This window comes from Primulina eburnea, chromosome 8 (genome assembly GCF_022965805.1).
Source record: "Primulina eburnea isolate SZY01 chromosome 8, ASM2296580v1, whole genome shotgun sequence".
In the NCBI taxonomy this organism is placed as follows: domain Eukaryota; kingdom Viridiplantae; phylum Streptophyta; class Magnoliopsida; order Lamiales; family Gesneriaceae; genus Primulina; species Primulina eburnea.
In genome coordinates this window covers 16,819,950-16,886,617 of record NC_133108.1, presented here as the reverse complement: position 1 = coordinate 16,886,617, position 66,668 = coordinate 16,819,950, and the positions used below count along the sequence as shown (strand labels likewise).

The 66,668-nt window shown below is 41.8% G+C and overlaps 4 protein-coding genes across 4 annotated transcripts; 3 read left to right on the top strand and 1 right to left on the bottom strand.

Moving 5' to 3' along the window:
• Positions 1–8,163: 8,163 nt before the first annotated feature.
• LOC140839054 (uncharacterized) lies at positions 8,164–21,004 on the top strand. The gene is made up of 5 exons (XM_073205686.1): positions 8,164–8,937; positions 9,073–9,279; positions 9,381–9,570; positions 9,724–10,170; positions 20,191–21,004. Exons 1-5 carry the CDS (start codon positions 8,164–8,166, stop codon positions 20,574–20,576), a joined length of 2,004 nt encoding a protein of 667 aa, XP_073061787.1. The 3' UTR covers positions 20,577–21,004.
• On the top strand, positions 20,700–21,038 carry LOC140839053 (uncharacterized). The gene has a single exon (XM_073205685.1). It carries the CDS (start codon positions 20,700–20,702, stop codon positions 21,036–21,038), a length of 339 nt encoding a protein of 112 aa, XP_073061786.1.
• A 195-nt stretch (positions 21,039–21,233) lies between these two features.
• Positions 21,234–21,731, top strand: LOC140839052 (uncharacterized). Its single transcript, XM_073205684.1, has one exon. It carries the CDS (start codon positions 21,234–21,236, stop codon positions 21,729–21,731), a length of 498 nt encoding a protein of 165 aa, XP_073061785.1.
• Positions 21,732–43,966: 22,235 nt separating this feature from the next.
• Positions 43,967–45,172, bottom strand: LOC140839051 (uncharacterized). Its single transcript, XM_073205683.1, has 3 exons — positions 44,719–45,172; positions 44,231–44,632; positions 43,967–44,053 (listed from the first exon to the last, which is right to left on the bottom strand). Exons 1-3 carry the CDS (start codon positions 44,809–44,811, stop codon positions 43,967–43,969), a joined length of 582 nt encoding a protein of 193 aa, XP_073061784.1. The 5' UTR covers positions 44,812–45,172.
• Positions 45,173–66,668: the final 21,496 nt, after the last annotated feature.

Below are 66,668 nucleotides of genomic sequence, written 5' to 3'. Positions count from 1 at the left end.
GTTGGAGAATATGACAGACATACGGACCCCGAAGAGCACTTGGGGAGATTTGAGAATGCGGCTCTGTTGCACCAATATTCGGATGGAGTTAGGTGCAGGGTGTTTCTGGGCACATTGGTAAGATCAGCCCAACAATGGTTTAATACCCCGCAGCCCAACTCTATACAGTCTTTCGAAGATTTTTCTGCAGCTTTCTTGCACCGATTCGCCAGCAGCAAGAGGCACCAGAAAAACTACTTGAGTTTGTTTGTAATGAAACAGCAAGATGCTGAAACTTTACGGGAGTGAAGCGGCGCAGCATTGGAAATACCAGCTGCTACCCCCGACATCATGATAAGTGTCTTTACCCAAGGGCTGAGGGGGGAGAATTCTTCAAATCGCTGGTCAAGAAACCTCCGTCGAGCTGTGATGACTTGTTAGCTCGGGGGGAAAAATATGTAAACTTGGAAGATGCCCAACGGTATAGAAGGATGGAAAACCAACCCGGAGGGAGCAGGGTGGAGGGAGCCGAGAGGGGCGGTAAGAAGAGAGGTGCAGGTGAAAGGGAGGAGGACAGAACCAGAAGTAGAGGACAATTCTCATCACATCTTCCTCTGAATAGGAGCCGGGATCAGGAGATGGAGGTAAGGGAGAGAGATGAGAAGTCGCACAGAGTTGAAAGCAGTGCCTGTAGTATCCCGATGCCTAATTTGAGTTAATTATTGGATTAATTATATTTCGGTGGGATCGGAAGGACCGAACAGGGTTCGGATCGTCCGATCAGGGTTCGGATCGTCCGAGCAGGATTCGGATCGTCCGAGACAGGTGGATGGAACCGTGGAAGACATGCAGGATTCGGATCGTCCGATCAGGGTTCGGATCGTCCGAGCCAGGTGGCTGGACACGTAGAAGACATGCAGGGTTCGGATCGTCCGAAGTGTACCGGATCGGATCTTCCGAAGTGGATCGGATCGTCCGAACGTTGACTATAAATAGAGGCGCGAGGCTTCACTTCTTCTCACCAAGTCCGAGCGTTCCAGAGCATTTTAGTCGTTTCCGATTGGTTTCTAGTCTTTTCCCGAGGTTCAGGCACTAGCGGGGAGCTACTGGTTTTGTAGCGGAGCTGTGCTCTAGTTGGGAGCTAGCGGCATCAGTGGGCTACGGACGCAGGCTTGATTCTAGGGCGGATTGTTAGGATCTGCTGGTTTGAGGAACGAAAGTACTATCCGAGATATCCTGGTCGAGTATACATTCTTATATGTGTTGCATGATTATTTGCTGCATTGATATATGTCATATGATGCATGCTATTATGTCACGTTTATTGCTGCATGTTACATTTCATCTTGAGCCGTATCTCTTTCGAGATAGCCTTTATTGTTGAGCTGTATCTCTTTCGAGATAAGCTATATCTTGTGGGGCCGCTCAGCCCTGTCTTGTGGACGCATGGACACCGAGAGTACACAGTGGCCGACGGGTCCGGAGGGCTTCGGTGATCCGGGACATTTTAGGTCCACGTCTGATCTTGTAGTGGATGCAGTGACCCAGAGGAGTACCGCGCGGCACTATCCACTTGGCGCCTCTAGACTGAGCATATTGAGATCTTTTGTGACTCCTATTTCTTGACTACCCTGGTATCATATCATAGCATGTGCATTTCATATAGGCCTGTATACTCATGCTTTTGTACTGGGCGTTCTTATCGCTCACGTCCTCGGTTTTGTTTATCTTGGACACCCCATTCCCACGGGGCAGGCCTCAGGTTGGATGGCTCAGGAGGAGGATGAGGAGGACGTGGAGTAGCCGGTTGAGTTATTTCTTCAGTACCATTTGATTCGATATGGTTGTACCGTATATTTTATTTCTAAGTTGTTCTGGATATCATTTGGGTTGTATAACTATCGTTGGTTGACCATTTTCCGCAATTATCTCTGATTGTTTTTAATTAAGTTAATTGCATGCTTAGTTCTTGATTAGTAGGTGATTCTGGAACGGGTCACTACATTTCTGGTATCAGAGCATGCATATGATTTTGGGATATAGATTCTGTTTTGGGATTTTCGTTGACCATTTTACCATTTTTCCCCATTCTATCTTGTAGCAATGGCTGACCACTTTGGTGATGAGAGTAGTCAGGGGAGTGTAGGTCGTTGGGGTGACCAGGAAGATCGTAGGCGTCATCGTGAACATCGTCATCGTCGTGATGGCCCTAGGCGTTTTGAGATGCACCGTTTCATTCAGATGGGGCCTAAGCCTTTAGTTGGTGGTGAGACTCCCGATGATGCTGAGGATTGGTTAGAGCGCATGGAGAGTTGTTTCCGTGCATTCCAGTGCACCGAAGAGCAGCAGATGGAGACCCTTAGTTTTCTTCTCGAGGGCCGTGCGCGTAAGTGGTGGCGATCGACTTCTGCGCCGATAGTCCAGTCTCAGGGTAGGGTGAATTGGGCCGATTTCTGTGCAGCTTTCATGCAGCTATATTTTCCTCCAGCCCTTCGCCAGGCAAAGACGATTGAACTTCTGAATCTTAAGCAGGGTAGTATGTCTGTTGATGAATATCAGCAGAAGTTCTTCGAGTTGTTACCCTTTGCTCCTCATATCAGTGGCAGTTCTGAGGCCAAGTATGACCATTTCCTTCAGGGTCTTAACCAGGAGATTTTCGATCGAGTCACTGTCTGCGATAATCCTACTTCTTATGATGGGTTAGTGAACCGGTGTCGTCAGGCAGAGATCAGTCTCCAGCGTGGTAGGTCTATTCTTTCTTCCAGACCTCCGAGTACTTTGAGCCCTCGATCTCAGTCTTTCAAGAAATCTGGTTCTTCTTCTTCTGGATCTGGATCACGGTCTAGCGGTGTTTTTCGCTTTGGTAAGAAGAAGGTTTCTTGTGTGCATCGTGGGAAGAACCATCCATCGGAGCAGTGCCGATCAGCCGCGGAAGCTTGTTTTCAGTGCGGAGAGATGGGTCATCTTAAGAAGAATTGCCCTCAGTTGCGAGGTGGAGCAGGATCTGGTTCCGGATCTCAGACGACTGTTCAGCAGAGGATGCAGGGTCAGGCGATGGGTAGTTCAAATCTTCGACCTCGTACCCAAGGTCAGGTATTTGCGCTGAACCAGGATCAGGCTGCAGATGAGACAGGGAGAGTCATAGCAGGTACTTTTTGTTTATGCGGTATTCCTGCTTTTGTTCTTATTGATACCGGAGCATCACATTCATTCATTTCTGCACGATTTGTTAAGCGTCATAAGTTACCGTATGTTTCTCTAGACGTCATTCTTTCCGTTTCTACTCCGATGGGTCATTCGGTGTTAGCAAAGCGTCTAGTGATGGGTTGTCCCTTAGATTTTGAGGGTAACGAATTGATTGCGAATCTTATGATCCTAGAGATGGAAGATTTTGATTGTATTGTGGGTATAGACCTATTGACTACCTACCGAGCTACTGTGGATTGTTACCAGAAGCTTGTTCAGTTTCGTACGACTGAGAGCTCTAGTTGGTTTTTCTATGGTGAGGGAGCGCGACCTCCGATGCCAGTGGTATCTGCTCTGAAAGCCTGTCGTGCTTTAGAGTCGGGCGGGGAGGGCTACCTCATCTATGCGATTGATTCATCCACAGATAGTGTTGGTATAGATGATATTCCAGTGGTTTGTGAGTTTCCTGATGTTTTTCCAGATGAGATTCCTGGTTTTCCTCCGATTAGAGAGGTGGAATTTGGCATCGAGTTAATGCCAGGGACTACACCGATTTCTCGTGCCCCCTATCGTCTTGCTCCGTCAGAGATGAGAGAATTGAAGCAGCAATTGCAGGATCTTCTTGATAAAGGTTATATTCGCCCGAGTGTTTCACCTTGGGGAGCTCCAGTCTTGTTTGTCAAGAAAAAGGATGGATCGATGCGATTGTGTATTGATTATCGCCAGCTGAATCGTGTGACGATCAAAAACAAGTATCCATTACCTCGTATTGATGACTTGTTCGATCAGCTTCAGGGTACCTCTGTTTACTCCAAGATTGACTTGTGATCGGGTTATCATCAGATGAGAGTTAGAGATGATGATATTTCCAAGACTGCATTTCGTACTCGATATGGGCATTACGAGTTTCTAGTTATGCCATTCGGATTGACAAATGCGCCAGCAGTGTTCATGGATCTGATGAACCGAGTCTTTCGGGATTTTCTAGATCAGTTTGTTGTGGTTTTCATCGACGATATCTTGATTTATTCTCACAGTGTGGAAGAGCATATCCATCACTTGAGGATGGTGTTGCAGATTCTTCGCGAGAAGCAATTGTATGCTAAGCTGAGTAAGTGCGAGTTCTGGATTGATCGTGTAGTATTCCTTGGTCATGTGATTTCCAAGGAAGGAGTTTCTGTGGATCCTAGCAAGATTGAGGCGGTGCTGAATTGGTCACGTCCGACGACAGTGACCGAGATCCGTAGTTTTCTAGGTCTGGCGGGGTATTATCGTCGCTTCATCGTGAATTTCTCTCAGGTAGCTAGACCATTGACGCAACATACTCGGAAGAATGTTCCATTTGAGTGGTCATCTGAGTGCGAAGATAGTTTCAGAGAGCTTCGTCGACTTCTGACTTCTGCACCTGTTTTGGCGTTACCGTCAGGATCTGATGGTTTCAGTGTTTACACCGATGCCTCTTTTCAAGGCTTAGGGTGTGTGTTGACGCAGAATGGTCATGTGATCGCTTACGCTTCCAGGCAGTTAAAATCTCACGAGGAGAAGTACCCTATTCATGATCTAGAGTTGGCACCTATTGTGTTCGCGCTGAAGATCTGGCGTCATTACTTGTACGGTGTTCAGTTTGAAATCTTTACTGATCATAAGAGTCTGAAGTATCTGTTCACTCAGGCTGAGTTGAACATGAGGCAACGTCGTTGGATGGATCTACTTAAAGATTATGACTGTGTGATCAAGTACCATCCAGGTTCTGCGAATCTCACAGCCGATGCTCTTAGTCGCAAGGTGAGAGCCTCTGCACTTCAGACCAGTGCTATGTCTAGTACTGTCCAGGATTGTTGTTCGTTGGGGTTTAAGTTCAAACATCGGAAAGGTATGGAGAGCATTCGTGTTGCTACCATTTTATCTGAGCCAACTTTGTTCACTCGGATTCGAGATGCTCAGATGTCTGATCTCAAGACTCAGAGATTAGCTCGGTTGGTTGGTGGAGATAGTAATTTCCATTATCAGTCTAATGGTCTTCTGTGTTTGTCTAATCGGGTTGTGGTACCAGAGGATGATACTTTGAGGGAAGAGATCTTGTCTCAGGCTCATCGAAGCAAGTTGAGTGTTCATCCGGGAAGCAACAAGATGTATAAAGATTTGAGGACACGATTTTGGTGGAAAGGGATGAAGCGCAGCATTTATCAGTTTGTCTTCAAGTGTCTAGTTTGTCAGCAGGTTAAGGCAGAGCACCGTCGACCGAGAGGATTATTGTTGAACTTACCTATTCCTGAATGGAAGTGGGAGCATATCGCGATGGACTTCATTACTCACTTGCCATTGTCTTCGAGGAACAGTGATGCTATTTGGGTAGTGGTGGATCGACTCACCAAGTCTGCTCATTTTCTGCCATATAACCGTGATTTCACTTTCGATCGTATGGCTCGATTGTATATTCAAGAGATTTTACGTTTGCATGGAGTGCCAGTCAGTATTGTTAGTGACAGAGATCCTCGTTTTACCTCACGATTTTGGGGTAGTTTCCAGTCAGCATTGGGTACTTCACTAAGTTTGAGTACGGCTTATCATCCAGAGACCGACGGTCAGACAGAAAGGACTATCCGTACACTTGAGGATATGTTGCGAGCTTGTGTTATGGATTTCGGAATCGCTTGGCATGATCATTTGCCTTTGATTGAGTTCGCGTACAACAACAGCTATCATCGTAGTATTGGTATGGCACCATTTGAGGCGTTGTATGGGCGACGTTGTCGTACTCCATTATTCTGGGACGAAGTTGGGGAACGACATGTTGAGGGACCGGAGCTAGTCCAGCAGGCTATTGATAAGGTTGCAGTAATCAAGAAACGGATTAAGATTGCTCAGGATCGACAGGCTAGTTATGCGAACACCAAGCGTCGACCTCTTCATTTTCAGCAGGTGAGAAAGTGTTTCTCCGAGTTTCGCCTTTTCGCAGGATTTTGAGATTTGGTCTCAAGGGTAAGCTGTCTCCGAGATTTATTGGTCCATTTGAAATATTGGAAAGCGTGGGAGATTTGGCTTACAGACTTGCATTGCCGCCATACCTATCAAGTATTCATGATGTGTTCCACGTATCTTTGTTGAGACGATACGTAGCAGATGAGTCTCACATCTTGCATCCCTCTGAAGTTCAACTTGATTCGGATTTGTCTTACGTGGAACGACCAGTGCGGATTCTGGATCGCAAAGACAAGGTGTTGAGGAATAAGATCATTCCTCTTGTCTTAGTGCAGTGGCAGCGCCGAGGTACTGAAGAAGCCACTTGGGAACTAGAGAGTCGTATGCGGTCAGAGCATCCAGAGTTGTTCTAGTTGTAGTATTTTCAGTTATGATTGTAATTGCAGTTGTACTTTCGGTTGTAAGTCATTCTTAAGTTGAATGTATTGTTATTCAGAATTATCATTCTTCAGACACGATTTCGCGGACGAAATCCTTTTTAGGGGGGAAGAATGTAGTATCCCGATGCCTAATTTGAGTTAATTATAGGATTAATTATATTTCGGTGGGATCGGAAGGACCGAACAGGGTTCGGATCGTCCGATCAGGGTTCGGATCGTCCGAGCAGGATTCGGATCGTCCGAGACAGGTGGATGGAACCGTGGAAGACATGCAGGATTCGGATCGTCCGATCAGGGTTCGGATCGTCCGAGCCAGGTGGCTGGACACGTAGAAGACATGCAGGGTTCGGATCGTCCGAAGTGTACCGGATCGGATCTTCCGAAGTGGATCGGATCGTCCGAACGTTGGCTATAAATAGAGGCGCGAGGCTTCACTTCTTCTCGCCAAGTCCGAGCGTTCCAGAGCATTTTAGTCGTTTCCGATTGGTTTCTAGTCTTTTCCCGAGGTTCAGGCACTAGCGGGGAGCTACTGGTTTTGTAGCGGAGCTGTGCTCTAGTTGGGAGCTAGCGGCATCAGTGGGCTACGGACGCAGGCTTGATTCTAGGGCGGATTGTTAGGATCTGCTGGTTTGAGGTACGAAAGTACTATCCGAGATATCCTGGTCGAGTATACATTCTTATATGTGTTGCATGATTATTTGCTGCATTGATATATGTCATATGATGCATGCTATTATGTCACGTTTATTGCTGCATGTTACATTTCATCTTGAGCCGTATCTCTTTCGAGATAGCCTTTATTGTTGAGCTGTATCTCTTTCGAGATAAGCTATATCTTGTGGGGCCGCTCAGCCCTGTCTTGTGGACGCATGGACACCGAGAGTACACAGTGGCCGACGGGTCCGGAGGGCTTCGGTGATCCGGGACATTTTAGGTCCACGTCTGATCTTGTAGTGGATGCAGTGACCCAGAGGAGTACCGCGCGGCACTATCCACTTGGCGCCTCTAGACTGAGCATATTGAGATCTTTTGTGACTCCTATTTCTTGACTACCCTGGTATCATATCATAGCATGTGCATTTCATATAGGCCTGTATACTCATGCTTTTGTACTGGGCGTTCTTATCGCTCACGTCCTCGGTTTTGTTTATCTTGGACACCCCATTCCCACGGGGCAGGCCTCAGGTTGGATGGCTCAGGAGGAGGATGAGGAGGACGTGGAGTAGCCGGTTGAGTTATTTCTTCAGTACCATTTGATTCGATATGGTTGTACCGTATATTTTATTTCTAAGTTGTTCTGGATATCATTTGGGTTGTATAACTATCGTTGGTTGACCATTTTCCGCAATTATCTCTGATTGTTTTTAATTAAGTTAATTGCATGCTTAGTTCTTGATTAGTAGGTGATTCTGGAACGGGTCACTACAGTGCCCGACCTCCGCCGCGGGTTAGACACAAAGGATCCTCGTCCAGGAGTGAACTGATATCTCGCCCATCTTCTAGGCGGGGTCGAGGCCCTCCGTGGATACATCAGAGGATCGAGGAATCGAGGAGAGAAGGTCGAGGTTAGGATGTCCCTCGGGAGCCCGCTGAACAGAGGAGGGGAACAAATGAGGATAACCACCCTACGAGAGGAATGATTCATATGATCTCGGGGGGTGATAATGATGGGGATTCCGAGCGAGCACGAAAGGCGCATGGCAGGAGGTTGGAGAATTTTGAAATATCTAGGGGTACGGACTTACCCCAGGATCCTCTCATCAGTTTTGGACCAGATGACCTCCGAGGCATTGTGGCTCCTCATAACAATGCCTTGGTGGTAACGGCCACTGTTGCCAATTATGATGTGGCACGAATCTTTATTGATAATAGAAGCTCTGTTAATATCCTATTCAAAAGCACTCTGGATCAGATGAAGGTGGAGGGATTTGAGTTCAAGCCAATCTCTACTCCTCTATATGGATTTGCAGGACATGCCATCCCGCCGCTCGGTCAGATTGTCCTTCCTCTATCTTTGGGAAATGAGCCTCGGCGGGTAACAAAGATGACAACATTTATTGTGGTGGACACCTCGTCCGCTTACAATGGAATTCTGGGGCGACCAGCCCTAAAGGATTTCAGAGCTGTAGCGTCCACGTATCATCAGAAGTTGAAGTTTCCTGTAGGGAAGGAGGTTGGAGTCTTGTGCGGGGACCAGAGGGTCGCGCGTCGGTGTTATGAGGTGATAGTGAAAGAAGAGGGGAAGAGGGCGCGTGTGGAGGTCAATATGATTAGAAAGGGGCGAAGCGGGTTGCCCGTAGTAGTGAGGGAGGTTCATGAAGTGGTGGATGAGAAGCCGGAGATCGTGACATTGGGTACAGTTATAAAGAAAGAGGTGGGAGAGTTGCTCAATGCTGGGCACATTCGAGAGGTACAGTTTCCTACGTGGCTCTCCAATGTCGTTCTTGTTCCAAAGAGTTCAGAGAAATGGAGGATGTGTGTGGATTTCAGAGATCTCAACAATGCCTGTCCTAAAGATTGTTATCCTTTTCCACGGATATATTAGTTGGTGGACTTCACAGCCGGACATCAGTATTTGTGCATGTTGGACGCTTATCAGGGGTACCATCAAATCCCCTTGACTGTGGAGGACCAAGATAAAGTGAGTTTCATCACTTCTGAAGAAACTCTCTGTTACGTGGTCATGCCCTTCGGACTCAAAAATGCCGGAGCCATGTATCAGCGATTGATGGATAGAGTCTTTTCTAAGCAGGTGGGGAGGAATGTCGAAGTGTATGTGAATGACATCATGGTGAAGTCTAAAGATTCAGCCCAGCTCATACCTGACTTAGTGGAGACCTTTTCAACCCTCAGGTCCTATGGCTGAAGTTGAACCCTCAGAAGTGTGTATTTGGGGTGAAGAGTGGGAAGTTTCTGGGTTATGTGGTGACAGAGAGGGGGATTGAAGCTAACCCCGAGAAAGTTCAAGCTATCCAAGATATGGTCTCTCCCCGGGGACCCAAATATGTTCAGCATTTGATAGGGAGGAATGCTGCCTTGGCACGTTTTATCTCGAGATCCGCCCACAGAAGCTTACCGTTCTTCCGGACTTTGAGAAAGGCGAAAAAATTTGAATGGGATCCAGCCTGCTAGAAAGAGTTTGAAGAGTTGAAAAAGTACCTTGCTGAGCTGTCTGTCCTGTCCAAACCGGCTGCAGGTGAGCCTTTGTGGGTATATTTATCTGCCACAGAGGAAGCTGTGAGTTCGGTACTTGTCAAGTTGGAGGGGTCGACTCAACAGCCGGTCTATTATGTTTCGCATGCACTCAAGGGGGCAGAGATCAGATACTCAGGCTTGGAAAAATTGGCTTTGGCTTTAGTGATGACGGCGAGACGCTTGAGACCCTATTTCCTATCTCATCCAATTGTGGTGCTTACTAACAGTCCGTTGGGCAGAATCCTCACTCATTCTGATATGTCCGGCCGCCTGGTTAAGTGGACTACGGAGTTGGGAGAATATGACATCCAGTATGAGCCGAAAACAGCTATTAAAGCACAAGCCTTAGCCGATTTTCTGGCTGAGACAGTGCATCAGGAGAATGAAAACCCTTGGAAGGTGTATGTGGATGGTTCCTCGTCGAAGGATGGAAGTGGGGTGGGAGTATGTAATGCCCTAAGAATTATAGAATTGATAAGACAAGATTATAAAGTGTTGCAAGGATGGAAAAATGAGAAAATTCTGGAAAATGCAAGACCGCACCTGCGGTGCCAGACATCACCGCACCCGCGGTGCATGGACAGTAAGTTGGCAAGAAATTGCGTAGCATCACCGCACCCGCGGTGCCAGCAGGAGCGCACCTGCGGTGCTCGAATCCAGAAAAATAAAGATAATTTTGAATCATGAGCGCACCCGCGGTGCATGACACGACCGCACCCGCGGTCCTGCGTGGTTACTGAAAAATGATGACACGTTTCCAGATTTGCATGCAATATATATATGGTCATCCTCCTTCAGAATCAGAACAAGACAGCCGAGAATTCCTCCAGAAATCCCTTCAACTTTTGGTTGCTTTGATTTGTGATTCCGTGTGAACCGTCTATCAGAATTTAAATCTGATTTCGGTTTTGAGCTCCTCTCACCAAGAGCTACACAAGGACGTAAGTTTTATTACATTTTGAGATGTTTTGGAAATATGATGTTGCTAGAATCGAATATGATTCAGATATGGTGTTTCTGCTACCGTAAACATTATATAATTGAAGTCAGATTAAAGAACAGACTTTTTGTGTAATTGTTATGATTTTTGAAAGATATTGATCGAGATTTTGATATCAGAATTGTGTATTACTGATTTTGAATATACCGATATTGAGATTATGAGTTCCAGTATTATATTTGTGATGTTCAGATTGACGGGGTTATTCAGATTGTATTGTTATGCCGTCGAAACATCAGTAGATTGATATTGATCAGATTCAGTAGTGAGTTAGATTGATCAGATTCAGATATGATTTCGATTATATTATGATGTCGATAATATGATTTGAATTGTGTCTTGTTCAGATATTGATCAGATTAGGTACTGAGTTGAGTATTGATCAGGACAGATTGTGAATTGAGTTATTCACTGACACAGCGTATTCGATATTGTCATTTCAGATTGATATGGACAGATTTGAATACAGATCATCGTCTTCGTCAGACCGGGACGACAAAGGTATAATTCATGTGATATTCGGGAAGACACAACTCAAATAAGATCCTATTTGAGTTTCCCAATAAAATCACATACTAGATTATTGTTATATTCTGATATGAATATGCTTTGTTTATATGCTGATATGCTACTGCTCTGTTTATAGATTTATATGCATTGCATTTCATATAGGAGAGTCTTGACAGACAGTCATACCTCTAGATGTTCGGTGTATCTCAGCTTAGGAGCAGCTCTGACTCCTATTGCAGCCGTTGATACAGCTCAGACCGAAGTCTAGGAATAAGACGTACAGTCACCCCGAGTGGGAGGGTAGGTGACAGCCAGTGACGTCTTATTCACACCGGGATCCCTAGAGTCAGCATGGAGTCGAGTCATGACATGATTTGATTAGAACTGCATGCGTAGATGAATGGGATTCATAGATTATGGAGCCCATTGCTATTGCCTTCAGTCATGATAGCATGTTTTTATGGGTTGATTTGAGTAGCATGTTTAACTAATTTGTGTTGCATGCTTATTTGATTTGATTTCATAGATTATGAAACCTATTGTTTTTAGTTTTATTCATGATAGAATAATTCATGATTTACTTTGTGTATATGCATGTTTACCATGTTTTATACTGGGATTTATTCTCACCGGAGTATCCGGCTGTTGTCTTGTTTTGTATGTGTACATGACAACAGGTGGGACATGATCGGGGTCAGAAGATGATGAGAGAAGACGAGTTAGCGTGGTGATTCCGGACTTGGATATAGATAGGTTTTATTACTAGAACTTTAGTAGTTGAACCTTAGAGTAATTGAAAAACTGTGTACATTATTGTACTTTTATACAGATATGTGTATTATTTAGATGCCATTACCTTCCGCACTTATATTTTAAAAGAAAAATTTTTAGACCCTGTTTATCAGAACTGATAATTAAATCCCAACGATGATTAAGAAAATGATTAGCGTCCGGGTCCCCACAACAGGTGGTATCAGAGCGATAGATCCTTTAGATTGAGATAGTCAAAGTTGATAGATCTTTTAGACTGAGATAGAAGAGAATGAGCGGGGTAGATTGAATTTTCTTTCCTTGCATGTGATTGCTAGCATGAGATTTCTGTCAATGTTGACTTGCATGATGTGTGATAGCATGATTTATTGATTTCCCTATTACATGTTGTTTGTTATCTGAGTTGATTGCAGCATGTAATTGTTAAGCCTGAATCAGAACCGAGTCTGAATCAGAGGTATATGATCAGAGGAGGGCTGAGACAGATTGTATAGATTATGTACTAATCTGTTTGATTATCAGATATACCGCCTCGAATAATTTCAGAAAAGGGCAGTACTTCGTCTGAACAGCTAGATGCATCAGAAACTCAGATAGAAGTAAAGATGAAAGAATTTCAGTTATTGCAACCGCCGACTCTGAATGGTATCGAGACATCCGAAGATTGTCAGAACCGGTTTGATGACATAGAAATATTGTTCGATTTACTTGATTGTACAGATGAACAGAGAGTTAAGAATGTACCTTATCAATTACGAGAAGCCGCCAGGAGTTGGAGGATTACCCGTAGAAGAATGTGGGAACAGAGAGGTACAGTAATTTCGTGGGAAATATTCAACACTGAATTTTATCGAAGATTTTTCTCAGTTTCGTACCGAGAGGACAAGAAAGCAGAGTTTGAGAATTTGAGCCAAGGTCAGTTGAATATTGATGAATATACCGCTAAATTCTCTACTCTACTGCATTTTGCTCCTCAGATAGCTGGAAATGATGAAGCTATAGTAAATCAGTTCATCAGAGGGTTGAATTCGGAGGTAGTTGCATTTTTGAATCTGCAGCGACCTTATCATTTTGCTGACATCCTGAGTAGAGCAAAGAGAGCTGAGGCGAGTCTGATTAGACAGCTAGGGAGGTTGTGTGTGAAGCAACCCCAGACACAGCAATCCCCTCTTAGGATTGATCACGGCAGTATGAGTGGGAAGCAAGATTTGCTGAAAGCTCGAAAGAAGCCATTCAAGAAGTTAGGAAGTGGTTCCTCGAGTTCCAGTAGTTCTAGTCCGAGCCATACTGGAGTGTATTGCAGGAGTTGCGGAGGGAGACATCCCACCGAGAAATGCCAGGGAGTGACTGGTAGATGCAATATTTGTGGACAGCCGGGACACTTTGCTAAAGTTTGTCCCCAGAAGCGTTCCCGAAGATTGTAGGGAACAGAGTTCAATTGAAAACACAGATCCAGAATTCACAACAGGTAATATTCTTTATGATTCTATTGCATATGTATTGATATATACTAATGCATTGGGTAAGAATACCTTTGACTGAGTTGCATGGAGATATGCTGTATCTGTTGGGTTTGTATGTACTGTAGTATTGATGTCCTTGCTTGTTGAGGAAATGTTGATATCAGAGATTCCTGTATATATTGTATACTACAGTAAGATGAGAATGAAATAGAGATAGATTATGATGTACTTGTGTTTTCTGATTTGAACGCATTATTGATATGTATATGCTGAACAAGTACAGACATATTGTAGAATTCTTCCAGAAATGGTAAGAGTCAGATCAGAGATGACTGATCAGTGGAGATACCACGATAAGGATTCTAGGTTTAGAATTCCTTTGATATCTGTATTGTATGTGACTCGATTAATACCGAAAGGAGCAGATTGCATCCCTATGTATTCAGTAGATTTACTGAAATCGAGCAGAGCATTGGCAGATTTGTCAATGATAGACGAATTAACTGATATTGCCCAGATAATATTTTAGAATTGCTTTATATCAGAAAGATAGATTTCAGAATTGAATTCAGATCAGATAGTGATCGTTATTTTAGAATTCAGCATAGAATGACATTGAATGTAATGATACAGAATGAAGAAAGATCAGTAGCAAAATACTGACCAGGAGTTACATCTGATTTAGTGTTTCTCTTTGGCATGTGTCAGTATCTTCAGAAATGTTCTGATGATTGTATGCTCATTGTATCTATGATATTTTGATATATTTGCAGCATTTGATTTATTTAATCGAATATCTGAAGATTATATTGAATATTCTGAGAACTGTGATGATTGTATACAGAAATTATTCAGATAAGAATCCTACTTGAACAGATTTTATTCAGAATATGCGATATCTGAAATTAGTATACAGATTGACCTTGACACAGATGAAATTGTGATCAGTGACCGAGATTAATACCGATATCAGAAAGTTCAGAAATGTCAGAAATGTATTTTGTCTGATTTGGCAGATTATCTTATTTGACTGTTGCTTTATATCTGCTGAATATTGTTATTGTTCTAAATCAGTATTCGTGATATCCTATATTGTTTGGAAGCACATTTATTTGCAGATAAGATATAGCAGTTGATCAGAATGACATGAAGATATTCACCAGAAATCATTGTTTTATGAGTTCACTGAACTCACTAGATCTGTATAGGTTACTGATATTTTGTATCTGATTTGATATTACTGTTGTTTTGAATCCGTATATGATACAGATTGTTGTGAACCGTTGAGAATATATACAGTTCAATTGTATCAGAATTGTTTTCAAGAGATACAGCTGTTCAGAAATGCGATCAAAATGTTCAGAGCTTGATTGAAAATCAGAATGGAGCATCGATCAAAGTAACAGATATATGATGTTGTGTTTTGTATGAAGTTGACTAGCTTGTGATATCAGAATGTTTCGGTATTGTATAACAGAATTGATATCGATAGTCAGAGCCGAATACCATGTAGGTATTTCTTCTTTAATTTTTATTATTAACTGATTGTTATGCCGAATAGTTCGAAGTTGAAATCACAGATATGTCAGAAAGGCATTGTAGTGACTTCAGTTGTCATGTTTGTGACTGAGAATATATGATATTCGAACAGCCAGTTTTGATATAGACAGATTAAGTCAGTTGTGACAGAATTGTACTGAAATTTTGGCAGAAATTGTACTGAATGTACGAATTGTCAACAAATGAAGACAGAAATCAGAAGATTATTATAGATGTGTATGTTTCTGAATAGAAATGGGAGTGCATTTCTATGGCTTTCATAATGAAATTACCACCATTTTCCCCAGATTGAAATATGATATGATTGTGATTGACAGATTGTTCCATCTATATCTATCAGTTTGTTCAAGATGATATACAAACATGAGCAAATGACACAGATTGATGTCAAAGAAATGATCAGATTGCACAGAATGTGGCAATAAAATGTATCAGATTGTGATTGTGATTCATTTTGCACATATGGCAGAGTATACCATACGTTATTCCGCAGATTTTCACCGATTGACGGATAGCCAGAGTGTATTATCCAGATATGGAAGATATCCAGAGAGCGATAGTGCTGGATGCTAGCACTAGTTGACATGAGGTATTGTTACTTTATGAGTGATGGTGGGGTGATAACTATCAAAAGAGTACTGAGATAGTTACAAACGACACATTGTACAGTGAGTACTACAGAATCCTTATAAAGAAGATTCAGAAAGGAATAAAGATAGCTCAGAAATAACAGATTTGATAAACCAACATCGGACAATGATGCTTGGTATTGAGAGTGGAAGATTGAATATGTCCTTGAATGGGATAAACAAACTTGATAGCAGCTGATGATAATGATTGGTTATGAGCTGTGGTTTGGTATATACGGATGTTGTATAGCCAGTGTTGCGAAATTGATTTTCTCAAAGCTATTTTGAGAGATCGGATCGAGTATATAAGATTGAGATTTCAAAATAGATTCATTGAGATGAGTTTTGATTTAAACGCTATTATACATTTCTTCTGATATATCTGAATTGATTGTTTGTGAGTTCGGTGACGAACTCAGCTCTAAGAGGGGGAGAAATGTAATGCCCTAAGAATTATAGAATTGATAAGACAAGATTATAAAGTGTTGCAAGGATGGAAAAATGAGAAAATTCTGGAAAATGCAAGACCGCACCCGCGGTGCATGGACAGTAAGTTGGCAAGAAATTGCGTAGCATCACCGCACCCACGGTGCCAGCAGGAACGCACCCGCGGTGCTCGAATCCAGAAAAATAAAGATAATTCCGAAGCATGAGCGCACCCACGGTGCATGACACGACCGCACCCGCGGTCATGCGTGGTTACTGAAAAATGATGACACGTTTCCAGATTTGCATGCAATATATATATGGTCATCCTCCTTCAGAATCAGAACAAGACAGCCGAGAATTCCTCTAGAAATCCCTTCAACTTTTGGTTGCTTTGATTTGTGATTCTGTGTGAACCGTCTATCAGAATTTAAATCTGATTTCGGTTTTGAGCTCCTCTCACCAAGAGCTACACAAGGACGTAAGTTTTATTACGTTTTGAGATGTTTTGAAAATATCATGTTGCTAGAATCGAATATGATTCAGATATGGTGTTTCTGCTACCGTAAACATTATATAATTGAAGCTAGATTAAAGAACAGACTTTTTGTGTAATTGTTATGATTTTTGAAAGATATTGATCGAGATTTTGATATCAGAATTGTGTATTACTGATTTTGAATATACCGATATTGAGATTATGAGTTCCAGTATTATATTTGTGATGTTCAGATTGACGGGGTTATTCGGATTGTATTGTTATGCCGTCGAAACATCAGTAGATTGATATTGATCAGATTCAGTAGTGAGTTAGATTGATCAGATTCAGATATGATTTCGATTATATTTGAAAGCGGACCGGTTACGGGGGCCGGAAACGCAACGGAAGCAAAAAATTAAAATTTTTAGAGCATATATTTCGGCCCCCATGAAAAGTTTTGTGTAAAATTTGGAAAATCATAAAACATGCATAGGATGTATAAAGAGGTTTACCTATCAACCCCTTAGAGTTGATGAATGGCACCAACCAAAGTGTAAACACTTTGGCTCTTGTATGGATGAGAGATCTACAAGCTTCCACCTCCAATCCTCCAAGAATTAGGCCCACCACAAGCTATGTTCCCCCTTAAGTTTTGCACTAGAAAAACTTAAGGATTTATCAAAGAGAAGAATTTTTCTCCAAGAAAATGAAGAACAAAAGAAAGAAAAATTTGAGAGAGAAATCCTTCAAATTTTCGGCCAAGGAGTGATACAAGTGAGGGAGTGAAGTCTAGACTTGGGTGTGGGAAAAGTGGAAAAAGATGTTCCCCATGCCATGCATTATTTTATTAAAAAGTATTGAAGTCTCTTCACCTCCCAAGCATGCAAACCCTACATGTCTCACTTATATATTATATGGTTTTTTAACACATTAAAAAACATAGACTAAATTTTAATTATCTCAAACACATTTGAGATTAATTAAATACTACTTGAATTTATTCAAGTCCCACTAGTTAAATAACTATTTTAATTGAGCTCTACTAGACTCAATAATATTAATTCAACACTTGAATTATATTTAATTATTTGGACTCTACTAGGTCCACTAGTGTTTAATTAATTCAACACTTGAATTAATTTAATTTAGTCCCCAATAATGTTTATGAAAATCACAATTTTCAACTACATTATTTACTTGGCCAAATTTTAATCTTATGGATAATCTTAGGAACACTTCCATAAATTAAAATTTATATTTCTCTCTTAGAAGTCATACTTCTATTTTTCTTAACGCTTATAAACACATTTATAAGCCGTTCAACACATTGAACTATTTTACTTCTCTTCGGGATTTACAAAGCCAGTACTTGTGTGGCCCTCAATGGTTCATTGATACAACTAGCCGTGGGTTCACATCTCAATGTGATTCGGACTAAACATGTCCTTATACGAGCATACCCCAATTGCTCCATTCTTATTTATCAACTCTTTGATAGTAAGAACGTCAGAACTCAAGTCTGATAGTACCCAACCAATCACGTTAAACGCCTAGCAGCATCGCTTACGTGATTCCCTAGGTATCACATGATAGTGCCTGCAAGAACCATTCAATTATGGTTAGCGTACAGTACGGTCCCTTCAACTCATATATCCCGACCGATTCGACAACTATTGGTATATCGAGAGTTGTCAATGAATCGATACTATGTGTCATGTCGTGGTTGCATCGATGGTGTAATCTATGAAACCCTTTTCATAATTACCACCATACTCTGATCAGAGATTTCAACCCACACATACATGAAAAACACATAGGATATCCATACCCGTAGGTAAGCGGTGAATCCCCGACTACAATGCTTCGACTCCTATATGTTTCGCCATAACACCCAACCTTGCCACCTGATGACCCCAAAAGAGTCGGTAAACAAGTCAAAGTGAAACGCTAGCACATAGAGTCTCAATGTTGTCCCGGGTCATAAGGACTAATGGTGTACAACCATAAACTAGGACGTTTCCACTCGATAAGTGAGAACCACTTGGAAAGTCCTTTATAGAGGGTTGTTCAGTGCACTTTACCAGGAGCACCTATCTGCATGCTCGGACATCACAATGTCCCCTACCAATGAAACATGGTACTCACATCGCAGATACTAGTCTCTAACTCGAGCGGCATTTATCCTTCTTAGTGGCGGCTGAATCGACTAGGAACGGTTTAGAATATACAGTATTCCAAATATGAGTTTCATGATACTCATCATATGAGCATCTCATATTCTTTCTACTATTTGTATATTCAAGGACTTTATCTATGCAACAAGCATGGGTATAAAGATAAAGATGCGCCAAATTAATAAATTGAAATATTATTAAAATAAAGATCGTTTATACAAAGAGTTTCATTGTGAACAGTCGGCCAACACTTGGCTCGACGTGCACCTACTCTAACAATATTATGATGTCGATAATATGATTTGAATTGTGTCTTGTTCAGATATTGATCAGATTATGTACTGAGTTGAGTATTGATCAGGACAGATTGTGAATTGAGTTATTCACTGACACAGCGTATTCGATATTGTCATTTCAGATTGATATGGACAGATTTGAATACAGATCATCGTCTTCGTCAGACCGGGACGACAAAGGTATAATTCATGTGATATTCGGGAAGACACAACTCAAATAAGATCCTATTTGAGTTTCCCAATAAAATCACATACTAGATTATTGTTATATTCTGATATGAATATGCTTTGTTTATATGCTGATATGCTACTGCTCTGTTTATAGATTTATATGCATTGCATTTCATATAGGAGAGTCTTGACAGACAGTCATACCTCTAGATGTTCGGTGTATCTCAGCTTAGGAGCAGCTCTGACTCCTATTGCAGCCGTTGATACAGCTCAGACCAAAGTCTAGGAATAAGACGTACAGTCACCCCGAGTGGGAGGGTAGGTGACAGCCAGTGACGTCTTATTCACACCGGGATCCCTAGAGTCAGCATGGAGTCGAGTCATGTCATGATTTGATTAGAACTGCATGCGTAGATGAATGGGATTCATAGATTATGGAGCCCATTGCTATTGCCTTCAGTCATGATAGCATGTTTTTATGGGTTGATTTGAGTAGCATGTTTAACTGATTTGTGTTGCATGCTTATTTGATTTGATTTCATAGATTATGAAACCTATTGCTTTTAGTTTTATTCATGATAGAATAATTCATGATTTACTTTGTGTATATGCATGTTTACCATGTTTTATACTGGGATTTATTCTCACCGGAGTATACGGCTGTTGTCTTGTTTTGTATGTGTACATGACAACAGGTGGGACATGATCGGGGTCAGAAGATGATGATAGAAGACGAGTTAGCGTGGTGAATCCGGACTTGCATATAGATAGGTTTTATTACTAGAACTTTAGTAGTTGAACCTTAGAGTAATTGAAAGACTGTGTACATTATTGTACTTTTATACAGATATGTATATTATTTAGATGCCATTACCTTCCGCACTTATATTTTAAAAGAAAAATTTTTAGACCCTGTTTATCAGAACTGATAATTAAATCCCAACGATGATTAAGAAGATGATTAGCGTCCGGGTCCCCACAGAGTAGTACTGATTTCACCAGCTGGGGAAGAAGTGAAGTTGGCTGTAAGGTTGGACTTCCGAGCATCCAATCATGTGGCAGAGTATGAGGCTGTGTTGGCAGGACTTCGAGCAGCCATAAATGTGCGAGCTACCCGGGTACTTATTTTTTCTGAATCACAGTTGGTAGCACAACAGATGAAGGGGATGTATGATGTGAAAGATGATAAACTTATGGAGTATGCTCGAGAAGTGGACAGAATCAGAGAGAAATTCACAGAGATTACATTTGAACAGATTCCCAGGAAAGAAAATGAAAAGGCAGACACTCTAGCCAAAATGGCTGGAACGATGGGAGGTTGGAAGACTAGAGATGTGTTATTTCAGGTTGAGCTCACACCTCACACGAGTTAACCTGTAGTTGAGCAAGAAGAAGAGGATTGGAGGACTGGCATAATTGATTACCTGAAAGAGGGAAAGCTTCCTGATAACCCTCGCGAAGTTCGTAAGTGGAAGGCGAAGTGTTCGTGTTATGCGATGATCGGAGAAGTGTTGTATAGAACGTCTTTTGCAGGGCCGCTTCTTCGGTGCTTGAGTTACCAAGAGGCTGATTATGTGCTCCGAGAAGTTCACGAGGGATGTTGTGGAAATTATTTAGGGGCTTATGCGTTGGCGAGAAAAGTGCTGCTCGCCGGTTATTCTTGGCCCTCCGTGCTGCATGATGCTCAAGAGTTAGTGATGTCTTGTGATAGTTTTCAACGCCATGCCCGGTTGCATCACCGGTCGGCCGTGGGGATGAAGGCTGTCACAGCCGTTTGTCCTTTTGACCAGTGGGGAATAGATATTGTGGGGCCTTTTCCTATAGCTCCTGCTTAGAAGAAGTTCCTATTGGTAACAGTTGGCTATTTTTCAAAATGGGTAGAAGGAGAGCCTCTGGCCAGAATCACTGAGAATGACGTCCTGAAGTTCTAGTGGAAGAGTATAGTATGCAGATACAGAGTAACTAGGAAACTGATATCCGATAATGGAAGACAGTTCCAAGGGGCCAAGATCCAAGCTTGGTGTAAAGAGATGAAGATCCAACAAGTCTTAACCTCTGTAGCTTACCCGCAGAGTAACGGTCAGGTGGAGGTGACTAATCAGACACTGGTGCAGGGTCTAAAGGTTCGACTTGTCAAATCTAAGGGCAATTGGGTGGATGAGCTACCAAGTGTCTTATGGGCATACCGAACCACTCCGAGGGAAGGAACGAAAGGAACTCCTTTCAGTTTGGTCTACGGTAATGAGGCAGTGCTCCCGGCTGAGATCGGGTTGGAATCGGCAAGGGTAGTGTTTTATGACGAGGATAATGATACGAGACGCGCAACTGACCTTGATCTTTTGAAAGAAAAGAGAGAGGCTGCCATCATTCAACTGGAAGCTTATAAGAACCGCATTGCACAGTCTTATAATCGAAGAGTCATTCAAAGAAACTTCCAGGTGGGTGACTTGGTCCTGAGGAAGGTACAGGAAGAACAGAGAGGAAAGTTGGACCCAAAGTGGGAAAGTGTAATGCCCAATATTTTATAACACGTTAGTTTGAGATTATCAATGTTGAGTAGATATGAATGCAACCAGATCATTTTGAGATTTAAAATTTAAATATGTAAACTGTTGGGCGAAAGTGACTCGCCCGGGCGGACATTTTTGACCGCCCGAGCGAGAGTGCCTCGGAGAAGAGGGCCGGGAGTCACTCGCCCGGGCGGATGTTTTTGACCGCCCGAGCGAGGCTGCTGGAATGGGCGAGGGTCGAGAATTACTCGCCCGGGCGGCAACTTTTGACCGCCCGAGCGAGAGCCGTGTACACACAAGGATGAGCCATGTGTTCTTAGACATGAAAAGTATATATAATGTGTCTTCAATTCATTCCTTTTCACTCCAGCACTTGACCGAGAGCTCCAGAGCAATACAAGTTCCTTCATGCTTTTAAATGGTGGTTGTGCAAGATTTTATCAACCGATTTTTAAACCGAGCTTAGATTTGTAATCCTTGTGCTACTAGCTTCAAAGTAATGTAAGTTTCATTTAATTCCAGCATGTTTTGATATTTATGTGTTGGGTAAATGATGAATTGAACTATATATTATGTTCTTGAGATAATAGATATTGTAGAATCGCAAACGGATCAAAGAACGGATGCCATATGCTATAGTTTCGATTTCCAGCCTGTTTATTGAGTTGAGATGGGATATTTCAGTGTGAGACTTTGTATTTTGAGGAGATTAGGAATTGTTGATATTGAGTTTAGTGTTGTTGAATTATCGGTATTGAAGAAATACGTCGTTATGCCAATTTATACCGAGACCGATAATCGAATTGTACAAGATTTGTTGAGTGGTACATTGATAGAATATATCTACACATTGTCATTTCAGACTAAACCTGACAGAGTTGACATACTGATCTCGAGACTTTGACACCGACTGTTCAACAAGAAAGGTATAAGCTATGTTTGTTTGGGAAGCCATAACTCAAATAAGATATTATTTGAGTTCCCAAACCAAAACCACATACTAGAATTATTTTATATATGGTATCATGTTATGAATTGTTTATAGAATTATATTCAAATCTTGTAACATGATTATGCTTTGATTTTAGCATTGCATATACATATACATGATCATTGTGATATTCAGATATGAATATAAGCATGCTTTGTTTACAGATTGATATTCATTGCATTTAAGATAGGAGAGTCGTTGACAGTCATTGTTAACTATCTAGATGTTCGGTGTATCTCAGCTTAGGAGTAGCCATTACTCTTATTGCAGCCGTTGATACAGTTCTGACCGAAATCTAGGAATAAGACGTACAGTCACCCCGATTGGGAGGGTAGGTGACAGCCATTGTAAGGCTCGAAGATTTAGTTATCATAATCAGATGGATTTGTTGATAATTAAGATGATTGTAGATGTATTACATTGGACAAGAAAAGAAAGGGAAATGTATAATAAAGATGTGAAAGATAGTCAAAAGAATAAGTAAGGCCGAAGCTATGGCGCATATGCGCGAAGGAATGCGCGCATATGCATGAGACTTCCAGTAGCATTGGCGCATATGCGCGGAAAGAGTGGCGCATATGCGCGACATGTACATCAGCTTTGGCGCATATGCGCGAGAGTAGTGGCGCATATGCGCGGAGCGTCCAGAACCATTGGCGCATATGCTCGAGTTTAGTGGCGCATATGCGCGAGTGCTAAATTTGCCGAGACAGTAGGTTCGGCGCATATGCGCGAGTAATGCCGCGCATATGCGCGAGACGTGTAATACAAAGGATTTGCCATGTGTATTGAGGCATGCAATGTATATATATCTTGGCACGATTTTTCTTTCATTCCATCAGAATTAATTGAAAGTTGCAGAGGAAAGCTTCCATTTTCTTCATACGGTTGAATTGTGATTTCATAAGATTTAATCATCCAAATTCAAATCCGACTTCGGTTTTGAACTCCTCTCTTCATTATCTACAAAGTGATGTAAGTTTTATTCGATTTCAGTAAGTTTTGAAATTCAGATATTAGGGAAATGAGAATATGATAGTTATATTGTGTTCTTGGCATATTGAGCATGATATATTTGTAAACGGATCAAAGAAAGGATATCATATGCATTTTCTATGAATTTCAGTATGATTTATGAATTGTTGGGATAGGATTTATTGTGTTTTGGATGGATATTATATTGGGTTATGAATTAGAATGATTGAGGATGAGATAATGTTGATATCTGTTAAGATTTGGATTGACCGGTATCGAGAATTACGTCGTTATGCCGTCAAATTGTATCAAGATCACGTAGTGACTTGGTTATGTGTTGATTTAGATTAGAAATTGATAGAGTGCGTATTCACATTTCCATTTCAGATTCGTATTGGCGACCGTGACAGCGATTCTACGACGAAAGGTATAGTACATGTTTTGTTTGGGGAATTACGACTCAAATGAGATCACATTTGAGTTTCCCAACCAAAATCACATACTTGTTTTATTGTTCATACCTTGATATGATTATGATTGTTATAGAACTTGTATGCAGATCTTGCTATGCTTTGTTTACAGATCGTGTAGCATTGCATTATGCTTGTTTACAGATTTTGTACTCATGCATTAAGATAGGGCAGTCTGGAGATCAGGCAGACTACTAGATGTTCGGCGATATCTCAGCTTAGGGGAAGATCACCGCCCCTTTGTAGACGTGGATACAGATTAGGCCGAAGTCTAGGAATAAGACGTACAACACCTCGATTGGTAGGGTAGGTGACAGCCAGTGACGTCTTATTCACAACGGGATCCCTAGAGTTCTAGTCGAGTCGAGTCTAGACATGATTAGATTCACATTGCATGATTTTATATGAATGACATTCATATCAGCATGTTTCATGTTTAGATTGTTTATATGCATGTTACATGTTTATACTGGGATTTGTTCTCACCGGTTTTCCGGCTGTTGTTATGTCTGTATGTGTGCATAACAACAGGTGGGGCAGGATCTGGGTCGAGACAGAGATGATCGTGTTAGCGTGGAGATCACGGGCGTAGCAGATGGACCAATAGTTGTCTTTTATTATGTACTGTCTTTTAATACTGGTTAGTTGACGACATACAGAATAAGACATGTATTGTGTTTGTATGTTGTAAATTTAATAAAGAACTTATGCTTGTTTAATTACATTTGATTTAAATGTAAAAGCGAAAAATTTGACCCACATTTTAGAATAACGATCCATTTAATCCCAAGAAAAAGAATTAGAGCCCGGGTCCCCACAACAGGTGGTATCAGAGCCGTAGGTTCCTTTAGACTGAGATGGGATAGAATGAGCGGGGTAGATCGAGTCTTCTTCCTTGCTTATGATGTGCTAGCATGATTATTGCTTTCCTATTACATGTTGGTTGTGTTTGATTTCTTTCAGCATGTGATAAACTGAATCAGAACTGATTCTAGATCAGAGGTAACTGACTAGAGGATGGCTGAGACAGTTGTATATCTTGTATACTAATTAGTTGGGTTATTAGATATGCCTCCTAGAAGAGCAGCCGTACCTCTACGACCAGCAGCGCCAGAACAGGGGAGCACATCCGGAGATCCTATGGATGTTACGGCGACCCCTATGGAGACGTTGCTGAAGCGATTCCAATCCTTTCGACCTCCCACATTAAAAGGTATCGAGAATGCCATCGAGTGTGAAAGCTGGCTCGAGGATATTGAAATGCTATTCGACTCTTTGGAGTACAGTGACGAGAAGAGAATAAAGCTAATTGGCCATCAATTGCAATATATAGCCAAGAATTGGTGGTTGAACATTAGGAGAGCTTTAGAGCAGCGGGGTACCGAGATTACGTGGAATGTATTCAAGACGGAATTCTATCAGCGTTTCTTTCCCATTTCTTATCGCAAGGATAAAGGTGCAGAATTTGCCAATCTGAGGCAAGGGCAATTAAACATTGAGGAATACGTTGCCAAATTTTCCTCTCTGCTTCGTTTTGCACCCCATGTTTCAGGAAATGATGAGGCCATGGCAGATCAGTTTATAAATGGCCTGAATCCAGATATCTTTACGTTGGTCAATACTGGGAGACCCGATAATTTCTCGGATGCGTTGAATCGAGCCAAGGGTGCAGAAGCAGGATTGTTGAGGCAGCGGAGTGCTCCTTATGTTGCTCCGATACCGAGACCGCCATTACCTACATCCCAAACTCCTCCTCCAAGATTTGATAGTGGCGGTAGTAGCAGTGGCAGAAAGGAACAGCTGAAGGCGAAGGGGAAACAGTTTAAGCGACCTGGGAGCAGTTCGTCCAGCTCCAGCGGATCAAGACAGACTGGTTTTGATCAAAGTTCAAGGACTTCAGGTCTCTACTGCAATTCTTGTGGAGGTAGGCATGCAACTGAACAGTGCCAGGGAGTTACAGGCCGATGCAACATTTGTAGGCAACCGGGGCATTTTGCCAAAGTCTGTCCCCAGAGGAGTGTACAGCAAGGCCAGAGTGGAAGAGCATCCGGTTCCGTACCTCAGTTTGAGCGGCAGGCATCATCCGTTCACTCTTTTCAGCCTCCACCGGCACAGACTCAACCCAGAGGCCGAGGTAGTCAGACTGTGACTCAACCTCCGAGGCAACAGGCCCAAGTATTTGCATTGACCGAAGAGCAAGCGCAAGATGCACCAGATGATGTTATAGCAGGTAACTGTTCTCTTTATGGTTATCCTGCTTATATCTTGATAGATACAGGTGCATCGCATACATTCATCTCAGAGCGATTTGCATTGTTGCATTCATTGCCTGTTGAGTCTTTGTTAGATGTTGTATCGATTAATTCTCCGTTGGGAAGTGGATTGATATCTGTAACTACGGTTAGACATTGCATTCTACAGTTTGAGGGGCATGAAATTGACCTAGAGTGTATAGTGTTGGGTCTAGCTGATTTTGATTGTATAGTCGGTATTGACATGCTAACAAAGTACAGAGCTACCGTGGATTGTTTCCACAAGATTGTCAGATTCAGACCCGAGATGACAGACGAGTGGAAATTCTACGGGAAGGGTTCCAGATCTCGGATTCCCTTGATTTCGGCTCTTACTATGAAAAGATTGTTACAGAAAGGAGCAGATGGTTTCTTTATTTATGCTGTAGATATGCAGAAGTCGAGCCCGGCGTTGGCAGACATACCAGTAGTGCGGGAATTTCCAGATATTTTTCCAGATGAGATCCCAGGATTTCTTCCGGTTCGTGAGGTAGACTTCAGTATTGATCTTACACCAGGTACCGTCCCTATTTCGAGAGCTCCGTATAGGATGGCACCCATCGAACTAAAAGAATTAAAAGCACAATTAGAAGATCTTCTGGCCAAGGGATATATCAGACCTAGTGTATCTCCTTGGGGCGCTCCGGTGCTGTTTGTGCGGAAGAAAGACGGTTCGATGCGATTGTGTATAGATTATAGACAACTGAACAAGGCAACGATCAAGAATAAATATCCTTTGCCTAGGATTGATGATTTATTTGATCAGTTGCAGGGATCCTCCGTGTATTCGAAGATTGATTTGCGTTCTGGATATCATCAGCTCAGAGTTCGAGATATAGACATACCGAAGACAGCATTTCGAACCAGGTATGGACATTACGAATTTATTGTCATGCCTTTTGGTTTAACCAATGCTCCTGCGGTATTTATGGGCTTGATGAACCAAGTGTTTCAGAAATATTTGGATGAATTTGTGATTGTCTTCATTGATGATATTTTGGTATATTCCAAGAACAGAAATGAGCATGCAGAGCATCTCAGAATTGTCTTGCAGACATTGAGGAATGAAAGGCTGTATGCTAAATTGTCAAAGTGTGAGTTTTGGTTGAATCGAGTTGTATTCTTGGGGCATATTATTTCTGGAGATGGTATTTCTATAGATCCGAGTAAAGTGGAAGCTGTGATCAGTTGGTCGAGACCGACTTCTGTACCAGAAATACGCAGTTTCATGGGCTTAGCCGGATACTACAGAAGATTTATCAAAGATTTCTCCTGTGGGGACCCGGAAGCTAATTCATTCCTTAATCGTATTTAGGAATAAATAATCAAGTATAATAAACAGGGTCTAAATTTTTTTTTTTTTTTTTTAAAATGACACAGCGGAAACATAATGTAATTAAATTCAAATTACATATTAAACATAACATACAATTATTGTATGATCTACAATAATCCGACTAGGTTCAACTATAAGTCAGTGCTGAACCCTAAGTTGCTTCAAAGTCCGGATCTCCACGCTATCTAGTCCAGCCTCGTTCTCTTCTTGACCCTGATCCTAGCCCACCTGTTGCCATGCACACATACAAACAAGACAACAGCCGGATAACTCCGGTGAGATATAAATATCCCAGTATAAATCATGTATACATGCAATCATATAAATCATATAAAAGCATATAACAAAAATCATATCCTATATCAACATCATGATATAAATCAATGACAAGCATAAATCATATTCTAACCATGTACCCTAATCAGGAACATAATTCAATATCTAGAATAAATCCTATTCTAAGTATGTACCAATATCAGGAACATAAATCAATATCAAGAATAATTCCTATTCTAAACATGTACCAATCTCAGGAACATAATCAATCTCAAGAATAACTGCTATTCTAAACATGTACCAATATCAGGAACATAATCAATCTCAAGAATAACTTCTATTCTAAACATGGACCAACATCTGGAACATGATCAGTATCAAGAATAATTTCTATTCTAAATATGTACCAATATCCGGAACATAAAAGGACATAACCCATATTCAGGAACATAATCAACATCAATCAATATCAACCAATATAACTGTCACTCAAGCTCGTGACTCCACGTTTTAGACTAGACTCAATCCTAGTCTAGGGATCCCGGTTTCCAGATGTGGTATTCCTATATCGAATTCCGTAAAGGATGGAACCATAATCTCTATTACTCGATATAACCAGTGCCCTGGTATTCCTATATCGAATTCCGTAATAGAAGAATTCCAATACCCTTTACTCGATATAACCAAATATGGTGTTCCTATATCGAATTCCGTAATAGATTCCATTACTCGATATAACCAAACATCCAGTGTCCTGACCTAACCGTCAAGGACTATAGCTCTATCGCTAATATCCTATCTTGAGACATCGTGCAATGTGCCGTGGCGATACCACCACTATCCGGCACTTCTGTCACAAGATAACTCGTCTAATACCTGTCATCTAATATCAAGAGAACAAGTACATCAATCAACTTAATGCAAATATCAATGCAATAAGGTAAAGTATGTGATTTAGGGAAACTCGAGTCAAACCTCACTCGAGTTGTGCAATCCCAACTCAACATTAATTTATACCTTTATTTTCTCGGTCTGACGAAGAAGAAGAAGTCCCGACTCTATCTCGGTCCATTCTCAATCTGGTAATAACAGTTGAATTGGTATAATATCAATACCTGTTCTGATCAATATCAAATCACAATACAATCTGATCAATGTCAATCGACATACGGTATATCAATACAATCTAAATCAATACCGACTCTGATCAATTTCAATCAACTGATGTTTCGACGGCATAACAATACTGTCTCAATAATTCCGTCAGTCCAAACATCACAGATATAATACCAGAACTCATAATCAATATCGATACCAGTCATAATCTCAATAACAATACATATCTGATATGAATTCTTAGTCACATCGACTCCGAAAATCATAACAATTACATAACCAGTCCGTTCTTTAATCTGACCTCGATTCTATGATGTCTATCATGACAAGAACATCATATATGAATCCTATTCAATTCTGACAATATTTTAATTTCAAAACATGTCAAAACGTAGCAAAACTTACGTCCAGTCGTAGCCTATGTTGGTAGGAACTCGGTACTAAAGTCGGATTATAATTCAGACGAACGGATTGATCGCACGATTGAATTCTAAAATCAAGAACAACGTTTCCTCTCCAATTCTTTTTCTTTCCTTTCTTGCTTCTGAGGAACCGATTGTATATATATATATTGCATGCAAAGTTCCATACGTGTCATCCTTACAATTCGCCCAAATCTTCTCGCGCATATGCGCGCATGTCTTCGCGCATATGAGCGAGACTAGTGTCTCAGCGCGTGCTGCTTCCATCGCCTCGCGCATATGCGCGCATCAATCGGCGCATGTGCGCGAGGGAAATTTCATCTCGAGGCACCCTACTGCCTCCTTCGCGCATATGCGCGCAGTCACGCCGCGCATATGCGCGAAGCCTACTGCCTGGTCCGCGCAAGTGCGCGCCTTGGCTCGCGCATGTGCGTGAATCCTTCGCACATAAACACACACTTTTCACACGTACTTGTATTTCGTGTCCCGATTAATCCTTTCGTAATCATATCAAATTATAAATCAATAATTACAGATTAACAGGATTAAATTCCCGGGCATTACATTTCTCCCCCCCTAAGATATGATTTCGTCCCCGAAATCACAAGCAATCACAACTCATATATCATGGTAATCATATCAGATCCCAAATCGGATACAAGAAGGAGATATACATAACTACAATAACTTCGTATCAACGAAATCACTCGTGATACAATCAATCTCAGAACAATGGCTATACAACATCCGTATATACCAATCGATAACTCAACACAATCAATCTCATTATCTGTTAATCCCTGCAAAGACATACTCCATCTTCGGCTTCAAATACCAACAGTCATCGTCCGACGTTGGCTTATTAATTTATGTCTTCTGATTTATCAAATCTGATCTCAGGTAACACTGCAATATCGTTTCCATACGAAGGAAATTCACAGTTCTCACTGTACAATACTTCAACTAAAGCTATTTCGATAATCATCTAATAGCTATTATTGTACAATAATTCATAAATGACAATCAATCCTGTCAACTAGTGCTAAAATCAAGCACTACATTTCCTGGATATCCTCCAGTATCAGGATAGTTCACTCCGACTATCTGTCAATCTATAAATTATAGCTAACAATCAAGCTATACCCTCAGCCAAAAATACAAAATCAAACGAATATCACAGTCTGATACAATCAACTTTGGCATTCACTACAATCTGACCTCCGTTTCTGACATATCTCTCAGTCGTCTGGTCATATCAATACGTCATCCTGTACCATATGACATAGGCAGATTTGAACAATCGTTCAATCATAACCACCTACTGGTACAATGTTGGCAAAATTTCGGTAATTCCATCACCAGATCTATAGAAATGTACTCCCATTTCTATTTAAAAATCAATAATCGATATAACCAATCTCCTGGTTTCTATCTTCCTGTTTTCATCAGTCAGCGATTTAGACATTTCAATGCAAATTCTGACATAACTGATTTTATCTGTTTATATCAAAACTGTCCATTCGAATTATCACACATTTCCTGTTACCAGAATAGTACTGACTCTACTATTGTGTGCATTTGACAATACCTGCCATTCAAATCCGAATATCTGACACAAACAAATCAGCTAATCATATAACATAAAATATTACCTACCTGGTAATCGGCTCTGACACACTGTTCTAACTATCAAATCAAGTTCTGAACAGTCTGATCAAACTTCTGAACTGTTTTAATCTTCAAAATCAGTTCTGACTCGTTTTGAATCCTTCGCACATAAACACACACTTTTCACACGTACTTGTATTTCGTGTCCCGATTAATCCTTTCGTAATCATATCAAATTATAAATCAATAATTACAGATTAACAGGATTAAATTCCCGGGCATTACATCTCCAGCATTGCAAAGCCAATAACTCAATTGACGCAAAAGAATGCACCATTTGTTTGGTCAGAGGAGTGCGAGTCTAGCTTTCTCGAGTTGAAGAAAAGGCTGACCAGTGCTGCAGTACTGACGATACCTTCAGGTACGGGTGATTTCGTTGTATATTGTGATGCTTCTCATAGAGGTTTGGGATGTGTTCTTATGCAGCGAGGCCATGTGATCGCATACGCCTCGAGACAATTGAAGCCACACGAGATCCGATACCCCATTCATGATCTGGAATTGGCGGCTATCGTATTTGCATTAAAGATTTGGCGTCATTATCTCTACGGCGAAAAATTTGAGATCTTTTCTGATCACAAGAGCCTAAAGTACCTATTTTCTCAATCAGAACTGAACATGAGGCAGCGTAGATGGCTTGATCTTTTGAAAGATTTTGACTGTGAAATCAAATATTATCCAGGGAAGTCAAATGCAGCAGCAGATGCCTTGAGTCGTAAGGTATGTTCTTTGTCCTTATCGACGATAGGTGTTAACAAGTTAGTTGAAAATTGCTGTACATCTGGATTAGAATTTGATACAAATAGTAAGCCACTACGACTTTTTACGATCCAAGTTGAGCCCAATTTGATTATGAGGATCAAGGAAGCACAAAGAACCGATCAGAATGTGCAGAAATCAATCCAAATGGTCAGATCAGGGCATGTATCAGAATATCAGGTACGAGATCATGTGTTATACGTGAATAACCGTCTAGTTGTGCCAGATGTTGCGGATTTGAAACAGCAGATTCTGACAGAGGCACATTGTAGTCGGTTCAGCATTCATCCGGGTGGCAGGAAGATGTACAATGACTTGAAGACACAGTTCTGGTGGAAACAAATGAAGTCAGACATTGCCAAATTTGTGTCTAAGTGTTTGAACTGCCAACAGGTGAAAGCTGAGAGGAAGAAGCCTGGTGGATTACTTCAGAGTTTAGCCATTCCAGAATGGAAATGGGATCACATTTCCATGGATTTTGTGACGAAGTTACCACGATCATCTAAAGGCTGCGATGCGATTTGGGTCATTATTGACAGATTGACCAAATCAGCTTGTTTTATCCCATACAGAATGACGTATAGACAAGATCAGATGGCGGAGATATATATTCGAGAGGTAGTCAGATTACATGGAGTGCCGAAGTCTATCGTATCAGATCGTGATCCACGATTCACTTCACACTTCTGGCACAGTTTACAGCAGGCCTTAGGTACGACATTACACCTGAGTACTGCTTACCATCCTCAGACAGACGGACAGTCAGAGCGGACTATCCAGACATTAGAGGATATGTTGAGAGCCGTCGTGCTAGATTTTGGCATTGGTTGGCAAGATTCTCTACCTTTTTGCGAATTCTCTTACAATAATAGCTATCAGACGAGTATCGAGATGGCACCGTTTGAAGCTTTGTATGGCAAGAAGTGCAGATCTCCGCTATACTGGGATGACGTTTCAGAGGTACCAGAACTTGGGCCAGATATGATTCGTGACATGACAGAGAAGGTGAAACTCATTCAGAAGAGGATGAAGACAGCACAAGATCGACAAGCAAAGTATGCCAATATCAGACGTAGACCGTTAGTATTTGAGGCGGAAGATAGAGTATTCTTAAAGATTTCTCCATTTAGAGGCGTTGTTCGATTTGGCAAACGCGGGAAACTATCTCCTCGATACATTAGTCCTTACGAGATTCTTGAAAAGATTGGCGATCGAGCTTATCGACTTGCACTTCCTCCTTCTCTATCTGGGATACATGATGTCTTTCATGTATCGATGTTGCGTAAATATATGCCAGATGTTTCTCATGTCATTCAACCTGACGAAGCTGAACTTGATCAGACATTGAGCTATGTGGAACAACCGATACAGATTCTTGATCGGAAAGAAAAGAAGCTCAGAACGAAGAATATTCCACTTGTAAAAGTTCAGTGGAGTCGTCATGGCATTGAGGAAGCGACTTGGGAGACAGAGGCAAGCATGAGGCAGAAACATCCCGAGTTATTTACCTGATGTATGTAATTGTTTACTTTTGTTTGTATTGCATCTTGTTGTACTTTAATTGATCATCTACAATTTCGAGGACGAAATCATTTCTTAGTGGGGGAGAAATGTAAGGCTCGAAGATTTAGTTATCATAATCAGATGGATTTGTTGATAATTAAGATGATTGTAGATGTATTACATTGGACTAGAAAAGAAAGGGAAATGTATAATAAAGATGTGAAAGATAGTCAAAAGAATAAGTAAGGCCGAAGCTATGGCGCATATGCGCGAAGGAATGCGCGCATATGCATGAGAATTCCAGTAGCATTGGCGCATATGCGCGGAAAGAGTGGCGCATATGCGCGACATGTACAGCAGCTTTGGCGCATATGCGCGAGAGTAGTGGCGCATATGCGCGGAGCGTCCAGAACCATTGGCGCATATGCGCGAGTTTAGTGGCGCATATGCGCGAGTGCTAAATTTGCCGAGACAGTAGGTTCGGCGCATATGCGCGAGTAATGCCGCGCATATGCGCGAGACGTGTAATACAAAGGATTTGCCATGTGTATTGAGGCATGCAATGTATATATATCTTGGCACGATTTTTCTTTCATTCCATCAGAATTAATTGAAAGTTGCAGAGGAAAGCTTCCATTTTCTTCATACGGTTGAATTGTGATTTCATAAGATTTAATCATCCAAATTCAAATCCAACTTCGGTTTTGAACTCCTCTCTTCATTATCTACAAAGTGATGTAAGTTTTATTTGATTTCAGTAAGTTTTGAAATTCAGATATTAGGGAAATGAGAATATGATAGTTATATTGTGTTCTTGGCATATTGAGCATGATATATTTGTAAACGGATCAAAGAAAGGATATCATATGCATTTCCTATGAATTTCAGTATGATTTATGAATTGTTGGGATAGGATTTATTGTGTTTTGGATGGATATTATATTGGGTTATGAATTAGAATGATTGAGGATGAGATAATGTTGATATCTGTTAAGATTTGGATTGACCGGTATCGAGAATTACGTCGTTATGCCGTCAAATTGTATCAAGATCACGTAGTGACTTGGTTATGTGTTGATTTAGATTAGAAATTGATAGAGTGCGTATTCACATTTCCATTTCAGATTCGTATTGGCGACCGTGACAGCGATTCTACGACGAAAGGTATAGTACATGTTTTGTTTGGGGAATTACGACTCAAATGAGATCACATTTGAGTTTCCCAACCAAAATCACATACTTGTTTTATTGTTCATACCTTGATATGATTATGATTGTTATAGAACTTGTATGCAGATCTTGCTATGCTTTGTTTACAGATCGTGTAGCATTGCATTATGCTTGTTTACAGATTTTGTACTCATGCATTAAGATAGGGCAGTCTGGAGATCAGGCAGACTACTAGATGTTCGGCGATATCTCAGTTTAGGGGAAGATCACCGCCCCTTTGTAGACGTGGATACAGATCAGGCCGAAGTCTAGGAATAAGACGTACAGCACCTCGATTGGTAGGGTAGGTGACAGCCAGTGACGTCTTATTCACAACGGGATCCCTAGAGTTCTAGTCGAGTCGAGTCTAGACATGATTAGATTCACATTGCATGATTTTATATGAATGACATTCATATCAGCATGTTTCATGTTTAGATTGTTTATATGCATGTTACATGTTTATACTGGGATTTGTTCTCACCGGTTTTCCGGCTGTTGTTATGTCTGTATGTGTGCATAACAACAGGTGGGGCAGGATCTGGGTCGAGACAGAGATGATCGTGTTAGCGTGGAGATCACGGGCGTAGCAGATGGACCAGTAGTTGTCTTTTATTATGTACTGTCTTTTAATACTGGTTAGTTGACGACATACAGAATAAGACATGTATTGTGTTTGTATGTTGTAAATTTAATAAAGAACTTATGCTTGTTTAATTACATTTGATTTAAATGTAAAAGCGAAAAATTTGACCCACATTTTAGAATAACGATCCATTTAATCCCAAGAAAAAGAATTAGAGCCCGGGTCCCCACAGCCATTGACGTCTTATTCACACCGGGATCCCTAGAGTTCTAGTCGAGTCGAGTCCAGACATGGGTTGATTCGCATTGCATTGCATGTTTATATGATTGTCATTCATGATAGCATGTTTCATGTTTAGATTGATTATATGCATGTATACATGTTTATACTGGGATTTGTTCTCACCGGAGTTTCCGGCTGTTGTTATGTCTGTATGTGTGCATAACAACAGGTGGGGCAGGATCTGGGTCACGCAGAGGATGAGAGATGGACATAGCGTGGTGATCTCGGGCTTAGCAGAAGAACTAATAGTTGTACTTTTGACATGTACTGTATTTACTTACTAGTTGTTAATAATGGTTGGAACAAGACATGTTGTACCTTATGTTTGTAATTTAAATAAAGAATGTACGCTTGTTTATATACATTAGATTTAATGTTGTAAAACGAAAAATTTGACCCACTTTTTATAATAACGATCCATTTAATCCCAAAGAAAAGAGTTAGAGCCCGGGTCCCCACAACAGGTGGTATCAGAGCCGTAGGTTCTGTAGACTAAGATAGGATAGAATGAGCGGGGTAGATCGAGTCTTCTTCCTTGCTCTATGATGTGCTAGCATGTTTATTGCTTTCCTTATTACATGTTGTTTGTTATTTGATTGATTACAGCATGTATTGGTTAAGACTGAATCAAAACCGATTCTAGATCAGAGGTAACTGACTAGAGGAGGGCTGAGACAGTTGTATATCTTGTATTCTAATCAGTTGGATTATTAGATACATGCCTCCTAGAAGAGCAGTTGTGCCAGTACGACCACCAGCACCAGAACAGGGTAGCACATCCGGGGATACGATGGATGTCACTGCTACGCCCATGGAGACTCTATTAAAGCGATTCCAGTCATTCCGACCACCGACCCTCAAGGGTACAGAAAATGCAATCGAATGTGAAAGCTGGTTGGAGGATATCGAAATGTTATTCGAGTCTCTGGAATATAGTGACGAGAAGCGAGTGAAACTCATTGGCCATCAACTGCAAGACGTGGCTAAGTATTGGTGGGTGAATATAAGGAGAGCACTAGAATAGCGTGGCACCGAGATTACATGGAAAGCATTCAAGACGGAGTTTTATCAGCGATTCTTTCCTGTGTCCTACCGTAAAGATAAAGGCGCTGAATTTGCCAACCTGAGACAAGGGCAATTGAACATTGAAGAGTACGTTGCTAAATTTTCTTCCTTGCTTCGCTTTGCACCTCACGTTTCAGGTAGTGATGAGGCCGTGGCAGATCAGTTTATAAACGGCTTAAATCCTGATGTCTTTACATTGGTTAATACTGGGAGACCCAATAATTTCGCTGAAGCATTGAATCGTGCCAAAGGAGCAGAAGCAGGGTTGCTGAGACAACGGAGTGTTCCGTATGTGGCTCCGAGTCCGAGACCGCCACTACCTCCAGCACAACATCCTCCTCGATTCGAAAGTGGTGGTAGCAGTAGTGGACGCAAAGATCAGTTGAAAGTGAAGGGCAAACAGTTTAAGAGAGCAGGGAGCAGTTCTTCGAGCTCCAGCGGGTCAAGACAGAGAGGTTTTGGCCAGAGTCTAGAGGTGGCAAGTGGATATTGCAGTACTTGTGGAGGTAAGCATGCCACAGAACAGTGTCAAGGTGTAGTGGGCAGGTGTAACATATGCAAGCAACCGGGGCATTATGCTAAGGTCTGTCCTCAGAGAAGTGGAGCATCAAGATTTCAGGCTGCAGGGTCGTCTGCCTCAGTGACTCAGCCGGAGAGGCAAGCTTCATCTGTTCACTCATTTCAGCCACCAGCTACTCAGACCCAGCCTCGAGCCAGAGGTGGCCAGACAGGGAGTCAGCCTCAGAGACAATAGGCTCAGGTGTTTGCATTGACAGAAGAGCAAGCACAAGATGCCCTAGATGATGTTATTGCAGGTAACTGTTCTCTTTGCGGTTATCCTGCTTATATATTGATAGATACGGGCGCATCACATACATTCATATCAGAACGATTTGCATTATTGCATTCTCTGCCTGTTGAATCTTTGTTAGATGTCGTGTCTATTACTTCTCCGTTGGGAAGTGGTTTGATAGCTGTGACCACGGTTAGACATTGCATCTTACGGTTTGAGGGTCATGAAATTGATCTAGATTGCATAGTACTCGGGTTAGATGATTTTGATTGTATTGTTGGAATTGACATGTTAACAAAGTACAGAGCCACCGTGGATTGTTTCCACAAGATTGTCAGATTCAGACCAGAAATGACAGACGAGTGGAAATTCTACGGAAAGGGTTCCAGATCTCGGATTCCCTTGATTTCGGCTTTGTCTATGAATAAGCTGTTACAGAAAGGAGCAGATGGGTTCCTTGTGTATGCTGTAGATGTACAAAAATCTAGCCCGACATTGGCAGATTTGCCAGTAGTACGGGAATTTGCCGATGTGTTTCCAGAGGAGAATCCAGGGTTACCTCCGGTGCGAGAGGTAGATTTTAGTATTGATTTGATTCCAGGTACCACTCCTATTTCGAGAGCTCCGTATAGGATGGCACCGATAGAGTTGAAAGAATTAAAGGCACAGTTGGAAGATCTTCTAGCCAAGGGATATATCAGACCTAGTGTATCTCCTTGGGGCGCTCCGGTGCTATTCGTGCGAAAGAAAGATGGATCGATGCGGTTGTGTATCGATTACAGGCAACTGAATAAGGCGACGATAAAGAATAAATATCCATTGCCTAGGATCGATGATTTATTTGATCAGTTGCAGGGATCCTCTGTTTATTCTAAGATTGATTTGCGATCCGGATATCATCAGCTTCGAGTTTGAGATGTAGACATACCGAAAACAGCATTTCGAACCAGGTATGGACATTACGAATTTATTGTCATGCCTTTTGGTTTAACAAATGCTCCGACGGTATTTATGGGCTTGATGAATCAAATCTTTCAGAGGTATTTGGATGATTTTGTTATTGTCTTTATCGATGACATTCTGGTGTATTCTCAGAACAGGAATGAGCATGCAGAACATCTCAGAATTGTGTTACAGACACTGAGAAATGAGAGACTGTATGCCAAATTGTCAAAGTGTGAATTTTGGTTGAATCGAGTTGTCTTTTTGGGACATATCATATCTGGAGATGGTATTTCTGTAGATCCGAGTAAAGTGGAAGCTGTGATCAGTTGGCCGAGACCGACTTCTGTGCCAGAAATACGCAGTTTCATGGGTCTAGCAGGATACTATAGACGATTCATCCAAGATTTCTCCCGTATTGCCAAGCCAATCACACAATTGACACAGAAGAATGCGCCATTCCTATGGTCTGAGGAGTGTGAGTCTAGCTTTCTAGAATTGAAGAAGAGGCTGACCAGTGCACCTGTCTTGATGATTCCTTCAGGTACGGGTGATTTCGTTGTATATTGTGATGCCTCTCACAGAGGTTTGGGATGTGTTCTTATGCAGCGAGGTCATGTGGTCGCATATGCCTCAAGACAATTGAAGACTCACGAGACTCGATACCCTATTCATGATCTTGAATTGGCGGCTATCGTATTTGCACTAAAGATCTGGCGTCATTATCTTTATGGCGAGAAATTTGAGATCTATTCGGACCATAAAAGCCTAAAGTACTTGTTCTCTCAGTCGAAGTTGAACATGAGACAGCGTAGATGGCTTGATCTGTTAAAAGATTTTGATTGTGAGATCAAATATTATCCAGGAAAGTCGAATGCAGCGGCAGATGCTTTGAGTCGAAAGGTTTGTTCCCTATCCTTATCGACGATAGGTGTTACAAAACTCGTTGAAAATTGCTGTTTCTCTGGATTAGAATTTGATACAGATAAGAAGCCACTACGACTCGCTACTATTCAAGCTGAGCCAGACCTGATCCGGAGGATCAAAGAAGCTCAACGAACCGATCAGAATGTGCAAAGATCGATCCAGATGGTCAGAGCAGGACATTTATCAGAATATCAGGTGCGTGAGCATATTTTGTACGTCAATAACCGTCTTGTTGTGCCAGATGTTTCAGATTTGAAGCATCAGATTATGTCCGAAGCACACTGTAGTCGGTTCAGCATCCATCCTGGTGGCAGGAAGATGTACAATGATCTGAAAACCCAGTTCTGGTGGAAGCAGATGAAGTCAGACATCGCAGAGTATGTGTCTAAATGCTTGAACTGCCAACAGGTGAAGGCCGAGAGGAAGAAGCCCGGAGGGTTACTTCAGAGTTTGTCTATTCCTGAATGAAAATGGGACCATATTTCCATGGATTTTGTGACGAAGTTACCCCGATCTTCCCGAGGGTGTGATGCGATTTGGGTCGTTATCGACAGACTAACCAAATCAGCTTGTTTCATTCCGTACAGAATGACGTATCGACATGATCATATGGCGGAGATTTATGTTCGAGAGGTAATCAGATTGCATGGAGTGCCGAAGTCTATCGTATCAGATCGTGATCCACGATTTACTTCACACTTCTGGCACAGTTTACAGCAGGCCTTAGGTACGACTTTACACCTGAGTACTGCTTATCATCCTCAGACAGACGGACAGTCAGAGCGGACTATCCAGACATTAGACGATATGTTGAGAGCCGTAGTACTAGATTTTGGTACTCGTTGGCAAGATTCCCTACCTCTTTGTGAATTCTCTTATAATAACAGCTATCAGACGAGCATTGAGATGGCACCGTTTGAAGCCTTATATGGCAAGAAGTGCAGATCTCCGCTATACTGGGATGATATTTCAGAAGTGCCAGAACTTTGGCCAGACATGATTCGTGACATGACTGAGAAGGTGAAAGTTATTCAGAAAAGAATGAAGACAGCACAGGATAGGCAAGCCAAATACGCCAATATCAGACGTAGACCGTTGGTATTTGAACAAGGAGATAGAGTGTTCTTGAAAATTTCCCCCTTCAGAGGCGTTGTCAGATTTGGCAAGCGTGGAAAGTTGTCTCCTAGATACGTCGGTCCTTACGAGATTCTAGAGAAGATTGGCGATCGAGCATATCGACTGGCTCTTCCTCCTTCTCTATTTGGGATACATGACGTCTTTCATGTATCAATGTTGCGTAAATACATGCCTGATGTTTCTCATATCATTCGTCCTGACGAAGCTGAGCTTGATCAAACCTTGAGCTACGTTGAACAACCGATACAGATTCTTGATCGGAAAGATAAGCAACTCAGAACGAAGACTATTCCACTTGTGAAAGTTCAGTGGAGTCGTCATGGCATCGAGGAAGCGACTTGGGAAACAGAGAGAGACATGAGACAGAAACACCCCGAGTTATTTATATGATGTGAGTATTTATTCGGTTTTAGATGGTAATGCTGTTTTAAATACTCTAATTGATTTATATCAAGTTCGAGGATGAACTTATGTCTTAGAGGGGGAGAAATGTAATGCCCAAGATTTTATAACACGTTAGTTTGAGATTATCGATGTTGAGTAGATATGAATGCAACCAGATCATTTTGAGATTTAAAATTTAAATATGTAAACTGTTGGGCGAAAGTGACTCGCCCGGGCGGACATTTTTGACCGCCCGAGCGAGAGTGCCTCGGAGAAGAGGGCCGGGAGTCACTCGCCCGGGCGGATGTTTTTGACCGCCCGAGCGAGGCTGCTGGAATGGGCGAGGGTCGAGAATTACTCGCCCGGGCGGCAACTTTTGACCGCCCGAGCGAGAGCCGTGTACACACAAGGATGAGCCATGTGTTCTTAGACATGCAAAGTATATATAATGTGTCTTCAATTCATTCCTTTTCACTCCAGCACTTGACCGAGAGCTCCAGAGCAATACAAGTTCCTTCATGCTTTTAAATGGTGGTTGTGCAAGATTTTGTCAACCGATTTTTAAACCGAGCTTAGATTTGTAATCCTTGTGCTACTAGCTTCAAAGTAATGTAAGTTTCATTTAATTCCAGCATGTTTTGATATTTAGGTGTTGGGTAAATGATGAATTGAACTATATATTATGTTCTTGAGATAATAGATATTGTAGAATCGCAAACGGATCATAGAACGGATGTCATATGCTATAGTTTCGATTTCCAGCATGTTTATTGAGTTGAGATGGGATATTTCAGTGTGAGACTTTGTATTTTGAGGAGATTAGGAATTGTTGATATTGAGTTTAGTGTTGTTGAATTATCGGTATTGAAGAAATACGTCGTTATGCCGTCAATTTATACCGAGACCGATAATCGAATTGTACAAGATTTGTTGAGTGGTACATTGATAGAATATATCTACACATTGTCATTTCAGACTAAACCTGACAGAGTTGACATACTGATCTCGAGACTTTGACACCGACTGTTCAACAAGAAAGGTATAAGCTATGTTTTTTTGGGAAGCCATAACTCAAATAAGATATTATTTGAGTTCCCAAACCAAAACCACATACTAGAATTATTGTATATATGGTATCATGTTATGAATTGTTTATAGAATTATATTCAAATCTTGTAACATGATTATGCTTTGATTTTAGCATTGCATTTACATATACATGATCATTGTGATATTCAGATATGAATATAAGCATGCTTTGTTTACAGATTGATATTCATTGCATTTAAGATAGGAGAGTCGTTGACAGTCATTGTTAACTATCTAGATGTTCGGTGTATCTCAGCTTAGGAGTAGCCATTACTCTTATTGCAGATGTTGATACAGTTCTGACCGAAATCTAGGAATAAGACGTACAGTCACCCCGATTGGGAGGGTAGGTGACAGCCATTGACGTCTTATTCACACCGGGATCCCTAGATTTCTAGTCGAGTCGAGTCCAGACATGGGTTGATTCGCATTGCATTGCATGTTTATATGATTGTCATTCATGATAGCATGTTTCATGTTTAGATTGATTATATGCATGTATACATGTTTATACTGGGATTTGTTCTCACCGGAGTTTCCGACTGTTGTTATGTCTGTATGTGTGCATACCAACAGGTGGGGCAGGATCTGGGTCACGCAGAGGATGAGAGATGGACATAGCGTGGTAATCTCGGGCTTAACAGAAGAACTAGTAGTTGTACTTTTGACATGTACTGTATTTACTTACTAGTTGTTAATAATGGTTGGAACAAGACATGTTGTACCTTATGTTTGTAATTTAAATAAAGAATGTACGCTTGTTTATATACATTAGATTTAATGTTGTAAAACGAAAAATTTGACCCACTTTTTATAATAACGATCCATTTAATCCCAAAGAAAAGAGTTAGAGCCCGGGTCCCCACAGAAAGCCCCTTCAAAGTTATCGAGAAGCTGAGCTCTAGAGCCTATTACTTGGAGAACGCGCAAGGAAAGGCGTTGACCTTAGGAAGTATTATGCTTGATTCCATCGTTGATGTATTTTGTTTTCTGAATTTTTCTATGTAATACGTTGGAATTCAATAAAATCAAGTTCTTCGTTTTAGTTAATGAATGTGAATGTTGTTATATTATGAGGGTGATAAGAATTTTATTTTCCTACTAAGGCATCATCTAGTAGAGGGATAGCGTGTAGAAGAAAAATTTTATTTTCCTACTAAGACATCGCCTAGTAAAGCAGCAGCGTGTAGAAGAAAATTTTTATTTTCCTGCTAAGGTATCACCTAGCAGAGGAGTTAGATGGTGGTGACGTTGAATTTTTATTTTCCTGCTAAGGTATCACCTAGCAGAGGAGTTAGAGGGTAGAGGTGTTAAATTTTTATTTTCCTGCTAAGGTATCACCTAGTAGAGGAGTTAGATGGTGGTGACGTTGAATTCTTATTTTCCTACTATGGGATCACCTAGTAGAGGAGTTAGCGGATGTAGGTGTTCAATTTTTATTTTCCTGCTAAGGTATCAACTAGAAGAGGAGTTAGCGGGCGGAGGTGTTGAATTTTTATTTTCCTGCTAAGGTATAACCTAGCAGAGGAGTTAGATGGTGGTGACGTTGAATTCTTATTTTCCTGCTAAGGTATCACCTAGCAGAGGAGTTAGCGAGTGGAGGTGTTAAATTTTTATTTTTCTGCTAATGTATCACCTAGCAAAGGAGTTAGATGGTGGTGACGTTGAATTCTTATTTTCCTGCAAATTTATAACCTAGAAGAGGAGTTAGATGGTGGTGACGTTGAATTCTTATTTTTCTACTAAGGTATCACCTAGCAGAGGAGTTAGAGGGTAGAGGTGTTGAATTTTTATTTTCCTGCTAAGGTATCACCTAGTAGAGGAGTTAGAGGGTAGAGGTGTTGAATTTTTATTTTCTTGCTAAGGTATCATCTAGCAGAGGAGTTAGATGGTGGTGACGTTGAATTTTTATTCTCCTGTTAGAACATCGCCTAGTAGAAAAGAAGGAGAGTTGGATATTTTTATTAGCCCTTGGGGTTTAATAACATCAAAGATAAACTCGTGAGAAGTAGTAAATTCAAATGCAAAATACTCACGGTTGCATAAAACGAGTTCCATACATGCCAAAAGTGCGCAAAAGGAAATAGCCAAGTATAAATATTGCAAAAGTCGCATAATCCTACAGAAAATAAAGCAGTGCAGAAAATAACATAAATAAGGGAGCTCGATCTAAAAATCGGGGGGGGGGGGGGGGGAGACTTGATATGAAGCCCTCAAAGTCGATGAAGTCAGTAGGGGCGCCTAGCGGAGGATAACCCTGAGCCTTGAAGAGGTCGACTGCACCCTCGAAACCTACCCCCAGGTAGTGAAAAGCTTTCGGGCCACAGATCCCGGCAAATTCTTCGGATTTGAGAAATTCCTCTTTGAAGGATGAGGCTTCTGCAGCATGTCGTGCCTTGGCATCTTTATGCTCAGCCTGTGAATTCTTTAATTCTTCCTTCAGCTTCTGAATCTCTTTAGCTTGCTCCTCTATCAGCCGCTGAGTCTCCTGCTTCTGTTTCAAGAGCTCGCCGCATGGGATTTGGGACTCCAAAAATTGAGTTTGAGACTCCGAAAGCTCCTTAGCATGCGACACTTTCATCTCGTCAATAATAGCCTGAAGCTGTTCGCGGAGAGCTTGGTCCTCGCGTAATTCTTGACAGACGGCAGATCGAGCGGCATTAGCGCGCTCAGCCAACTCCTCGACGTACATCATGCCCTGCATAAGTAGAGAAAGGGGAAAAGATGACAAGAAGATCAAACGTATGTTGGACATCAATCTAAAGACTAGAAGGAGAAATATACCTTAGTGACACTGCTGCATGTCCGGTGAAGGAGTGCAGACCACCCCAGTGAACCCATGAACACTGCATATGCGTCGGAAGGAAGCTGATGCATAACCTTCTGAGCCAATGGAGTAGGACCCCGACCCACGATGTTCGTATCCGAGGTGTATAGAGGATGCACCCCCAACTCAGGAGGAGGCTCCTCCTCTGACTCAGACCCTTCTGGAGAAGAGACCGATACGACTGAGATCTCAGAAATCTTGCGCTTATCATGGTGTGGGACTGACGGGCTAGGATCAGTGGATGCCTTGTGCTTACCGGACGGGGGAGGGGACTTGGCGCGAGGAGGTGGAGAGGAGGCTCACTTTGGGGCAGAGGAGGGGCCTGCCTTCTTCTTCTTCACAACAGTAGGGGAGCTAGCAGGCCTCTTCGCAGTAGTAGAGCAGGAATCTGTTTTATTTTTCTCAGCAACAGAACAGTCTCCTTTTGTGCCCGTCATGACTGCCTGTGGGGACCCGGACGCTAATCAAGTTCTTAATCATCTTTGGGACTAATTAATCAATTATAAAACAGGGTCTAAATTTTTTTTTAAAATGCGGAACGTAGTGACATACAACATATATACATATCAGTATATAAAATACAAATCCTGTATTTCAACATTTATTCAAGCTAGGGTTTAAAACTAAAGTCAAGTGTTTAACCCTACAACTAGTACAACTCCGGTGCCACCACTCTAATCACGATCTAGCTCTTCATCTCCTCGACCCTGGACTTGTCCCACCTGTTGTCAAGTACACATACAGACAAGACAACAGCCGGATAACTCCGGTGAGAATAAATCCCAGTATAAATCAACGAAACATGCAATCATATAAACAAATATAAAGCATGTAATCAGGTAACAGAATATGTAACAAATCTGAAACATAATCAATATCATGCTGTCGACAATACTCGTAGATCTACAATTCAGACTAGACTCAATCCTAGTCTAGGGATCCCGGTTTCCAGATGTGGTATTCCTATATCGAATTCCGTAAAGGATGGAACCATAATCTCTATTACTCGATATAACCAGTGCCCCGGTATTCCTATATCGAATTCCGTAATAGAAGAATTCCAACCCCTTTACTCGATATAACCAAATATGGTGTTCCTATATCGAATTCCGTAATAGATTCTATTACTCGATATAACCATACATCCAGTGTCCTGACCTAACCGTCATGGACTGTAGCTCTATCGCTAGCATTCCTATCTTGTGACATCGTGCAATGTGCCGTGGCGATACCATCACTATCCGGCACTTCTGTCACAAGATAACTCGTCTAATACCTGCCATCTAAATTCAAGAGAACAAGTACATTAATCAATGTAATGCAAATATCCATGCAATAAAATAAAGTATGTGATTTAGGGAAACCCAAGTCTAAACCGATTCAAGTCCATCTCCCAATACCACATTGACTTATACCTTTCTTTCTTCGGTGTCTGGCTCAGTCGAAGTCCTGAATTCACAGTCCGTCTGGTAATGACAACATCAATAATCTTATGTCAATATACCACTCGAATCAATAACAATCTGATCAATCTGGATTTAATTCAAAATCAACGGTATAATGGTACAATTTCAGTATCCCCGTCCATACAACATCACCAGATAATAGTTACAATCCATAACCCATATCCAGTACAATCTATAATCCAATCACAATTCAAATCTGTCCGGTATAACTCAATATACCCTAAAAATTCATAACAATTCCATAATCAGTCCGTTTCTCAATCTGACTTCGATTATACGATGTCTAACATATCAAGAACATCATATATGAATTCCATTCAATTCTGACAACAGCAAAATATCAAAGCATGTCAAAACGTAGCAAAACTTACGTCCAGTTGTAGCCTACGTTGCTAGGAACTCAGTATCGAAGTCGAATTTAAAATCTAACGGACGGATTTCGCATAATCAAATTGAACGTGATTTCTCCCCGGAAACTTTCGTTCTTTTCCTCTGAGATTCTGAGGAAATTTCGCATGTATATATATATATATATATATATATATATATATATATATATATATCCATAACATGCATCAGGACGAGTGGCTCGATCTTGGCTCAACACGTCTCTCGCTCGGGCGGACATAAATTTCCGCCCGGGCGAGCAACTCTCGGCCCTTCTGTGCGATTCAGTCTCGCTCGGGCGAGCACAAACTTCCGCCCGGGCGAGTAACTCTCGGCCCTCTTCCACTAGGCACTCGCGCTCGGGCGGTTAAAAACTTCCGCCCGGGCGCGCCATCTTCGCCCAACAATTTAGTCTTCTCAAATTAATCTCAAAATGGTCCGGGTTATAATCGTGTCCACTAAAAATAAATAATCTCAGATTAACATGATACAAAATCTTGGGCATTACATTTCTCCCCCCCTAAGATACGATTTCGTCCTCGAAATCACAAACTGTCAATCGTATTAATAAGGAGTATGTATACAAACACTGTATCAAAATTTACCTCAGTGAAACAATGCTGGAAATTCCTGTCTCATGTCAGATTCAGTCTCCCAAGTAGCTTCTTCAACCCCATGACGAGTCCATTGTACTTTCACAAGAGGAATCGTCTTTGTTCTGAGCTGTTTTTCTTTACGATCTATAATCCGGATCGGTTTCTCGACATAACTCAATGTCTCATCCAGCTCAGTCACGTCTGGTTGAATCACGTGAGAATCATCAGGGAGATATTTCCGCAGCATTGATACATGAAAAACATCATGTATTCCAGATAATGAAGGCGGCAATGCTAGTCGATAGGCACGATCTCCTATCTTCTCGAGAATTTCATAAGGACCTACATATCGTGGAGACAATTTCCCTTTCTTGCCAAATCTGACAACACCTCTGAAAGGAGAAATCTTCAGGAATACTCGGTCTCCAGCCTCAAAAACCAACGGTCGTCGTCTGATGTTGGCATACTTGGCTTGTCTGTCCTGAGCTGCCTTCATTTTCTTCTGAATTAATTTCACTTTATCGGTCATATCTCTGATCATGTCAGGTCCAGTCTCAGGAACTTCAGAGATATCATCCCAATACAATGGGGATCGACACTTCTTTCCGTACAACGCTTCGAATGGAGCCATCTCAATACTAGTCTGATAGCTATTGTTGTACGAAAACTCACAAAGAGGCAATGCCTCTTGCCAATTAGTACTAAAATCAAGTACCACCGCTCTCAACATATCTTCCAGGGTCTGGATAGTCCGCTCTGACTGTCCATCGGTCTGTGGATGATATGCGGTACTCAGATGTAACTTCGTACCTAGAGCTTGCTGCAAACTCTGCCAAAAGTGCGAAGTGAACCGAGAATCACGGTCTGAAACAATCGACTTCGGCACTCCATGCAATCTAATCACTTCTCGGACATAGATATCGGCCATCTGATCATATCTATAGGTCATCTTGTATGGAATAAAACATGCAGATTTGGTCAATCGATCAATCACGACCCAAATCGCATCACAACCTCGGGAGGATCTCGGCAACTGTGTCACAAAATCCATGGAAATGTGATCCCATTTCCATTCAGGAATGGACAAACTCTGTAACAATCCTTCTGGTTTCTTTCTTTCAGCCTTCACCTGTTGGCAATTCAGACACTTGGCTACAAATTCAGTCACATCAGATTTCATTTGTTTCCACCAATACTGTGTCTTTAAATCATTATACATTTTCCTGCCACCAGGATGAATGCTAAAACGACTGTTGTGCGCTTCTGTCAATATCCGCTGTCTCAAATCTGAAACATTTGGCACAACAAGACGATTATTCACATACAAGACATTGTCACGAACCTGATATTCCGATTGATGTCCAGATCTAACCATCGCAATCGAATTCTGTACATTCTGATCAACTTTCTGAGCTGTTTTAATTTCCAAAAGCAACTCTGGTTCAGCTCGAACAGCACACAATCTCAGAGGCTGACGATCTGTCTCAAATATTAATCCAGACAAACAGCAGTCTTCAATCAAATTCGATACACCAATCGTCGATAAGGATAGTGCACATACCTTTCGACTCAACGCATCTGCTGCTGCATTGGACTTCCCTGGATAATATTTAATCTCACAATCAAAGTCTTTCAATAAATCCAGCCATCTTCGCTGTCTCATATTCAGCTCTGATTGCGAAAACAGATATTTCAAGCTTTTGTGATCAGAATATATCTCAAATTTTTCACCGTACAGATAATGTCGCCATATCTTTAATGCAAAGACAATGGCTGCCAATTCGAGATCGTGAATTGGGTAACGGATCTCATGTGGTTTCAATTGTCTAGAGGCATAGGCAATGACATGCCCTCGCTGCATCAGTATACATCCCAACCCTCTATGAGATGCATCACAATAAACCACAAAATCACCAGTACCTGAAGGAATCGTCAACACAGGCGCACTAGTCAATCTCTTCTTTAACTCAAGAAAACTGGTCTCACATTCCTCAGACCAATTAAACGGAGCATTCTTCTGAGTCAACTGCGTAATCGGTTTGGCAATACTTGAAAAATATTTAATGAATCGACGATAATATCCTGCCAAACCCATAAAACTGCGAATTTCCGGCACAGATGTAGGTCTCGGCCAAGAAATCACGGCCTCAACCTTACTGGGATCAACTGATATACCATCTCCCGATATAATGTGACCCAAAAACACAACCTGTTTCAGCCAAAACTCGCATTTCGACAATTTAGCATACAATTTCTCTGCCCTCAAAATTCTCAACACCATCCTCAGATGATTAGCATGCTCAATCATATTCTTCGAATAAATCAGTATATCATCAATGAATATGATAACAAAATCATCCAAGTATTTCTGAAATACGCGGTTCATCAATCCCATAAATACCGCAGGTGCATTCGTCAAACCAAAAGGCATGACAATAAACTCATAGTGTCCATACCTGGTTCTGAATGTTGTCTTTGAGATATCAGAATCCCTGACTCTCAATTGATGGTATCCAGATCTCAAGTTGATCTTGGAATATACCGATGAACCCTGCAACTGGTCAAATAAATCATCAATACGAGGCAAGGGGTATTTATTCTTTACCGTTGCCTTGTTCAGTTGCCTGTAGTCGATACAAAGTCTCATCGACCCATCCTTCTTTCTCACAAACAGTACTGGAGCACCCCAAGGAGATACACTAGGTCTAATGTAACCCTTGGCCAATAAATCCTCCAACTGTTCTTTCAACTCTTTCAACTCGATCGGTGCCATCCTGTAAGGAGCTCTCGAAATCGGGACTGTTCCTGGCATTAACTCAATGCTGAAGTCTATCTCTCGAATCGGAGGCAATCCAGGAATCTCATCTGGAAAGACATCAGCAAATTCACACACCACTGGCAAATCCGCCAATGATGGGCTCGTCTTCAGTAAATCAACTGAATATACCAGGAATCCATCCGCTCCCTTCTGCAATAATCGAGTCATGCAATAATCGAGTCATATTCATTGCAGATATCAAAGGAATTCTAGCTCTAGAACCCTTACCATAAAATTTCCACTCCTCAGCCATCTCAGGTCTGAATCGAACTATCTTGTGGAAACAATCGACTGTAGCTCGGTACTTGGTCAACATGTCGATGCCGACAATACAATCAAAATCGGATAAACCAAGCACAATACAGTCTAATTCAATCGTATGCCCATCGTACTGCAGTATACACGATTTAACAGATTTCACTGATATCAATCATGTCCCTAACGGAGACGTGACAGACACTACTGCAGACAATGACTCAATAGGCAAAGAATGCATTAAAGCAAATCGCTCAGACCTAAAAGTATGTGATGCACCAGTATCAATCAATACATAAGCAGGATAACCAGAAATAAAACAGTTACCTGCAACTACATCATCGGGTGCATCCTGTGCCTGCTCCTCGGTCAAAGCAAAAACTCTGGCCTGCTGTCTCGGAGGCTGGCTCACGATCTGGCCCCCTCCTGGCCTCTGCTGTGACAGAGTAGACGGTGCTGGCTAAAAGGAATGAACGGCAGAAGATCGTCTCCCTGCCTGAGCCACGGATCCCGATGACTCAGCTGCCTGTGATCCCTGGGCACTCCTCTGGGGACACACTCGAGCAAAGTGCCCTTGCTGTCTACAGATACGACAGCTGCCAACTACTCCTCGGCACTGATCTGTGGAATGCCTCCCTCCACAGGTACCACAGTACGGTCCTGCATAGCTCTGGCTCTGACCGGTCTGTCTAGAGCCACTCGAACTGGACGAGGTAGTCCCTGATTTCTTGAATTGCTTCCCTCTAGCCTTCAAGAAATCCTTCTTCCCGGTACTACTGCTGCTGCCACCTTCAAATCGAGGAGGTGGTTGTTGCTGTCCCGGTGCTGGAAGCACAAATGAAGCCTCTCTCTGCCTCATCAAGCCTGCCTCGGCTCCCTTGGCTCTGTTCAGGGCATCGGTGAAGTTGTTGGGCCTCCCAGTATTTACCAGCGTAAAAATCTCAGGATTTAGGCCATTTATGAACTGATCTGCTACGGCCTCATCATGTTCAGCTACATGGGGAGCAAATCGGAGCACTGTCGAAAACTTAGCCACATAATCCTCAATGTTCAACTGGCCTTGTTTCAGGTTTGCAAACTCGGCTCCCTTGTCCTTCTTATAAGAAACTGGAAAGAACCGTAGATAGAATTCAGTCTTAAACACATTCCAGGTAATGGTCGTACCTCTCTGTTCCAATGCCCTTCTAGTCGTAATCCACCAGTGTTTAGCAACGTCATGCAACTGGTGTATTATCAGTTTCACCCTCTTTTCCTCCGTATACTCCAAAGAGTCAAACAGTGATTCAATGTCGTCCAACCAACTTTCACATTCCACGGAGTTCTCCGTTCCTTTCAAAGTCGGTGGATGAAATGACTGGAATCTTTTCAGCAATTTCTCCATTGCTGTAGGTGTCACATCCATGGGAGGATTCGAGGTACTCCCCTGTTCTGGCATTCTCCTCGGAGGCATATCTGATAACCAAAAGGGTTAGCAGTTCCAACAATAATCCTGTTTCAAGCCTCCCTGGATCATCTTACAGCTGATCCATTCCAATAATACACAATACCATATCAATAGCAGATAAGTCAGGTAACATGTATTAAAGATATAAACATGTTAGCAATCAAAAGCAAGGAAAGAAAATCTCATTCTACCCCGCTCACTAGCTCCTATCTCAATCTCAAGGAACCTATCGCTCTGATACCACCTGTTGTGGGGACCCGGACGCTAATCAAGTTCTTAATCATCTTTGGGACTAATTAATCAATTATAAAACAGGGTCTAAATTTTTTTTTAAAATGCGGAACGTAGTGACATACAACATATATACATATCAGTATATAAAATACAAATCCTGTATTTCAACATTTATTCAAGCTAGGGTTTAAAACTAAAGTCAAGTGTTTAACCCTACAACTAGTACAAGTCCGGTGCCACCACTCTAATCACGATCTAGCTCTTCATCTCCTCGACCCTGGACTTGTCCCACCTGTTGTCAAGTACACATACAGACAAGACAACAGCCGGATAACTCCGGTGAGAATAAATCCCAGTATAAATCAACGAAACATGCAATCATATAAACAAATATAAAGCATGTAATCAGGTAACAGAATATGTAACAAATCTGAAACATAATCAATATCATGCTGTCGACAATACTCGTAGATCTACAATTCAGACTAGACTCAATCCTAGTCTAGGGATCCCGGTTTCCAGATGTGGTATTCCTATATCGAATTCCGTAAAGGATGGAACCATAATCTCTATTACTCGATATAACCAGTGCCCCGGTATTCCTATATCGAATTCCGTAATAGAAGAATTCCAACCCCTTTACTCGATATAACCAAATATGGTGTTCCTATATCGAATTCCGTAATAGATTCTATTACTCGATATAACCATACATCCAGTGTCCTGACCTAACCGTCATGGACTGTAGCTCTATCGCTAGCATTCCTATCTTGTGACATCGTGCAATGTGCCGTGGCGATACCACCACTATCCGGCACTTCTGTCACAAGATAACTCGTCTAATACCTGTCATCTAAATTCAAGAGAACAAGTACATTAATCAATGTAATGCAAATATCCATGCAATAAAATAAAGTATGTGATTTAGGGAAACCCAAGTCTAAACCGACTCAAGTCCATCTCCCAATACCACATTGACTTATACCTTTCTTTCTTCGGTGTCTGGCTCAGTCGAAGTCCTGAATTCACAGTCCGTCTGGTAATGACAACATCAATAATCTTATGTCAATATACCACTCGAATCAATAACAATCTGATCAATCTGGATTTAATTCAAAATCAACGGTATAATGGTACAATTTCAGTATCCCCGTCCATACAACATCACCAGATAATAGTTACAATCCATAACCCATTTCCAGTACAATCTATAATCCAATCACAATTCAAATCTGTCCGGTATAACTCAATATACCCTAAAAATTCATAACAATTCCATAATCAGTCCGTTTCTCAATCTGACTTCGATTATACGATGTCTAACATATCAAGAACATCATATATGAATTCCATTCAATTCTGACAACAGCAAAATATCAAAGCATGTCAAAACGTAGCAAAACTTACGTCCAGTTGTAGCCTACGTTGCTAGGAACTCAGTACCGAAGTCGAATTTAAAATCTAACGGACGGATTTCGCATAATCAAATTGAACGTGATTTCTCCCCGGAAACTTTCGTTCTTTTCCTCTGAGATTCTGAGGAAATTTCGCATGTATATATATATATATATATATATATATCCATAACATGCATCAGGACGAGTGGCTCGATCTTGGCTCAACACGTCTCTCGCTCGGGCGGACATAAATTTCCGCCCGGGCGAGCAACTCTCGGCCCTTCTGCGCGATTCAGTCTCGCTCGGGCGAGCACAAACTTCCGCCCGGGCGAGTAACTCTCGGCCCTCTTCCACTAGGCACTCGCGCTCGGGCGGTTAAAAACTTCCGCCCGGGCGCGCCATCTTCGCCCAACAATTTAGTCTTCTCAAATTAATCTCAAAATGGTCCGGGTTATAATCGTGTCCACTAAAAATCAATAATCTCAGATTAACATGATACAAAATCTTGGGCATTACACTGCCGGAATAACTGACTTTTGGGGTGCTGATGAGGAACCCTCGGCCTTCTTCTTGGAAAGTTCACAGAGAAATATCGCGTTAATGACTCTAGTATCTGCAACCAGAAAAGTGAACCAGGTAAGAATGTTATCAAGTAACATAATAAAAAAAAGGGAGACGAGAAACATGAAAAATGAGATGTATCTACCAGCGTTCTCCTTCAGCTTAATGTTCGCGGGACTTAACCCGACGTGACACAGAAGATCTTCGGATAGAAGTTTGGGAATGTTAAAGCATCGGTCTCCTAGTACACTCATTATCCGCAGGTACTTCTTATCTTTCTTGTAACCCTTGGAAAGATCGGGCTTGGTGAAGGTAGGATACCAATCCGTGAAAAAAGTTAATTCTTAAGGAGGCCGGACAAAGAGGTAATATTTTTTCTAGTCCTTCACGTGACTGGGGGCCCTGTCAAAAAGTTTGTTGCTAGATCGGAAGGTTACATAAAAAGGTCCATCTTTTGATCTGGAAAGAACTAAGAAGTAGGAGAAAGTGGTGCAATTTAGAGGGAGGTCTAGGGCCCTGAGTAACACAGCGAACAACTTATTAAACAGAAATCGTTGGGCGTGAGTAAACCTAAATGCACCTGGTAGTACTTGCTTAATTCTTGGAAGAAATCGCACAAACGGAAACGGAGACCTGCATCAAAATGATGCTGAAAGAAGGTATAATAGCCCTTGGGGGCTAGATAGGGCCGGTCCTCTGGGCTAGGAATGATGATCTGGTGGGAGGAAGGAATGTGCCACAAAGTCCTAAGTTTTGACTCATTACCAGGAGGGATTTGGGATGAAAAATGACCGTAACATAAGTTATCGGCCTCAGATATATTCATCTGTTGAATCACGTGACGAACTTCCTTACCCGGACGACTATGAGTGGTGACTTCCTCCTCAGGAGGATCAAGGGTAAAATCAGGATCAGCTAGGGAAGTCCTACCCTAACTAGACTCGGGACCTGCTAGACTTGCTAGACTCGCTAGACCAACCAGATCTCTCAAAATCGCTCGAGGAGCTAGACTCGAAATCAGAAGAAGACATAAGGGTTATGGATAATCAAACAGCAAAAGGAGAGAACTGACCCGGAAGAGACGTGAAAGAATACTCAAAAAACATCAAGGATGAGCCGGTGACGAGCACAAGTTTGATGCACGCTCGGGCGAGCATGGGTGCGCGGGGTGCTGAGGCGCTTGGGCGTGCGGGGTGCTTAGGCGGTCGGGCGAGCATGGGCGCACGGGGTGCTGAGGCGCTCGGGCGAGCCTGGGAGCGCGGGCGAGTGGTGTGCTCGGGCGCTCGGGCGAGCGTGAGAGGGGCGAGCAGGGCACTTGGCAGGCGTTAGCTCGGGCGAGCGTGGGCGCGCGGGGTGCTGAGGATCTCGGGCGAGCGTGGTCGCGTGGGGTGCTTAGGCGCTCGGGCGAGTGTGGACGGTCGGGCGAGCGTGGTCCCGGGGACGAGTGCTGTGCTCGGTCGCACAGGCGAGTGTGAGAAGGGCGAGCAGGGAACTCGGGCGGGCGTGAGCTCGGGCGAGCGTGGGGGTCGAGCGAGCTCGGCAGGGGCGAATGTGTAGGCGCATGGGCGCGCACAGCAGTGCGGGTCGGCAGGGGCGACGCGCGGTGAGGGCGAGCGTCTGGCAGGCGAGGAGAAGCCACTCGGCGAGGGAGAGCGTGCGCGTTGGGCGGACGGCGAGTTGGTGGACGAGACTGGCGTGGGCTCGGCGAGGATGGGGCGAGGCAATTGCTTGGGGCTCGGCGAGTTGGTGGACGAGGCAATTGCTTGAGGTTAATGTGAGTCTGAATGGCATTTGATGGCCTGTGCTCTTCAATCAACTTGCCCTTTCCTTTCTCATTAGAAAGAATATGTTGAATGTTCAGTTCTGAGTGAGTAGAGTCCACTCGTTCTTGAATTATGATTCCTTTTGGACGAGCAGGAGCAAGAATTGCAGGTAGTTTGATATTGATTAAAGGAGATGCAACTTTAGCTGAATGCTTCTTCTTACCAGCTGGAATAGCTTTCAAAGGAATAGCCTGAATAGGTTGTTGAGCATCTGATGGCTTCAATCTCTCAGCTGGGATAGATGCCAACTTAGCCACTGGCTTTGTCTTCTGAGTCTTTTACTTCTTTGTAATCAACCGAAAGGGTGTTTCCTCAGAATCTGATCCACTGACGATCAGTTTTCTCTTGGTAGTCTTTAGTTGTGCCAGAGTCTTGGCCTTTTTAACTGACTTGGGAGCAGCCTGTTGAGTCCCAATCTCCTTTTTGATCTTAACAAACTGATCAGGAGAGATGTCCAGTTTGTCTTGGTGGCTGAACAATTTTGGTATTGAAAACTTTGAATTTTGATGATCTCTCTGAATCATCAGCCAACAACCCTTTGACTTTCATCAAGTAGCTCAATTGAACTGCAAATCCTTTGGACTGCTTGGTGGACTAGAACATATTCTTCAGGATATTTAAGATAAGGTGCTTTCAGTTTAGTCTTCGTCCAGCCATGATAACTGTAATGGCTTGAAATTTCTCCAAAGTAAGAGAAGCAAAAGATCCTGCCTTCGCCAATAGCCCATTGTCTACAATATCAGTCAGCAACTGAACTTCATGCTTCAGTTCCTTCTTTGGATCGGAAAATTTGATTTTCCGTCCATCAGCAGAGAGTAGGGATTGCATCTCTTCGACATCAGATGCTTTGACTTCAGCAAGATGTGGTAGCCCATCAGAAGGCAATAAGAACATCTCTCCAAAAGAATCTTCAGAAATGGTCAACAACTGACCATTGACAATAGATATGATGCTTCCATCAGAATTGATATTTCCATTGGAGTAGAAGTCTTGAAGTTTCTTTGTGTAGATCTCCTATGAAGATTGCCCCAAAAATGTCCTCAGCCCAGCTGATTCTAGCTTCATAAATACGTTTTTGACATCGGCTTCTCCGATTGATAGAACTGATCCAAAGTTGATAGCCATATCATTCAACATGTGTGCGGGAATTTGATTTGCCATTAGAACTGAATGATTTCCTGCGAAATAGAAAGCTTGAATTTGCTTTTGCTCTGAGAATTTTTGGTAAGCGTAAGGAAGAAGAACTGAAATGAAGCGGGTAAAGTACTAATGTACATGACTGTTCGAATTATTGGACACGTGTCAGTCTAGGAAATTCTGAATAAAAGATGTGTATACGTGTGTACGTGTGGTAAAATCGTGTTGAAAAATACATGGATTAAAAGGGTCCACGTTTCAACTTATCATTTGCTAAAAGATAGTATTTAATGCTTTGATAATTAGTCATGTCACTAAATTTGGAATAAAAAAAATGGCTAATTTGTTAACTTATGTGAGAAGATTAGTGAAATAATCAGCTGAACGATCAGTTGTGAAACTGTGTCTTTTCAGTTGAAGATTTACTAACTTCTGTCTTCTCAGTTAATATTTTAAACCAATATTGCCCCTTAATAAATGCATATAAAGGTTACGAAAATTTAATCAAGACGAATCAAATTAAATCTTATGCTTAGAAGGTTAATCGTCTTCCGTAATGACTTTGTCCTTTCATCTTCCTTGACCATGTGCTATAAATAATAGTAGCTCAGTAAGTCTCAAACATATGAGCAAATAATATTCAGCAGCTAGAATGGCATGTGCAGGTAGCTCAAAGACTCCAGACATGGCGGAAGACTTCATGAGCTCAGCTCTGGAAAAGCGAAAAGTTTAGATGGAAGATGAAGTCTTCCATAAAACCCTTCGCTACCGGGAGGAGCTGCAAGGACTCCAGTTTCTTCAGGATTGTGAGATGGCTACCACTCTAAGACTGGTGGCAAAACTGGAGAAATATATGGAGCGCTTGCACGTTGCTGCGTCGGTGGACATCTTTGAAGATGACTACGTCTACTAGCTGATGCTGCACAAGGAAAGAAATATCCTGGAGAGTATAGGTTGATAAGTAATTTATAAACTGAACATAATAATTTACAAATGATTAACATACAAATGATTAACTGACATCAGTTGAAATTCAAATGGACAAAAGAACGAACTGAATGAACAGTAACTGACAAAGGAACTGATGGATGACACAAATTAATTACCAACTGATATATCAACAGCAAAACTGATTAGGATAAATCAAGTAATCCAAGTATATTGCGAAAATGAAAAAACATAGTCTTGGACAATGGTTTGGTGAAGATATCGGCTACTTGCTGCTCAGTTGAGACAGATTCCAGTCTGATGTCCTTCTTCAAGGCATCATCTCTGATGAAGTGATGCCTGAAATCTATGTGCTTGGTCCTGAAGTGAAGAACTGGATTGTAAGCAATAGCAATCGTGCTTGTATTGTCACAGAATATGGGCGATTCTTTAGCGTCAACTCCATAATCTCTCATTTTTTGCTGAACCAAGAGCAGTTGAGCACAGCAGCTTCCAGCAGCAAGATATTTTGCTTCAGTTGTGGATGTTGCTATGGATGTTTGCTTCTTACCGAACCAAGAGATCAGTCTGTCTCCTAGAAACTGACATGATCCACTAGTACTTTTACGATCAAGCTTACATCCTACTTAATCTGCATCTGAATATCCAAATAAATTGAAAGATGAATCTTTAGAATACCATAACCTAACATGTGCCCTTAAGATATTTTAAAATACGCTTGGCAGCTGAAAAATGTGCTTGCATATGATTTGCCTGAAATCTAGCACACATACAAACAGCAAATACAATATCAGGACGACTAGCAGTTAGGTATAATAAAGAACCTATTAACCCTCTGTAAAGTGTCTTCTCAACTGATATTCCCCCTTGATCAGTGTCCAGTTTTACTGATGAGCTCATGGGAGTACATGCAGCTGAACACGATTCCATGCCAAATTTCTTCAGCAACTCCTTCGTGTATTTAGTTTGACTAATAAAAGTACATGTCTCCAGTTTCTACACTTGTAGTCAAAGAAAGAATGTCACTTCACCCATCATGCTCATTTCAAATTTCTCATACATCAACTTAGCAAATTTCTCGCATAATTTGGGGTTAGTTGACCCAAACATGATGTCATCAACATAAATTTAAACGAGTAAAATGTGATCATTCTTTGAAAATTTGAACAATGTCTTATCAACTGATCCAACAGAAAAATCGTGATCAATTAGAAATTTTTAAAGAGTTTCATACCGAGCTCTTGGAGCTTTTTTAAGACCATATAAGGCTTTGTTCAAATGGTAGACATGATCAGGAAAATGATGATTGACAGGTTGTTCAACATAGACTTCCTCTTGCAACTGGCCATTTAGAATGCACTCTTTACATCCATCTGGTAGACTTTGAGGTTCTTGAATGATGCGTAGGCAAGGAATATTCTGATAGCTTCCAGTTTTGCAACTGGTGCATATGTTTCATCATAATCGATTCCTTCTTCTTGCCTATATCCTTGAGCTACTAGTCTCGCCTTGTTGCTCACAACTGAATCATCTTCGTTCAGTTTATTCCTGTACACCCATTTTGTACATATAACAATTTTTGAAATGGGTCTTGGAAATAAGTTCCAGATTGTTATGGGTAAACTGATTCAGCTCCTCTTGCATTGCATTTGTCCAGTTTGGATCAACAAGAGCTTCATCAGTTTTCTTCGGTTCCAATTGCAATACAAAATCTGAATTAATAAATTAATTGAGCATTTGATTTCTTCTTCTTACCGGATCAGATGGATTACCTATCATCAATTCTGGAGGATGTGATTTCTTCCATCTGAGTTCAGCGTTTGTGTCTTCTGTATCAGTAATATCTTCAGTGGGCAACTGAATGTTTTCAGTTTCAGTTGGAGCTATTTCAGTTGGTAACTGAATATCATTTCTTTGCTCTTCCAATCTTCGTATACATATGACTCCAATCCACAGTCAACGTCCTGGTCCGTCGCTCTTATCTGCATCACATGAAATAACTGAAATGAGTATAAAACTCAGCAAGTGGAACTCTTACATAGCAATGAACATAGCATACTCTGTAAAACATGGCTTTAAAACATTGAATACCATCACTCTATGAAACATAAATAACATATCAATAGCAATAACAATGAGATGGTATTTCTCTTTACTATAATGGATTGATATCAATAGTAACTCTGTCTGTGGTGCTCGTATCCCATCGATATAAATCGACAACTCTGAGGGATATAAGCCAATGGTCGTTGATCAACTAATTGCATGCAATCTCTGACTATGTATCTATCAATCCATAAAACATTTAAACTTTTTCTCTTTGGCATTTAACCAAACACTTTGCAATCACTTACTCTTTTGTATTCCCTTTTCAATATTGAGACATCAATTGCCTCCACAATATACCACAAAGGTATCAATACATAATAATGAATCAAATTAAGGGAATAACGCATTAAAACCTTTGAAACACAATACATATAATATCATGTGAGCACAAGGGATGAAATTCCACTTACAACCACTAGAAACCTTGAATCTAACTCCTTGGCACACCACCTACAACAATATTCCATAAATAGAACCATCATCAACTCAATATCCAAGAACCCAAGTCAAATAATCCATTAAACCAACTCATAAAACAAACCCACATCATCTCTTCACCAAAACAAAGAAATAATACAACCAAAAGCTTACCTTAGCTTCTTAGAACCAAGAAGAACTGCAATCTCAACTCCAATCACCAACTAAAAGCTTGAATCAAAGATAGGAAGTGAAAGAAAATGAGAAAACCCTAGCCTCTAGAGAGAAATATCGAAAAGAAGGAGAAAGGAAAGAGTAAAGTGAAGTCAACCACCCCAAAAAGCACTTAAAAATCACGAAAATGCGCGACCGCGGGTGCGCTACTCTTGTACCGGGGGTGTGGTAAGCTCACGGCACTCCACCAAAAATTCTGAAATCGACGACCGCGGGTGCGGTCCTGCAATCACCGCGGGTGCGGTGTCCTCTTTACTGTGGGTGCGGTGTCACTACGGGAAAAACACCAAAATCCAAGAATTACGACCGCGGGTGCGGTCCTTACACTGAGCGCGGGTGCGGTCTGGTCACGGCCAAGACAAAATCTAAGGCAACCAAAATCGAACCAAAACACTGAAACGACGCAACTACCATCAACTAACAATATCAACCACACCTCAAGACAATAATAACCAACAATACTATGATCCATAATCACAACTCTTAACATCACAACTAATCTTAAACTTAATCAATAAATCCATAACATACAAAAACTTAAACCGTACCGTACACCGGGCTCGGCTATTACAAGTACCATTTTATATTTGGGTCCAAAATTGATTAGTCCTTTAGGAACCCAGACTTGGATCAATCTAACTGGCTGTCCAGTTGTTGTATTCCAGATGGTCTTTCCCGATTTGTGTGTGCTTGGTGTGTGGTGTGCAGATGAAACAACATGTGATTTGGCTTTGTTCAATTGATTGTTCATCCGATATCTTTTCTGAACTGGCATGTTGTTACAGTAATTGGAGTAGCCATTTGAATAATTCTGCTGAATATTTTGACGACTGACTGCGTGAGTCAGTTAAAACTTTTGGGCTATAACTAATACCATATCTTTTAGCCTTGTTCGTACTTTTAGTAGGCTGTTCAACCAGTTTACTTAGCTTTGTTTGTTCTTGTACCACAACTGATTTGACAAAGTGAATGTATTTCCATTTATCCACATTCAGTTTTGGTCGAGTATCATTGGAAGACATTTCATTTCGGTTACTGAACCCTAAACCAGTTTTATCAGTAACTGATTTCTGTGAGTTCTGTATATCAGTTAATGCAACAAATGAATTGTTGCAAGCCTGAATAAGCTCAGTTTGCTTTGAATTTTCAAGCATCAACTTCTTAATCATTGATTGATTCATGCTTCTTTCAGCATTGAGCTCAGCAATCTCCCCTTTTAGACTCAACACATCAACTGATACATCAGTTTAGTTTTATTGTCTATGGTCGGGGATTCACCGCTTACCTTCGGGTATGGATATCCTATGTGTTCTCATGAGTATGTAGGTTGAAATCTCTGATCAGAGTATGGTGGTAATTATGAAAGGGGTTTCATAGATTACACCATCGATGCAACTACGACATGACACATAGTATCGATTCATTGACAACTCTCGATAAACCAATGGTTGTCAAATCGGTCGGGATATATGAGTTGAAGGGACCGTACTGTACGCTAACCATAATTGAATGGTTCTTGCAGGCACTATCTGTAGTGACCCGTTCCAGAATCACCTACTAGTTGAGAACTAAGCATGCAATTAACTTAATTAATAAAAAATCAGAGATAACAGCGGAAATATGGTTAACAACAATAGTTTATACAACCCAATCGAAATCCAAAATACTCAACTAACTGAAAGTATCTGCTACAATCATATCAAATCATATGGAAACACTGAAAACTAAACCAACCAGCTACTCAATGTCCTCCTCCTGCTCCTCCTGAGCCATCCAACCTGAGGCCTGCCCCGTGGAAATGGGGTGTCCAAGATAAACAAAACCGAGGACGTGAGCGATAAGAACGCCCAGTACAAAAGCATGAGTATACAAACCTATATGAAATGCACATGCTATGATATGATACCAGGGTAGTCAAGAAACAGGAGTCACAAAAGATCTCAAAATGCTCAGTCTAGAGGCGCCAAGTGGATAGTGCCGCGCGGTCCAACCTCTGGGTCACTGCATCCACTGCAAGAACAGACGTGGACCTAAAATGTCCCGGACCACCGAAGCCCTCCCGACCCGTCGGCCACTGTGTACTCTCGGTGTCCATGCGTCCACAAGACAAGACAGGGCTGAGCGGTCCCACAAGATATATAGCTTATCTCGAAAGAGATACAGCTCAACAGTAAAGGCTATCTCGAAGAAGATACGGCTCAACATGAAATGCAACATGCAGTAATAAACGTGACATAATAGCATGCATCATATGACATATATCAATGCACCACATAATCATGCAACACATATAAGAATGTATACTCAACCAGGATATCTCGGATAGTACTTTTGTACCTCTATCACAGCAAGCCTAGCCTTACGCAACACCTCTACTCAGGTCTAGAACAAGCCTATGCATCAAGTGAAAACCATCACTAAAACTTATCTACCAGACTTAACTAGATAATCCTGAAATAATAATGATACAATTCCAAACCTTCGTCCGTCGCTAGCCCACTGATGCCGCTAGCTCCCAACTAGAGCACAGCTCCGCTACAAGACCAGCAGCTCCCCGCTAGTGCCCGAACCTCGGAAAAAGACTAGAATCTCACAGAAACGACTGAAATGCTATGGAACTCTCTGAATTGGCGAGTCACAAATGAAGCCTCGCGCCTCTATTTATAGCCAATGTTCGGACGATCCGAACCATTTCGGAGGCTCCGATCCGGCACACTTCGGACGGTCCGAACTCTGATCGGACGATCCGATCCTTGCATGACTTCCACGAGTACAGCCACCTGTCTCGGACGATCCGAACCCCAATCGGATGATCCGAACCTTACCACGTGTCCAGAACCCTTCCACGTGTCCAGCCACCTGTCTCGGACGGTCCGACACTGGCTCGGACGATCCGAACTCATCGGACGATCCGAACTCATCGGACGATCCGAACTTGTTCGGTCCTTCCGATCCCACCGAAAATATAATTAATCCGATAATTAACTCAAATTAGGAATCGGGTTACTACATTCTCCCCCCCTTAAAAGATTTCGTCCTCGAAATCAAGTTTATAGGATGAACAAAACTGAAATAACAACATTGTTATTACATCTCAATTGTTGCCAAACACAACTGATAATTGGATTACAACGGAAAACATACATACATCCATAGTACAACTACAGTACAACTCAAAAGAGCTCTGGATGCTCCGAACGCATACGACTCTCTAGCTCCCAAGTGGCTTCTTCAGTGCCTCTACGCTGCCACTGAACTAAGACAAGAGGAATGATCTTATTCCGCAACACCTTATCTTTGCGATCGAGAATCTGAACTGGTCTCTCCACGTAAGACAAATCCGATTCAAGTTGAACTTCAGATGGATGTAAAATGTGTGATTCATCTGCCACATATCGTCGCAAAAGGGATACGTGAAACACGTCATGAATCCCAGACAGATACGGAGGTAATGCTAACCTGTAAGCCAAATCTCCCACACATTCCAGAATCTCAAAAGGACCAATAAATCTAGGAGATAGCTTACCCTTGAGACCAAATCTCAAAATCCTGCGAAAAGGCGAAACTCGGAGAAACACTTTCTCACCTGGCTGAAAATAAAGAGGTCGCCGCTTGGTGTTCGCATAACTAGCCTGTCGATCCTGGGCAATCTTAATCCGCTTCTTGATTACTGCAACTTTATCAATAGCCTGCTGGACTAACTCCGGTCCCTCAACATGTCGTTCCCCAACTTCATCCCAGAATAATGGAGTACGACAACGTCGCCCATACAACGCCTCAAATGGTGCCATACCAATACTACGATGGTAGCTGTTGTTGTACGCGAACTCAATCAAAGGCAAATGATCCTGCCAAGCGGGTCCGAAATCCATAACACAGGCTCGCAACATATCCTCAAGCGTACGGATAGTCCTCTCTGATTGACCGTCAGTCTCCGGATGATAAGCAGTACTCAGACTCAGTGAAGTGCCCAATGCTGACTGGAAACTACCCCAAAATCGTGAGGTAAAACGAGGATCCCTGTCACTAACAATACTGACTGGCACTCCATGCAAACGTACAATCTCTTGAATGTACAAGCGAGCCATCCGATCGAAAGTGAAGTCACGGTTATAAGGCAGAAAATGAGCAGACTTGGTGAGTCGATCCACCACTACCCAAATAGCATCACTATTCCTCGAAGACAATGGCAAGTGAGTAATGAAATCCATCGTGATATGCTCCCACTTCCATTCAGGAATAGGTAGATTCAACAATAATCCTCCAGGTCGACGGTGCTCTGCCTTAACCTGCTGACAAACAAGACACTTGGAAACAAACTGATAAACACTGCGCTTCATCCCTTTCCACCAAAATCGTGTCCTCAAGTCTTTATACATCTTATTGCTTCCTGGATGGACACTCAACTTGCTTCGATGAGCCTGAGACAAGATCTCTTCCCTCAAATTATCATCCTCTGGTACTACAACCCGATTAGACAAACATAGAAGACCATTAGACTGATAATGGAAACCGCTATCTCCACCCGCTAACCGAGCTAATCTCTGAGTCTTCAGATCAGACATCTGAGCATCTCGAATCCGAGCGAACAAAGCTGGCTCAGATAAAATGGTAGCAACACGAATGCTCTCCATACCTTTCCGATGTTTGAAGTTAAATCCCAACGAACAACAATCCTGAATAGTACTAATCATAGCACTGGTCTGAAGTGCAGAGGCTCTCACCTTACGACTAAGAGCATCGGTTGTGAGATTCGCAGAGCCTGGATGGTACTTGATCTTGCAGTCATAATCTTTCAGTAGATCCATCCAACGACGTTGTCTCATGTTCAACTCAGCCTGAGTGAACAGATACTTCAGACTCTTGTGATCAGTAAAGATTTCAAACTTAACCCCGTACAAGTAATGACGCCAGATCTTCAGTGCGAACACTATAGCTGCCAACTCTAGATCATGAATAGGGTACTTCTCCTCGTGAGATTTCAGCTGCCTGGAAGCGTAAGCGATCACATGACCATTCTGTGTCAACACACACCCTAAGCCTTGAAAAGAGGCATCGGTGTAAACACTGAAACCATCAGATCCTGACGGCAACGCCAAAACAGGTGCAGAAGTCAGAAGTCGACGAAGCTCTCTGAAACTATCTTCGCACTCAGATGACCACTCAAATGGAACATCCTTCCGAGTAAGTTGCGTCAAAGGTCTAGCTACCTGGGAGAAATTCACGATGAAGCGACGATAATACCCTGCCAGACCTAGAAAACTACGGATCTCGGCCACCGTCGTAGGACGTGACCAATTCAGCACTGCTTCAATCTTGCTGGGATCCACAGAAATTCCTTCCTTGGAAATCACATGACCAAGGAATACTACACGATCAATCCAGAACTCGCACTTACTCAGCTTAGCATACAATTGCTTCTCGCGAAGAATCTGCAACACAATCCTCAAGTGTTGGACATGCTCCTCCACACTGTGAGAATAAATCAAGATATCGTCGATGAAAACCACAACGAACTGATTTAGAAAATCACGAAAGACTCGGTTCATCAGATCCATGAACACCGCTGGCGCATTCGTCAATCCGAATGGCATAACTAGAAACTCGTAATGCCCATAACGAGTACGAAATGCAGTCTTGGAAATATCATCATCTCTGACTCTCATCTGATGATAACCCGATCGCAAGTCAATCTTGGAGTAAACAGAGGTACCCTGAAGCTGATCGAACAAGTCATCGATACGAGGTAATGGATACTTGTTTTTGATCGTCACACGATTCAGCTGGCGATAATCAATACACAATCGCATCGATCCATCCTTCTTCTTGACAAACAAAACTGGAGCTCCCCAAGGTGAAACACTCGGGCGAATATAACCTTTATCAAGAAGATCCTGCAATTGCTGCTTCAGTTCCCTCATCTCTGACGGCGCAAGACGATAAGGGGCACGAGAAATCGGTGCAGTCCCTGGCATTAACTCAATGCCAAACTCCACCTCTCTAACCGGAGGAAAACCAGGAATCTCCTCTGGAAAAACATCAGGAAATTCACAAACCACTGGAATATCCTCTATACCAACA

Excerpts from the sequence above, each read along its gene's own strand:
- LOC140839053 (XM_073205685.1), top strand. The coding sequence starts at position 20,700 with ATGATCGGAGAAGTGTTGTATAGAACGTCTTTTGCAGGGCCGCTTCTT.
- LOC140839054 (XM_073205686.1), top strand. The coding sequence starts at position 8,164 with ATGATTCATATGATCTCGGGGGGTGATAATGATGGGGATTCCGAGCGA. Across the intron at positions 8,938-9,072 it reads ATGCTGGGCACATTCGAGAG|TTGGTGGACTTCACAGCCGG; the intron begins GTACAGTTTCCT and ends CGGATATATTAG. Across the intron at positions 10,171-20,190 it reads TGGAAGTGGGGTGGGAGTAT|TACTGATTTCACCAGCTGGG; the intron begins GTAATGCCCTAA and ends CCCACAGAGTAG.
- LOC140839052 (XM_073205684.1), top strand. The coding sequence starts at position 21,234 with ATGAAGATCCAACAAGTCTTAACCTCTGTAGCTTACCCGCAGAGTAAC.
- LOC140839051 (XM_073205683.1), bottom strand. The coding sequence starts at position 44,811 with ATGCATCAGCTTCCTTCCGACGCATATGCAGTGTTCATGGGTTCACTG. Across the intron at positions 44,633-44,718 it reads CATGCAGCAGTGTCACTAAG|GGCATGATGTACGTCGAGGA; the intron begins GTATATTTCTCC and ends CTACTTATGCAG. Across the intron at positions 44,054-44,230 it reads AAGCTTTTCACTACCTGGGG|GATTATGCGACTTTTGCAAT; the intron begins GTAGGTTTCGAG and ends TATTTTCTGTAG.